General features: G+C 43.8%; 3 protein-coding genes and 1 long non-coding RNA gene across 7 annotated transcripts; 3 read left to right on the top strand and 1 right to left on the bottom strand.

Moving 5' to 3' along the window:
- The first annotated feature begins 9,185 nt into the window (after nucleotides 1-9,185).
- Nucleotides 9,186-19,495, top strand: LOC121547162 (fructose-bisphosphate aldolase A). Its single transcript, XM_041858288.1, has 7 exons — nucleotides 9,186-9,292; nucleotides 13,444-13,560; nucleotides 16,448-16,714; nucleotides 16,939-17,099; nucleotides 17,913-18,171; nucleotides 18,471-18,670; nucleotides 19,016-19,495. The coding sequence occupies exons 2-7, from the start codon at nucleotides 13,449-13,451 to the stop codon at nucleotides 19,106-19,108; spliced, it is 1,092 nt and encodes a 363-aa protein (XP_041714222.1). The 5' UTR covers nucleotides 9,186-9,292; nucleotides 13,444-13,448; the 3' UTR covers nucleotides 19,109-19,495.
- A 19,166-nt stretch (nucleotides 19,496-38,661) lies between these two features.
- LOC121547936 lies at nucleotides 38,662-41,669 on the bottom strand. Its single transcript, XR_005996574.1, has 4 exons — nucleotides 41,457-41,669; nucleotides 39,556-39,626; nucleotides 39,301-39,410; nucleotides 38,662-39,178 (listed from the first exon to the last, which is right to left on the bottom strand). It is a non-coding gene; the product is annotated as an uncharacterized LOC121547936 (long non-coding RNA).
- A 472-nt stretch (nucleotides 41,670-42,141) lies between these two features.
- Nucleotides 42,142-48,459, top strand: si:ch211-136m16.8 (neurofilament medium polypeptide). 2 transcript variants are annotated; one of them, XM_041858290.2, is made up of 7 exons: nucleotides 42,142-42,713; nucleotides 43,084-45,838; nucleotides 46,547-46,890; nucleotides 47,421-47,628; nucleotides 47,800-47,882; nucleotides 47,992-48,098; nucleotides 48,222-48,459. In XM_041858290.2, the coding sequence occupies exons 1-7, from the start codon at nucleotides 42,657-42,659 to the stop codon at nucleotides 48,295-48,297; spliced, it is 3,630 nt and encodes a 1,209-aa protein (XP_041714224.2). In that variant the 5' UTR covers nucleotides 42,142-42,656; the 3' UTR covers nucleotides 48,298-48,459. The 2 variants fall into 2 exon arrangements, with proteins under 2 accessions (XP_041714224.2, XP_041714223.2); XM_041858289.2 differs by having other exon boundaries at nucleotides 42,143-42,713; nucleotides 43,084-46,890.
- Nucleotides 48,460-49,122: 663 nt separating this feature from the next.
- On the top strand, nucleotides 49,123-58,519 carry ppp4cb (protein phosphatase 4, catalytic subunit b). Of its 3 annotated transcripts, none has more exons than XM_041858293.2 (9): nucleotides 49,123-49,628; nucleotides 50,443-50,451; nucleotides 50,587-50,741; nucleotides 50,986-51,037; nucleotides 51,126-51,176; nucleotides 54,325-54,426; nucleotides 56,224-56,397; nucleotides 56,641-56,767; nucleotides 57,122-57,651. In XM_041858293.2, exons 3-9 carry the CDS (start codon nucleotides 50,644-50,646, stop codon nucleotides 57,460-57,462), a joined length of 945 nt encoding a protein of 314 aa, XP_041714227.1. In that variant the 5' UTR covers nucleotides 49,123-49,628; nucleotides 50,443-50,451; nucleotides 50,587-50,643; the 3' UTR covers nucleotides 57,463-57,651. The 3 variants fall into 3 exon arrangements, with proteins under 3 accessions (XP_041714227.1, XP_041714228.1, XP_041714226.1); XM_041858294.2 differs by having other exon boundaries at nucleotides 49,133-49,628; nucleotides 50,443-50,741; nucleotides 57,122-57,311; nucleotides 57,560-58,519; XM_041858292.2 differs by lacking the exon at nucleotides 49,123-49,628 and adding an exon at nucleotides 49,671-49,994 and having other exon boundaries at nucleotides 50,443-50,741.
- The last annotated feature ends 13,206 nt before the right edge of the window (nucleotides 58,520-71,725 follow it).

The following is a 71,725-nucleotide window of genomic DNA, read 5'->3' as shown; positions in this document are numbered from 1 at the left end:
TGCATCGCAGTGCTAACTGTGCCACTAGAGATCCTGGTTCGAATCCAGGCTCTGTTGCAGCCGGCCGCGACCGGGAGACTCATGGGCGGCGCACAATTGGCCCAGGGTAGGGGAGGGAATGGCCGGCAGGGATGTAGCTCAGTTGATAGAGCATGGCGTTTGCAACGCCAGGGTTGTGGGTTTGATTCCCACGTGGGGCCAGTATAAAAAAAATATATATATATGTATTCACTAACTGTAAGTCGCTCTGGATAAGAGCGTCTGCTAAAATGTAAATGTAAAATGAATGTTTTTGACACCTTGTACAGTCTATGCCCCGACAAATTGAGGCTGTTCTGAGGGCAAAAAGGTCTGCAACTGAATATAAGGAAGGTGTTCCTAATGTTTTGTACACTCAGTGTATGCAGTGCATTTGGAAAGTATTCAGACCCCTTGACTTTTTCCACATTTTGTTACGTTACAGCCTTATTCTAAAATCAATTAAATCATTTTTTCCTCATCAATCTACACACACTACCCCATAATAAAAAAGTGAAAACAGGATGTTAGAAATAAAATAAAATGTATTTACATAAGTATTCAGACCCATTGCTATGAGAATCGAAATTGAGCTCAGGTGCATCCTGTTTCCATTGATCATCCTTGAGATGTTTCTACAACTTGATTGGAGTCCACCTGTGGTAAACTCAATTGATTGGACATGATTTGGATATATAATGTCCCACAGTTGACAGTGCATGTCAGAGCAAAAACCAAGCCATGAGGTCGAAGGAATTGTCCGTAGAGCTCCGAGACAGGATTGTGTTGAGGCACAGATCTGGGAAAGGGTACCAAAACATTTCTGCAGCATTGAAGGTCCCCAAGAACACAGTGGCCTCCATCATTCTTAAATGGAAGAAGTTTGGAACCACCAAGACTCTTCCTAGAGCTGGCCGCCCGGCCAAACTGAGCAAACGGGGGAGAAGTGCCTTGGTCAGGGAGGTGACCAAAAACCCAATGGTCACTCTGAAAGAGCTCCAGTGTTCCTCTGTGGAGATGGGAGAACCTTTCAGAAGTATAACGATCTCTGCAGCACTCCACCAATCAGACCTTTATGGTAGAGTGGGCAGACGGAAGCCACTCCTCAGTAAAAGGCACATGACAGCCCTCTTGGAGTTTGCCAAAAGGCACCTAAAGGACTCTCAGACCATGAGAAACAAGATTCTCGGGTCTGATGAAACCAAGATTGAACTCTTTGGCCTGAATGCCAAGTGTCACGTCTGGAGGAAACCTGGCACCATCCCTACGGTGAAGCATGGTGGTGGCAGCATCATGCGGTGGGGATGTTTTTCAGGGACTGGGAGACTAGTCAGAATCGAGGGAAAGATGAACGGAGCAAAGTACAAAGAGATCCTTGATGAAAACCTGCTCCAGAGCGGGGCGAAGGTTCACCTTCCAACAGGACAATGACTCTAAGCACACAGCCAAGACAACGCAGGAGTGGCTTCAGGACAAGTCTCTGAATATCCTTGAGTGGCCCAGCCAGAGCCCGGACTTGAATCCGATCGAACATCTCTGAAAAGACGCTCCCCATCCAACCTGACAGAGCTTGAGAGGATCTGCAGGGAAGAATGGGAGAAACTCCCCAAATACAGGTGTGCCAAGCTTGTAGCGTCATACCCAAGAAGACTCAAGGCTGTAATCACTGCCAAAGGTGCTTCAAAAAAGTACTGATTAAAGGGTCTGAATACTTAGGTAAATGTGATATTTCCATTTTTCATTTGTAGTAAATATGCAAAAATTTATAAAAACCTGTCTTTGCTTCATCATTATGGGGTATTGTGTGTAGATTGATGAGGGGGGAAAAATAACTTAATCAATTTTAGAATAAGGCTGTAACGTAACAAAATGTGGAAAAAGTCAAGGGGTCTGAATACTTTCCGAATGCATGTATATAAATGAATTTGCAAAACTATTAGAAAAGTCTGCATGACACAGAAGTTAAATTCCTGCTGTATGCAGACGATCTAGTTCTGTTGTCACCCATTAAAGAGGGTCTACAACATAATCGAAATATCCTACATACGTTCTGTCAGACATTTTCCAAAAAAGTCCCAAGACTTAAAACTTAATTTAATAGTAGGAACAAATGACATAGAACACACTAAAGTCTATTCATATCTGGGCATAAAAATAAGCTCTATGGGTAATTTCTTCTTGGATGTTAATGAACTTAAAGAGAAAGGGCTTTTTACGCTATTTGAATACTACATTCAAATTGGCATACCAATTAGAACCTGCTTAAAAATATTCAATTCTAAAATGGAACCAATTGCCCTATGTGGAAGTAAAGTGTAGGGTCCAATCAATATTTAAAAAAATTTGACAAACATCAAATTGAAATCCTGCATGCAGAATCCTGCAAAATCATTTTAAGAGTACAGATCAAAGCCCCAAATATTGCATGCAGGGCAGAATTAGGTCAATATCCGTTACTAATTAATATTTTAAAAAATTAGCCATCAAATTCTATAACCACCTATAAACAAGCGACCCCCATTCCTACTACTTCAAAGCCCTGAAATGCCAAGAAATGAACATAGAAAAAAGTCCCCTCATCCAGCTAGTCCTGGGGGTAAGTTCACAAACCACTGCCAACCCAACAAAGCTTCAGGACAGAACTTGGGAAAACATGACAAAATCTAACAGTAAACTTAAATGCTATTTGGCCCTAAACAGACAGTACATGGTGGCAGAATATCTGACCACAGTGACTGATAGAAAACGGAGGGAAAAATGTACAATGTACAGACTCAGTGAGCATAGCCTCGCTATCGAGAGAACACAGGCAATGTGCCCACTGCCGACAGAATTAGGTGGAAACTGAGCTGCACTTCCTAACCTGTACCACGATATAAGAGAAATGTGAATTTGAAATTTCTTTATACAGTGTTTCCCTCAAATTACAAAGAGCCAAAAATAATTTGAAAACAAATCAAATATTGACAAGCTCCCATATCTGTTAGTTTCAAGTTTCAAGTTGTATTAGTCGTGTGTACGAGAAACGCATGGTATACATCGTCCAACTCAATGCTTACTTGAAGGTTCCTTCTCAACAATGCAACAACAATAAGAAATAATAATAATAAAAAAATACAAACATTAAGTAAATGGCAGTAGAATAAAATAAACATTTTAGCATAAGTTTCATACAGGAAGTCACACTTTATAGTTCAATATTTACACGTGTATTGGGGAAGAGGGGGATGGGGCAAGTGTATAAATTGAGCAGTAAGAGTCTGGTAGCAGCAGTTGTGATGTGTGTGTAGCATGAATGTATGTGTGTGTGTGTCTGTGTGGGTATCTGCATGAGTGAGTGCATGTGTGTTCAGGTGCAGAGAATTAGAGCAGGTGGTCAGTCCAGTTCAAGTGTTCAGCAGTCTGATGGTTTGTAGATAGAAACTGTCTCTGAGCCTTTTGGTATCAGACCTCATGCTCTGATACCGTCTGCCCAACGTTAAAGGAGAGAAACACCCGTGGCTGGGATGTGTGGGGATCCTTGATGATGATGCAGGCCTTCCTCAGGCACCATTTCAAGTAGATATCCTAGATGGGTGGGAGCACGTCCCAGTGATGTACTGGGCCATCTTCACCACCCACTGGAGGACCTTGCAGCCATGGACGGAGCAATTCCCGTTCCAGGCCGTGATGCAACTGGTCAGGACGCTCTTGATGGTGCAGCGGTAGTGTTTGGAGAGGACCACTTCCTTTGGCAATGTTGATATATGTTTCCATGCCAATAAAGCTCCTTTGAATTGAATTGAGAGAGAGAGTGAGAGAGAGACATAGTTGTCTCTCTCTCTCTGACCACTGTGACTGACCCAAAATTAAGGAAAGCTTTGACTATGTACAGACTCAGTGAGCATGGCTATTGAGAAAGGCTGCCGTAGGCAGACCTGGCTTTCAAGAGAAGACAGGCTATGTGCACACTGCCCACAAAATGAGGTGGAAACTGAGCTGCACTTCCTAACCTCCTGCCAAATATATGACCAAATTAGAGACACATATTTCCCTCAGATTACACAGACCCACAAAGAATTTTAAAACAAATCCATTTTCGATTAACTCCCATATCTATTGGGTGAAATACCACAGTGTGCAATCACAGCAGCAAGATGTGTGGCCTGTTGCCAAAAGAAAAGGTTAACCAGTGAAGAACAAACCCCATTGTAAATACGACCCATATTTATTTATTTTCCCTTTTGTAGTTTAACTATTGCACATCGTTACAACACTGAATATAGACAGAATTTGACATTTGAAATGTCTTTATTCTTTTGGAACTTTTGTGTAATGTTTACTGTAAATTTTTTATTGTTTATTTCACTTTTGTTTATTATCTATTTCACTTGCTTTGGCAATGTAAACATATGCTTCCCATGCCAATAAAGCCCCTTGAATTGAATTGAATTGAATTGAGAGAGAAAACCGATAGACATGAATGCAATTGGCCTATGTGTAAACTACTTGAAGCATATCTATATGTCAATCTCATTGAATGCAATGTACACTGCTCAAAAAAATAAAGGGAACACTAAAATAACACATCCTAGATCTGAATGAATGAAATAATCTTATTCAATACTTTTTTTTTTACATAGTTGAATGTGCTGACAACAAAATCACACAAAAATGATCAATGGAAATCAAATGTATCAACCCATGGAGGTCTGGATTTGGAGTCACTCTCAAAATTAAAGTGGAAAACCACACTACAGGCTGATACAACTTTGATGTAATGTCCTTAAAACAAGTCAAAATGAGGCTCAGTAGTGTGTGTGGCCTCCACGTGCCTGTATGACCTCCCTACAACGCCTGGGCATGCTCCTGATGAGGTGGCGGGTGGTCTCCTGAGGGATCTCCTCCCAGACCTGGACTAAAGCATCCGCCAACTCCTGGACAGTCTGTGGTGCAACGTGGCGTTGGTGGATGGAGCGAGACATGATGTCCCAGATGTGCTCAATTGGATTCAGGTCTGGGGAACGGGCGGGCCAGTCCATAGCATCAATGCCTTCCTCTTGCAGGAACTGCTGACACACTCCAGTCACATGAGCTCTAGCATTGTCTTGCATTAGGAGGAACCCAGGGCCAACCGCACCAGCATATGGTCTCACAAGGGGTCTGAGGATCTCATCTCGGTACCTAATGGCAGTCAGGCTACCTCTGGCGAGCACATGGAGGGCTGTGCGGCCCCCCAAAGAAATGCCACCCCACACCATGACTGACCCACCGCCAAACCGGTCATGCTGGAGGATGTTGCAGGCAGCAGAACGTTCTACACGGCGTCTCCAGACTGTCACGTCTGTTACATGTGCTCAGTGTGAACCTGCTTTCATCTGTGAAGAGCACAGGGCGCCAGTGGCAAATTTGCCAATCTTGGTGTTCTCTGGCAAATGCCAAACGTCCTGCACGGTGTTGGGCTGTAAGCACAACCCCCACCTGTGGACGTCGGGCCCTCATACCACCCTCATGGAGTCTGTTTCTGACCGTTTGAGCAGACACATGCACATTTGTGGCCTGCTGGAGGTCATTTTGCAGGGCCCTGGCAGTGCTCCTCCTGCTCCTCCTTGCACAAAGGCGGAGGTAGCAGTCCTGCTGCTGGGTTGTTGCCCTCCTACGGCCTCCTCCACGTCTCCTGATGTACTGGCCTGTCTCCTGGTAGCGCCTCCATGCTCTGGACACTACGCTGACAGACACAGCAAACCTTCTTGCCACAGCTCGCATTGATGTGCCATCCTGGATGAGCTGCACTACCTGAGCCACTTGTGTGGGTTGTAGACTCTGTCTCATGCTACCACTAGAGTGAAAGCACCGCCAGCATCAGCCAGGAAGCATAGGAACTGAGAAGTGGTCTGTGGTCACCACCTGCAAAACCAGTCCTTTATTGGGGGTGTCTTGCTAATTGCCTATAATTTCCACCTGTTGTCTATTCCATTTGCAGAACAGCATGTGCAATTTATTGTCAATCAGTGTTGCTTCCTAAGTGGACAGTTTGATTTCACAGAAGTGTGATTCACTTGGAGTTACATTGTGTTGTTTAAGTGTTCCCTTTATTTTTTTGAGCAGTGTATTAACGTAGGAGTCATGTCTCTGATGACTATCTCTAGGTATCAATATTGTGACACTAATCTTCCCCCCACTGAATGTAATATATTCACATAGGTTTTATGTCTCTGATACCTATCTGCATGCATCAATATTGTGACACTAATCTTCCCCCTATTGAATGCAATGTATTCACTTAGGCATCATGTCTGTGAGGCCTATCTTTTTGCAAAATCGTACCAGATTTATGCTTATCAATGATATCATGCTGAAAAGGAATCACATTTGAATAGACAGTACCAAAGTAGAATGAATCCCGATTCAAACTGTGGCAGGATAATTCCTACATGTGGTTTCCATCTTTCGAAAAGATGCAGAAAAGAAACCTTGGCAACACTTTACTCAAAGTCAACAGGTATAATGCATTACGTTGTGGTTTTAACACATTGTACAACTTGTCAAAAGCACGTATGAGCCCTTTATAATGTTTTATAACCATCTCAGTTGAAAATGTGTTACATAGACAGACATAAAATATGAAGCTTTATAATAAGACATGGAGGCGCATACATGCATATTACAAGTATTAACACAATTGAACTGTCAGCTTAGTGTTACCGAAGTGTTATCGAGCATCTCAGCTCTTTTCCCCTCTCTTCCATAGATTTTGCTTCGTATTCCCCTCTTTTTACTCCTACATGGCTCTTGCAACTTAATGATCATGGGTTTGAGTCCCACTGGGATGAACCATATTGAAATGTGTGCATTGTCACGATCGTCTTGAGAAGAAGCGGGCCAAGGCGCAGCGTTGAATGCGAACATATTTATTAATTAGACTGATAACACAAACAAAACAACAAACGATAACGTGACAGTCAACGGTCTAACACAAACCAACTAGAACAAGATCCCAAAAAGAATAGCTGAAAACAGCCTACCTAAGTATGGCTCCCAATCAGAGACAACGAGCAACAGCTGCCTCTGATTGGGAACCACCCTGACCAACATAGATCTATACGATCTAGAACAAAACCCAGAACATAGAAAACACAACATAGAAGCTACACCGTGAAACTAAACATAGAAAATCCACACCCTGGCTCAACATTTCCCAGAGCCAGGGCGTGACAGTACCCCCCCCAAAGGCGCGGACTCCGACCGCGCCAACAGAACACCACAGGGGAGGGACCGGGTGGGCACTCCGCCTTGGCGGCGGATCCGGCTCTGGGCATGATCCCCACTCCCTCTCTAACCCCCCACAGTACCCCTGGTCCGGTCTGGCCCTGCTGGCCGGAGCTGGACTGAACACTGGTGGAGCGGATTGCTCTAGCTCCGACGTGGAGCAGCTGACCGGTACGGACCAGGCACCGGTGGAACAGGCACGGCTGTGCCGGACTGACGACGCACACCACTGGCTTGGTGTGGGGAGCAGGAACAGGCCGAGCCGGGCTGACGACGCACACCACTGGCTTGGTGTGGGGAGCAGGAACAGGCCGAGCCGGGCTGACGACGCACACCACTGGCTTGGTGTGGGGAGCAGGAACAGGCCGAGCCTGCCTGACGAAGCGCACCACTGACTTGGTGCGGGGAGCAGGAGCGGGCCGGGCCGGGCTAGCGACACGCACCATAGGCTTGGTGCGGGGAGCAGGCACGGGCCGTGCCGGACTGACGAAGCGCACCACTGACTTGGTGCAGGGAGCAGGAACGGGCCGGACCGGGCTGACGAAGCGCACTACTGACTTGGTGCGGGGAGCAGGAACGGGCCGGACCGGGCTGGCGAAGCGTACCACAGGCTCGATGCGGGGAGCAGGAACGGGCCGGACTGGGCTGACGAAGCGCACTACTGACTTGGTGCAGGGAGCAGGAACGGGCCGGACCGGGCTGGCGAAGCATACCACAGGCTCGATGCGGGGAGCAGGAACAGGCCGGACCGGGCTGGCGACGCGCACCACAGGCTCGATGCGAGGGACAGGAACAGGCCGGACCGTACTGGGGACACACACCCCTGGCCCTACGCGGGCATCAGGAACGGGCCGGACCAGACTGGTAACACACCCCAGTACCTCTCGCCGTGCCTCTACACTTTCCTTCCCCTTAGTGACCAGTGGCCCCCTTAACCTGGCGGCCTCCTCTGCCAACCCGCTGGACCGCTCTATCGCGGCCTCCTGCTGCCCCGTCGTGAGCCCCCCCCTAAAAAAATTCTGGGCTTGTCTATCCCCCGTGGACCAGGCCTCCATGGTTCTCGCCCAACTCTCACTCCACTGCTCCCAATTCCAACCTCTCTGCTCTTCACTTGGCTTGGCCCAGTCGAGACTCTTACTCCACTGCTCCAAAGTCCAACCTTTCTGCTCTTCACTTGGCTGGGCCCAGTCGAGGTTGCAAAGGTGATCCGCTAGCGATTCCCCTGGCGATGGCTCCTGGACACACTGCTTGGTCCAGTTTTGGTGGGATCTTCTGTCACGATCGTCTTGAGAAGAAGCGGGCCAAGGCGCAGCGTTGAATGCAAACATATTTATTAATTAGACTGATAATACAAACAAAACAACAAACGATAACGTGACAGTCAACAGTCTAACACAAACCAACTAGAACAAGATCCCACAAAGAATAGCTGAAAACAGCCTACCTAAGTATGGCTCCCAATCAGAGACAACGAGCAACAGCTGCCTCTGATTGGGAACCACCCTGACCAACATAGATCTATACGATCTAGAACAAAACCCAGAACATAGAAAACACAACATAGAAGCTACACTGTGAAACTAAACATAGAAAATCCACACCCTGGCTCAACATTTCAGAGTCCCCAGAGCCAGGGCGTGACATGCATGCACTACTGTAAGTTGCTTTGTATTAAAGTGTCTTCTAAATGGCATGTATCATTTTATTTTCTATGACTATGTGCACCCACTCTTATCTGTTCTCCTCCCCATCCTTCTCTCCCACTCACGATCTCATGCCACCCATCGAATTACTCTTTGTCCTTTCCCCCGATAACATGGGACGCTTAGCTGCGTTACTCCAACATGTTTTTTAAAAGTCATCGCCCTTCTCCGGTTGCGAGCTGTTCTTATTTTAGCCAGGCGGCTGAAATGTGAGAGGTCACAATGGGAGGATAAATAGTGGCCCAGGCAAACCAGGAGGTTGTCGCAAACTTCAGTTGGATCTTCTCCCCTCTCTTCTCCCAGCTCTCCTACAACCCTCCAAGGTAAACGAATCTAATCATATCTTAATAAGACAAAATTATGTATTTATTTTTTAAATCTAGGATAGCAAATGTTATTGAGGCTCTGGGTGATTGTACTTAATATTTTTATATATTGCTCATGCAGTATGAGTGTGATATAGAATTGAAAGAGCACTGCAAACATCATCTGCTGGCATTACAAAACTTCTATTAGACTACAAGAGCAAATGCCAGAGTAGAATTTTCAGAAGCGTTGTTGTTATAATACAATCCATGGTGCATCAATGCTAATAAAATTATTACGCATGCATTAGACACATCTCTATCCTCAAAACATTCATACAAGATTCATCTCTTAAATGCTCACTCAAGTGAGCATACCATAATGTTGCTTTGCTACATTAGGTATCATTGCTTAATTGCTTTACGCTAGCCTCCTTAGACCAAAAAAGTGGAGACAACTTGACCCACTTATAGCTTTTACTCACGCTGTACACTTTTAACTCAGCCTATAGTGTACTTATTAACTGTACTGTACTACAAATACTCCACAGAATGAATTCTCTATACAGCTCTATCAAATAAAATAAAAGTTTATTGGTCTTAGTTCTGACACCACCACACTGAGTTAGCAACTGAACGGGGCTGCACACACGCACACACAGTACTTTTTACATAACCACTTACATATGTTTCAATGTTTATATTTAGTTTGACCTTTTTGATTGAGTTGTTCTGTAACAAGACAGGGGTTGGATAAAGGAGGTATAGTGTGAGTGGTGGAGGGGAGGGGAGAGGAGGTGGATCATCCAAGGGAAAGGTCAGGGTTAAGAGAGACTAGAAAATCTAAAAGGTCATTCACATGCCTGTCATGGCTGTGGGGACACCTGCTGCAATAGATACCAGAGCTTAACAACGACAGTCACACAGCACTCTCAAATGGACAGACAGACAGACAACCACAGCTACATAAAACACTCAAACAGACCTACAGACAGACAACGACAGTCATATTGCTCTCTCAAACAGACAGACAGAATATGGGCATGTTAAGCTTACATATTACAAAAAAGGAAGATAGACAGACACACTGACAAAAAGAGGAACATTCGAAAAGACACACAGACAATCACCCAAATGGACGGTCTTCACTAGTTACCACAGCCACAAAATCAGAAGGCACGCCTACTCGACCAATCAGATGAGGGAGTGTGATGACACATATGCCGACTGGCTTGCAGGGGCAGACGAGAGACATGCATTTATTTTATCTATTGATCCATCAATGGCTTGGTTATTTATTAGATATAGTAAAACCAACCGTTATAAATGCAAAATGTTAATCGGATGTCTTATTCAAACTCAGCTTTCAAGCTTAGCATGATGTTTGCCCTTAATCATAGTTGCTTGTCTTAACCCAAAATAGGTTTACTCAAAAATATGTATTGGTTTTAAAATGGCGTATAGACACACAAATTCGCACATCTTGAGCTTAGATTTTTTTTCTTCAAAATCCACAAGTAAAACGTAGACAGTTTCACAGAAATGTTTACGGATTTTTAAAAAAATAGAAATTGGCAGATTTTTTTCGATGATTTAAGATTAAAACTTCAACCCTGTTACTTTATTTGGCACCTAGTCAATTACTATAGTCATTTATTTATTTAACTTAACATAGCCTTGCAGTCCACCTTTTTGGTATTTGGTGAGTTTCCATCTCTGTACAAAGGCATCAAATCAAATCAAAATGTATTTGCCACATGTGCCGAATACAACAGTGAAATGCTTACTTACAAGTCCTTAACCAACAATGCAGTTTTAAGAAAAATAAGTGTTAAGTAAAGAAATAGATAAGTAAAAATACAAAAAAAATAGATAATTAAAGAGCAGCAGTAAAATAAAATAACAGTAGGGAGGCTATATACAGTGGGTACCGGTACAGAGTCAATGTACGGGGGCACATGGTCTTCAGGCTATGGAAGATGCATCAATGAATGTAGGCCTACTCAATGGCAATCACTGAATGTCATTAGGCACAGTTTCTGGTGTTTTGTAACATCTGATTGTCAAACAAATCACTTAAAAAAGTAGGCTACCTGTGCATGTTTGGTCCACTCCAAAATAATTCCAGCATCCAAACTGCATGTATAGGCCTACTCGTGACATTTGATGAATGGAAATAGCCATCTGTTACGAAACACCAAAAACTGTGCCTAATGACATTCAGTGATTGCCATTGAGTAGGCCTACATTCATTGATGCATCCTGCTGACAAATTGACCTTTTAGTAGCCTGAAATGGGGATGAAACTGTCCCGGGAAAAACAGGACTGAAACTGTCCCGGGAAAAACTGGATGGTCACCCTAACACACAGGGTCAACTTACTAGACTAGGCTACAATGTGTATTACCATGAACTTTCAAATTGGCCTACCAATAGTGGGTGTAGGCCTAGTGTTAAAAAAAAAATAGGTGGGTAAAGTCTGATTTCCATTCGTGGTGAAAAATTGTAATGCTCCCTATACTTTCAATGCATTTTTTTAGAAAGGTGGGTAAACAGTGTTTACTTGCGTTTACCCTCCACTAGGCCTATATCACTGCCAGTAGCCTACCCTCTCAGCCGAGGCAATTTTAAACACATGAACACATGCAGAATATCTAGCCTATATTCAATATAATACATGAGTTGAATCAAAACATGTTTTACACCCTAGTTCATGAGTTGTCCATAATTCATGAATTAATGCTTGGAGTTTTCACAGATCGTGTAATATAAAACCTTACCTTTCTTTCCTTACATTAATGACATTTATGACAGTGTTATTTGTAATTATTAAGCATTTAACAATTGAATTTGAACATTGAACTTAAACCCTGTACAAATCATGGATCTAGGAAATCTTGGAAAATGCACTGTAAGTGTAACTATGCCTATGTAACATTTTATTATGTTTCGCCGTGAAAACAGTTCTCATGGGCACAAAAATCCAAAATAATGTAGGCCTACGAAATTGCAAAATCAAGTGCCTCCAAACAAAAAAGTAAACTATAGGCCTACTGACATTAAGGTATACTTGTTGGATGGATTGGATGTGCATTGGTGTCTAGCTGTAGGTTAGTTGTCTAGTGATATTGTCGACCATCATCAGCTGATCCAGGAAAGAAAACAAACATTGATAGAAAATAATAAAGCTAACTAAATGGTCTACTACTTCTGGCCACGGACGGCACGGAGAACACCAGTAGGCCTGCCCGCATACACCTGAAAAACAAAGCAATGAGTGCTCTAAACAGCTGACTGACAAAAGCAAACAATGATAAATAAACGGATAAATCTAATGCATTGGAGTAAAGGCTATTTTGTTTATCAAGGACACATGGTAAACAAATGGCGAAAATGAGGAAGTACAATGGCAAATCTATGCGTAAAGGAGCTCAGCCGAGGCCAAAATTCAACACTACTGGATAGACAGTTCTGCCACATAGAAATAAATGGTTTAAACCAAAACAGAGAGGTGGGGGTGTTCGTTTCATTGGAATATTTTATTGTCATATTTACCACTGCATTTGAAACAAATACGAGAATGGTTAAATTAGCATTATTTAGAGACCCTCCCTGAAGTATGACTTTTGCTGCATTTAGGGGAGCTGTCTCACAAGTTGCAATTTCGAAATTTGTTTGTGCATCAGCAGTTTTTTTCTTGTTATGTCAGTCACTGACAGTCACTCAATTAGCCATGTCAGCAAAAAATATATATTATTGGTAAATTAATCTAGCCAGCTATCTAAACTTGTAGTAATCATGGGCGAATATCGACTGGGCACGCAGGACACGTTCCCAGGGGCCCTGACATCCAAGGGGCTCCCATTGATTTTGTCAGTCACTCTCAATCAGATATCATATTAAATAATTATTATTATTAACATGGCAAAATGTGTAGAATTGCAGGAAATTAGCTTTAAAACTGTAAAGATGTCTCTCCACGCCATGGCAAAATGTGTAGAATTGCATGACATTTTGTCAAATGTCAAATGCCGCGAGGTGTGGGGGCCGCCGACCAAATATCTACCACTTATCTGTGTCTGTATGCACTTTTATGTATCTCAATCACTCTCTCTCTCCTCAGAACACCTCATGTTAACCAGTGTCTCCCCCCTTTTCTCTTCCTTTAGTCAAGATGCCTCACGCATTCCCCTTCCTCACTCCTGACCAGAAGAAGGAGCTTAGTGACATCGCTCTCAAGATCGTCGCCAAGGGCAAGGGAATCCTCGCAGCTGATGAGTCTACTGGTACGCAGAGCAAACACTGGTTGGACACACAATGTACACACAGACCCACACCTATGGAATGAAAAGGCACACATGCAAAGACATATTCATAATCAGAGCAACAACATTGTCACAAGGGGTTTGTTTTTTCACCTTATTATAACTTCTCCAAAACATTCCATTAGAACCACAAGTAAAAATAAAAATAAACATTTTGCATTCAAAAAAAAGACCTGGAGCAATTTGAGGATGAAATAAAAAATCAAATCAAATTTTATTGGTAACATACACATTATTCATTTTTTTGCAGATGTTATTGCGGGTGTAGCGAAATGCTTGTGTTCCTAGCTCCAACAGTGCAGTAGTTTCTAACAATTCACAACAATACACAAAAAAATCTACAAGTAAAAGAATGGAATTAAGAAATATATTAATATTAGGACGAGCAATGTCGGAGTGGCATTGACTAAAATACAGTAGAATAGAATACAGTATATATATATATATATGAGAAGAGTAAAGCAGTATGTAAACATTATTAAAGTGACTAGTGTTCAATTATTAAAGTGGCCAGTGATTCCATGTCTATGTACATAGGGCAGCAACCTCTAAGGTGCAGGGTTGAGTAACCGGGTGGTAGCCGGCTAGTGATGGCTATTTAACAGTCTGATGGCCTTGAAATAGAAGCTGTTTTTCAGTCTCTCTGTCCCAGCTTTGATGCACCTGTACTGACCTTGCCTTCTGGATGATAGCAGGGTTAACAGGCCGTGGCTAGGGTGGTTGATGTCCTTGATGATCTGTGACATCGGGTGCTGTAGGTGTCCTGGAGGGCAGGCAGTGTGCTCCCAGTGATGCTTTGGGCAAACCAAATAGAGCAAACCAAATAGAGTAAATCTGTAAAACGACTATAATAAACTAATGGCCAGATTCTCACCAAATTCACTAAACAGGTGCCTCACAAACCCAACAACAAACAAGGCCTACCTTGGTTCAATGACACTCTATGGCAACTTATGAAGAAGAGAGATGCTGCTCTGAAACAGTCTCTAAAATCTGTCCTAGATGTTGACCGACTAGTCTATAAAGGACTGAGAAACAAAGTGACAATGAGCCTCAGGAAAGCCAAAGCCAATTTATTTCTCAATATCATTAATGAGGCAAAAATGGAACAGCAAGGTCATATGGAAAAATATTAACAAACTCACTGGGAAGGGTCATGCCAAGTCTGGTGAACTACAACTGAAAGTCAATGGAAAGCTTCAAGACAACAGCTAAGTCATTGCAACCACCTTTAATGACTATTTTATTGACTCAGTCCAAGAGCTGGGCCAAAAGTTTAACCCAAGAGTCCTATCCATGATCCCCAGCAGCGATAGCCATACCAGTTGTTATTTGGAGTCCACTAGTGAGGAAAAGGTCAAGAAAGTCCTCTCCTCACTTTCAAACTCTAAAGCAAAGGATGTGTATGGTCTTGATACTGTATTTTTAAAAAATGACAGAGACAGCCTAGCCACCCCATTTACCCAGATAATCAACTTATCAATGCAAGAAAGTTCATTCCCAAAGGCATGGAAGACTGCCATCGTGACCCATGTACATAAATCTGGAGACCAGCAGGAAGTGAGCAACTACAGGCCTATCAGTATACTCCCTGTCATCTCTAAGGTTGCTGAAAACGTTGTACTGGAACAGCTCACAGCACACCTGAACACAAGGACTGTCTCCCTTCACCCAATCAGTTTGGGTTTAGGGTGAACCACTCAACAGAGACAGCATATTTCTATCTCCTAGAGACGATCAAGGCCAAGCTGGATACAGGGGGCGTGGTAGGGGCGGTCTTCCTCGACATGCGGAAGGTGTTTGACACCGTCAAGCATAATGTCCTTCTCTCCAAACTCTCCTGGTTCAACCTCTCGCAAAGTGCTCTTCACTGGATGGAGTCCTACCTAGCCGACTGGGTCCAGTGTGTCCGGATAAATGATGTCCTGTCACCACTAAGGAGGTGCACCATGGGAGTGCCCCATGGGTCCATCCTTGGGTCCCTGTTATTCAGTCTATACATCAATGACCTTCCTTTTGTGTACCAGGGAGTGGAGATGTATGCCGACGACACCGTCACACCCATGGAGTGCTGAGCAATGGCTTCCAAGTTATCATCTGTTATTTCTTAAGAGTCTATTGAGTCTATTGACGCACATGATGGTGATGTCTGTGTTGCTCTCCAACCCCCACAAGTGTCACGGGACTCGTCTGAAGGTAACCCATTCAAATGAATGGAAGAATGGAGATAGTTTTGTGCCAACAAAAATAAGGGGTTAAATATGTGTCCAAAAAAACAATAATATTACCTGATCTTTCTTATATCTCCTAGATATAGGACAGACACTTCAAAACCTTATTCCTTATCATTCATTTTGTGACTGTTTTTTTTGCCATTTATGAATGTGTTATTCATTGCGTTTCTATGGGCTACAGTAGTAAAGGACAAATTCAATACTTTATCAAATAATGTTTTTATATTTGTTTTTATAACTAAAGGGGTCCTAAAATTCTAAATCAAATAGCTAAATGATCCATGGTACAGATGGAAAGTAGCTATTAGCTAAATATGGTGCGACACATAATTTCTCAGTGCTCTGAGGCCTATGTTTTGTTGTGCATTGTCCCTGCCAAATAAACTTAATAAAATAAAAACAATACCACATTTCAACTTTAAATGCTACTTCCAATAAGCCACCATTCCATAGTTCAGTTCAAGTTAATTTCATTTCATTCACATGGCTAAGGACAATTGAACTACTAAATTGTGCAAATTCGGAATTCAGTTTAACCACAGAGATATAGCATAATGCTCTATTTCATTCTGTGAATCTAATCCTCACTCCCTCTCTCACTTTCCCCCCAACAGGCAGCGTTGCCAAGCGCTTCCAGAGCATCAACGCTGAGAACACAGAGGAGAACAGGAGGCTGTACCGCCAGCTCCTCTTCACCGCCGACGAGCGCGCCGGTCCTTGCATTGGTGGCGTCATCTTCTTCCACGAAACCCTGTACCAGAAGACCGATGCCGGCAAGACCTTCCCCGAGCACGTCAAGTCCAGAGGCTGGGTTGTAGGCATCAAGGTTGACAAAGGTGTCGTCCCCCTTGCCGGAACCAACGGAGAGACCACCACCCAGGGTAAAGAGGAAGAATAGAAAATCTATGGGATTCACAACTAATATAAATACATACAATCAATCAATACAACATACAATCAATCACATTTGTTTATAAAGTCACAATATGCTTGAATAGTATTCCAACCTAGATACAATACACACATACAATACAATACCCTCACAAAATACCCTCCTATACTCATCTCTTTTTTCTGTCCCTGCCTCAATCCCTTTCTCCCTCAGGTTTGGATGGCCTGTATGAGCGTTGCGCCCAGTATAAGAAGGACGGTTGCGACTTCGCCAAGTGGCGTTGTGTGCTGAAGATCACCTCCACCACCCCCTCCCGCCTGGCCATCATGGAGAATTGCAATGTCCTGGCCCGTTATGCCAGCATCTGCCAGATGGTAAGAATCACATAGAAAATACCCTTTCTCAAGGTCTCAGTGGTCTTGTTAGTTCATTAGCTCAAGTAGTCAAAACATAGTGTCAACAATGGCAAGTTTGTGGGTTCAATTCCCATATGGGCCACAAGTTACCTTCGAATCATTGACTCTCTGTATACGTGTGGGTTACACTATATTAACATTCATGAAATAAGCCATTATAAATGTATTAAATGCTTATAAATTCTTCAGAAATTATTACAAATATTATAAATGCATACCTAAAAGTGTTATTAAAAGTGTATAAAGTAGTACCAGACCAGGCAACACTTTAGTTTTTTGAAAGATATGAACGCTACAGTATGTTCTGTCATGAGTAAGGTATAGCAGATTTTCTGGTATGTGTCTGGGCTCACTTGGTGGCTCAGTGGGTAGAGCTATCAGTGAGATATTAAGATCAATTAATAGAGCTATGTGTTTCCAAATGCTCAGTTAAACATGAGACTAGTAAATAACAGTCCCTTCTGATCTCTTCACAACCATAGTTCAGGGATATCAGTTTAGCCAGGACTGCTCACTGTTATATGTCCAGTAATCCTAGGAAAACAACACACACATATCACAAATCACACATTGGAAAATCACAATATCTTAAAACACCGTTTTTCTCTGTTAGTTTTTATTGAAAAGATAGCTGTAGAGGGATAGACAGGAACGATGGGAGAAGAGCCACCATTAAAGTCTCACTGTTCTGACTGTTAACTGTCATGATCAATAACATGCTCTGTTGGCTAAAAGCGTATTTTAGTACTCATGACCTCTGCCCTCTTCTAGCACGGCATTGTCCCCATTGTTGAGCCCGAGATCCTCCCCGACGGTGACCATGACCTGAAGCGCACCCAGTACGTGACTGAGAAGGTCCTGGCCGCAATGTACAAGGCTCTGTCCGACCATCACGTCTACCTGGAGGGTACCCTCCTGAAGCCCAACATGGTCACCGCCGGACACTCCTGCTCACACAAGTACACCCACCAGGACATCGCCATGGCCACCATCACCGCCCTGCGCCGCACCGTGCCCCCAGCAGTCCCCGGTGAGCGGCCGACAACACACTGAATACAGCCCAATATACAGTAAAGCACGATACACTTATACATTTCTAAACTTCCAGCTTCATCCACTCACACTCAATGTTATCACACGTTTTCACAAACACAAACTCACCCTCCATGACTATGGCACTTACACCTAGTGTGTAGTTACATTATTACATACAGTATTTTATTATATATTTCACATACAGTTCTAGACACACACCAATTTGTTGATGTATCTTCTTTAAGTAGATGTTTACAATAAAATAACCCCTCTTCTTCCCTGCTTCACCCACAGGCATCACCTTCCTGTCCGGTGGCCAGTCTGAGGAGGAAGCCTCCATCAACCTGAATGTCATGAACCAGTGCCCCCTGCACAGGCCATGGGCCATTACTTTCTCCTATGGCCGTGCCCTCCAGGCATCCGCCCTGAAGGCATGGGGTGGCAAGCCCGAGAATGGCAAGGCTGCCCAGGAGGAGTTCATCAAGAGAGCTCTGGTACGAATAACCAAATATATTTTTTTCCATTTATTTTCATATATTTCGCATATATTTCATATGTGATTGTCATATATTTTGCTTATATTTCATATGTGATTATTTATGGCTGTATAGAAGCCACATCCAACTGGGCACAGACGTCAAATCAATGTCTATTTCACGTTGGTTCAACGTAATTGAAATGACGTGGAAACAACATTGATTCAACCAGTGTGTGCCCAGTGGGATATTTATAGTATGGATGTATAGGAAGCCACAATGTACAGTATATTCCGCACTTAGAAAATATCAGCAGAAAACAAGTTTATATTGTTCTTATATTGCGTTTCTTTCCTTCCACAGGCCAACAGCCTGGCCTGCCAAGGCAAGTATGTTTCTTCCGGAGACAGCGCCGCCGCTGGAGAATCACTGTTCGTGGCCAACCACGCTTATTAAGCATGGACACTCATCAGCATCCCTCTCCTAACCCTCCCCCCACCTTCCCGTCTCCTCCACCTCCCTCCCCCACCATGGGGAGTGCCATGTCATTTCTGGCACCTCCTAAGAAGCCGTCTCTACTTGACCCTCTGCGACAACACTCGTTCGGTACCTCGATTCGGAAAAATTAAACGCAAACCTTTCTTTGGACTCTTGCTTCAGAGAGAAGATTCAATTAAAGTCCTGCCTCCATTCCTTCTCCCTTTTACAGCTTTTTTTTTAAGGTAAAATGATTCCCATCGTCATGTTTTTACATAACATGTAACATTATTCCTTGGTCTGTAACACCTAACTCTGTGTAATGTTTGTACTGGAGCCTTGGAATAAAGTATTTTATCCACAAAATGTTGCTTTGCTTCCTTCCTTATTACATTTCATAGTAACTCTGAAAATGTACCTTACATCATTGAACATCCTGCTCGGCTCAATGACTACTTCCTATTTATTTGGAATGTACTGTTGGATGTCGGTAAATATTACCATAGAAACAAGAAGAGGGGAGATACAGTTGAGACTGTTTAACACACGTCTTTTGGAGCCAATTAATAAGACACTTGCAAATAATGATAATAGTAATAATAGAAATTATGGTATTTATTACCAAGACCATCCACTGGGTGATACCAGCAGTTTACAGTAGATAGACGGCACAGCAGTTGACCTCAACATGGGGCTCTTCGGAAAGTACAAGTGAGTCTGTAAAAAGATGGTTGGAATATATTCTGTTGATTGAAAAATAGCTGTCATGACTGACCACGAGAATCCAAATAGGTCAGATCAGGTTTGCAATGAATAACTTCAATCAGACTCCCTCTCACCCGTAGAGGGGGAAGGAAAGAACTAGTGGGGATTAACAACTCACGTCATGTTGTAAATCAAGGGAGATGATCTAGGCCTGTGCTTTGTCTCAACAGACACTTCCCCCCTGAAACTCTAACCAGTTCAAAAGCGAATACTGGAACAATATTTCTAACGTAGAACGTGGGGAATGGTCAGAGGCGATCTATAGAACACTAATGTCATTTTGTTTGTTATTTTGTGATGTCATTAAAAATGTTATAAAGGAAATACTGTAACTTGGAAAGTATACCCATTACTTAGATTAAGTTTCCATACTATGGGTTGTGTATGTAAAATGAACAATTATGAAAGTGTTTTTGTTAAGAGAGGGATGTGATTTGAGAAGTTATAAGAGATAATTGTTTTCCATAACTTGCACAGTGAGTAATCACCACCCCGAAGTGAGGTCAGGGAGCGTGATAGCCTGCCGGAACCGCCCCTTTCGAGCAAAAGGTATAAATTATGGGTTACGAATTAACACAATAGACCAGGAAAGCGTGATGCTGCAGCTGCGCTTTTAAAATGGTTTGAACTTTGAATCTCAACACGAGGTGGAGACGATAAACTCACCTCCCGGACAATCACTGGTACCGCTGATTAGCTGTCTGTCCTAAGTAAAGCATCTACGAAAGCGAATTTAAGTAGGACTATCCTGTTACTCTGCTCAAACCATCGTATTACGCTACTCTCATCACCCCACTGGGGAACCATTGATACGGCTGGCTAGCCTATCTTCAAAGAAGCATCTTCAAGAGCGAATGGAAGGAAAATCAACTCTGTAGTTCTGTTCAGGACTACATGACAAGTCACCAGATATCGGACAACTACGAAGAAGGACAACAGGAGAAGAGTTGTTGGAACCATTTCGGACAATCAGAGCCTTACAAGCGTGCCGCGAAAGGGCCCAACCCCCTTTCCAAGGCTGCCCCGTTCACCGAGAGATCCCTGGCGAACCCAGGCATTTCACTTAAATACATTCATGATTTCTTGCTCAAAGCGGGCGGCGGTTTGTTTGCAAAGTATATGGTTACTGTAGATGAGAGTTGTTCCTGAATGTGGCAATGTTAAGTGTCTCTGTCCCTCTCTCTCCCTTTCCATCTCTTCTTTAACAAGCATCCATGTTGTTGTCATTCCGCTAGGGACCTGTTTTCAGTGTATTAAGTCAATAACCGGTACAGAGTGTGTGTGTTTATCCTGTGTTCCCATTTAATTAGCTAGTGAATAAATAATTCAACCAATTTGTGTAGTACTGAATCATAAGTAAGGCTCAGGTTTTTGCAGATGCAAGGAGGTTATGACTGTTCAGAATGATGATATGATACGAGGTTGTGATTCATAAGTTAATTGTTTATAGATGTGATAGGTAAAGACATTTACATTTACATTTTACATTTTACATTTTAGTCATTTAGCAGACGCTCTTATCCAGAGCGACTTACAGTTAGTGAATACATATTTTTTTATACTGGCCCCCCGTGGGAATCGAACCCACAACCCTGGCGTTGCAAACGCCATGCTCTATCAACTGAGCTACATCCCGGCCGGCCATTCCCTCCCCTACCCTGGACGACGCTGGGCCAATTGTGCGCCGCCCATGAGTCTCCCGGTCGCGGCCGGCTGCGACAGAGCCTGGATTCGAACCAGGATCTCTAGTGACACAGTTAGACCACTGCGCCACTCAGGAGACCTTTTAGAGTTTAATTCGGAAGATTGTAATTCTTTAAAGAACCGCTCTCGTGGTGCCCCAGATCCTAATGAGTTAATCGGGTAACAATTAAACATAGTTAGTTAATTAGATAAATAACAGTCTTCAGATTCATGTTAAAGTCAAGTCACGACATATTGGTGCCCCCTGTGAGGAATCTAAGACAAAATTAGGACTTACTGTTGAATTCAGTCTACAGGAATTGCGTAGCAAATTATACCCCAAAGAGCAGTAGGCAGGATTGTCGTTGAGTGGTGTGTGTTTCCTTTCCAGGGAGAGATTGTCTCCGGTGTTATATATCTGAGAAAGGGTCAGAGTGTGTAGGGTGAATTATAGATTTTCCAGAGCTAGGACATAAGGGCCAGCCGATTAAGGAAATGTCAGAAGATATATTTGTTTGGCCGAAGCAAAGTCTCTCTGTCTCTCGCACTTCAGGGGTGTGAGTAGACACATCCAGTATTTCTTTATGTTACCGCGTGTTCCGGTAACATTGCTAGCAAGAAATGCTGATTGGGTTGAACGTGAGACGTCGTTTGTAAACCCCCGTTCCCGAATTGAAGGGGATCTTTTTGTGCTTGAAGTGAACATTCTTGTACAAGAACGGCTAGCTTTGCATTAGAAGCTAAGCTAACAAACAGAGAGAAGCCATTTTTCTTTGTTTACAGAGGAAATCCCGCGCTTTAGGCGACGGAAGTCCCGCCTTTGCTGGAATCCCGTGTGATTTCAGTTTTCAGGGTCAGTGACCCCTTGTGGTGAAGAATCAGCCAATTTATTTGGGGGGAAATAAAAGATTCCAATGTGAGGGCAAAACGTCTTCTCACATCTGTAACATCTGGTTACACTTTATAATATCCAACCAATCTCAACTGATTGGATATCGTTGTCTCATTCTATTTAACAAGGATGTTAAATTGCCAAACAGACCTTTTTACCAGGTTGATCATTCAGCTAAGGATCAAATTAATTTGTTCCAACCAATGAGACATTTTAAACTTGTCAATCTTAACCTAGATACAGCAACGCTTTCAGGTTAATAAAAGTTTAATTCCCAGATAGCCTATACATGTATGATTAATCAATAACATTGCTGAATCAATTACATTTGCTTTTGCAAGTTCATTGAAGTCCAACTCCCACATTATTGATCCAGTATTAATGATTAATTAACGTCTATAAATTGATTAAATTTGTTTTTGCAGCTTCCAACGAGTCAAAACCCAAACTTTACCCCCGCTAACAAGTGAACCCTCCCCCACGGAAAGATTGATCGCTGACCTCAGCAGCGATATAAACCCAAACTATGCTGAAGGGCTGAGAACGTTAGATCACAATGCCATAAGCGAAGAAAACTGCAGAAATTGCGACAGACGCCCTCCAAAATAGACCATCAGGCACAGGCCTTGTAAAGGTTCTCTCCAGTTTAGCCCTGAACTATGGCCACCAGCAGAGATTGACATTACCGCAGTGCCCAGCAGAAGCACGAGCAAGAAACGGTTGATATGAAGGGACAGGTGGAGAGAACCCGGAAACTAATGACAAAAGCCGAAAAGAAAAAGATACTGCTAGCCGAGGACCTGCGTTTGAGACGGAACAATTAAATGTAATGGCAAAAACATATGACGACGAACGAGCACAAACTCTTGAACAAAATCGTCTTCTACAGGAACAGCTCAATTTAGCCAAAAATAAATACGACGAAGTCCACGCAAAACTAGATAAATCTGATGAGTTAGCTAAAAACAAGGGTGCACAACTTGATACCCTGCAAGCAGTTTTGAATGACACCACTCAAAGCAATAATGTTCTAGTCCAAAAGCTGCAGACCAAAGACAATCAGTTAATGAACATAATGACCAAGTTGGATGACAAAACAGCGGAACTCATTGAAGTCACTGACCAAATGAATCATGAGAGAACCCAGGTGAGGAATATGGACAAAGTGATCTCTAAGCAAGTGGAGGAAATCTCATCACTGAATCTCTCGCTCCGCACTCAAGACCTCTCCCTGCAAACCATGACAGATAAGTATGAGGCCGAACGGAGCAAGTGCAACACTCACGTGTCTAAAATAAGTACTCGAAGTGCCCTAGTGGACTCTGCTATGCAGCAGAATACCACCCTTAGGTACCACCTGGAGGAACTCCAGAACAGTCACGCGCTACAGCGTTACTACCCAACCAAGCAACCAAGCTCGCAACCGGAGCTCGGTACACAAAGGAGTGAAGACAACAGAAGGTTTCAGACCTTACCTCTCTCAGGTGTCCCTCAGTCTTTTCCTCTTGGCCATTCAGCACAGAGTAATATGGCACCTCCGTGCCGACAAAGGCAAAGCTTGGCTTCTCCTCTTGGCCTTTCGGCCCAAATTCCCCACATGATGAAGCAAACCCTCTCCGTGCACTTGGCGCGGAACGCCTTGACAAAATCATCAACAACTTCCGCACCTTTGACCCAGTTCCAGGGAAGCCAAACGGCACTGAGACATTCGTAGCAGACATAGAGGATGCCTTGGATGGCTAACTGAATGCTACGGGCACTGACAGGCAATTTACCTGTTGAAGAGAACATTGAATAGACAAATGACATGGTTTATTCGTCTACAACAGCAACACGTGCAAAACGACTACGCGAAACTTGCCACGGCTTTGAAAATAGAATTCAGTGGTTCTGAGACTCTCAAACACGACGTCAAACAAGCTCGAAATGAACACCCAAAAGCATACTATCATAGGCTTCGTTCAGCTTACTTTGGCCAACTCACTGAAACAGGAATGGAAGAGCTATTACCATTCAAACAAATGTTTCTGTCCAACACATATCCCAACTTCATTAACTACTTGGGCCCTACAGCCCACGTTGGTTTGCCATTCCAGGACTCAGAGAGCTTGCAAGCACAGCTTTGAGGCATCAAAAGTGAGCCGCGCTAAGAGCCCTGACATCTCGGTTTTCAATATTGAGCAGGAGCACTCACTCCAATTAGAGGGATAGGAGCGGTGAGGGATAGGAACGGTGAGAGATGACGCTGTGATGTCATGAGAGGCTGTGTCCTGGAGGGACGTTACATCCCCCTGAGGTGGCTGCAAACCCAGACAGCTATGGCTCCATCTGCTGGTATGGTCGGGAACTCCACCCCTCTATGGCCAATCTTCCCACGCAGCTGAAACAAATGAGGAGCTGATGAGCTGAAGGTTTGGGAAGTGAAGAGACACAGTCTCCAAGCTGGGCTCTCTGGAGGACAAGAGTGCTGCACGTCCACTTCCATGAGGAATATAAGGATTTGGAGATACTTACCTTTGGGAAATACTCACCTTTGGATATATGCACCTGTGGAAATACGTGTGGGACATTTGGAAGGGACGTTTTGCTGGGTTGGCCACTAGCTGCAACGTGGAATACAGTAAGACTGGGGAAAAGTTATTTGAGCGAGGGAGAGTTATGATTTTGGATGTGGAAGAGACATCCCTGAACTGTTAACCCTTAAAGAGCCACCAGAGAACAGAATTGTGTTATACTTTCGTTAGTTTCCCAAGACCTTTAATAAAATCCTTGTTTTGGTTGAACCTGGTCTCCTTGCACTACTTGAGCAATCCCGCTGAAAGCTGTGTAGCCTCTCGTGACATCACAGATGGTGGAGAATACGGGCACGCTCAAGCGTTAATAGTGCATGTCAGAGGAGGATACCGAAGGTTTGATCACCCAGTTTTCCAAGTTGGCCGTAGGCTCCCGCCCGACTGAAATGGAGGACATATTGAAAGCCCTTGTTGCTGGCCAGCAAGCCCAGATGCAAGCAAACGTGGCTCTCTTGGAGGAGCAAAAGAAAGCCAACCTTCTGAAGGCAGAGGAATTGCAGTTGCAGAGACAGAGGGTGGTCCAAAATACCCGCCCAATAAAGGCAAGTGACTTTATATCTAAGATGGGAGCTACCGATGACATTGAGGCATACCTGCATGCATTTGAGGCCACGGCCACTAGGGAAGCCTGGCCCAAGCAACAGTGGGTTGGTCTGTTAGGCCCCTTTCTAACCGGGGAATCGCTGAATGCTGTCCGGGACCTAGGCCCTGACCAGGTTACTGACTATGATGCCCTGGAAGTCTGAGATCCTCAGCAGATATGGACTCACAAAGTTTGGTATGGCCCAGCGCTTTCACAGCTGGACCTTCCAACCAGACCAACCTCCTCGGGCGCAGATGCATGAACTTGTCCGAATCGCAAGGAAATGGCTGGATCCGCCAGAGGAATACAGCAGCGGCGGTGGTGGAGGCCGTTGTGGTGGATCGTTACCTACGCGCCCTGCCTTATGAGGCAAAACGGTTCATCAGTCAACAGGCCTTGACCACGGCTGATCTGACCGTGGAAGCTGTGGAAAAGTACCAGGCCACAGCGGAGATGCTGAATGCTTCCCGAAAAGACCCCAGGAGTGCGGCCCCACCACAAATGGGAAGAACCCGTCCAAAGGACCCCAAGGTCTCGAACCCAGCCACGTCAGGACTTATCCCGGCTCCAGGGGGAGCCAGAAACCAGGCGGGTCCAAGAAGAGTACACCAGGAGGGGGGAAACTCGACAGTGTTACCGGTGTGGGGAGATGGGACATATCTCCTGGCAGTGTGGGAAACCAGCCGATGAACCTATGCCCACTGCGGAGTCCTCCAGCTCAGCACCCACACACCGTTTTGCCTCGCTCTTGGGAGTCGTAGATGGCGGCCCAGATCGACCCCCCACCTGCCCGGTAACTGTGAATCACCATGATGTGGAGGCCTTACTGGATTCTGGTAGCCGGGCCACCCTGGTGCGTAAGGATGTGGTGGGCCCAACGTGTCTGACCCCGGGGAAAGTCCTCCCAGTTTCCTGTGTCCATGGGGACACCAGAGAATACCCCATTACTGAACTTACAATGACCAGCACACGGGGAACCATACACACGACGGCGGGGGTGGTTGATTCCCCTCCCCGTCCCTGTCCTAATTGGACGAGACTGCCCAGCCTTTACCCACTCTGGAGAGAGTCTCAGGAGAGGATAACCCGAGTACCTCGGAAACGGAGCGGCAAGACTCATCCTGGGAAGGCTCCGGTGCAATCCTCCGAGTTACTCACTCCCGCCCGGGCTCGGATAGGGATGGCAGGTGCCCAGACCGACACAGAGACGGAGCTACAGAATCTGGACAAAGAACTGTCTGGTCTGAAGGGGACCGCTGAGAGGTATCGTTTGTTAAAGCAACAGTTAGACATGAAGACAGAAGAGTTAGATATCCTCCAGGCTAAACTCCAACAGAGCTCCTTCCCTAAGCAACAGGAGGAGCTGGAGAGGCTGCGCAGGACCATCGAGGAGTGTGAGGAGACCCTGCGCAGTAGTAAGGAGGTCCAGAAGAAGGCAGAGGAGAAGTACAAGGTGTTGGAGAACAAGATGAAGAATGCGGAGGCAGAGAGAGAGAAGGAACTGAAAGCTGCTCAACAGAAGCTAAACTCTGCTAAAACCAAGGCTGATGCGTTCAGTAAGAAACTCAAGGAGAGACAACAGGAGGCGGAGTCCCTGGTCCTAGAGTTGGAGGAGTTGAAGAGAGAGCAGTCTGGCAAGCACCACGGCAATGCGGACGCCCTCTCCCGGCGTGATGCCTTCTTCGCTGCCTTTACCCGACGAGGACGTCGGTCCCGAGGAGGGGGATGTGTGATGTCACGAGAGGCTGTGTCCTGGAGGGACGTTACATCCCCTGAGGTGGCTGCAAACCCAGACAGCTATGGCTCCATCTGCTGGTATGGTCGGGAACTCCACCCCTCTATGGCCAATCTTCCCACGCAGCTGAAACAAATGAGGAGCTGATGAGCTGAAGGTTTGGGAAGTGAAGAGACACAGTCTCCAAGCTGGGCTCTCTGGAGGACAAGAGTGCTGCACGTCCACTTCCATGAGGAATATAAGGATTTGGAGATACTTACCTTTGGGAAATACTCACCTTTGGATATATGCACCTGTGGAAATACGTGTGGGACATTTGGAAGGACGTTTTGCTGGGTTGGCCACTAGCTGCAACGTGGAATACAGTAAGACTGGGGAAAAGTTATTTGAGCGAGGGAGAGTTATGATTTTGGATGTGGAAGAGACATCCCTGAACTGTTAACCCTTAAAGAGCCACCAGAGAACAGAATTGTGTTATACTTTCGTTAGTTTCCCAAGACCTTTAATAAAATCCTTGTTTTGGTTGAACCTGGTCTCCTTGCACTACTTGAGCAATCCCGCTGAAAGCTGTGTAGCCTCTCGTGACATCACAACGCACAAAAATGGTGTCTACCACGAAACCACAACACCAATTACCACCGCAGTAAAAATAACTATAAAGAACATTGGCAACCAAACAGGTACCGCAACAATCAACCTGGTTGCTACGTTCCTTCACCCAACCCACACAAAGGGTCTGGGCACAAAGGTACCAAGGGTAGAAAAGTTTCAATGACGATCAAAACATAAACTGATGCTCTCTAAAAGTTCTGCTAAGAGAAGTACAGAAGAGCAAACATTTTGAGAAAGAGGAGAAAGGTAAGTCAACATGACTAGGCGTGGAATTGCCGGAGAACGGGTCCGCCGAAATTAACTCCATTAGCGAGGACGTAAACAATCAAATTACCCCAGTTCTCACTCTAAACCCAATCCAGGGCCCGCTCGATCAAGAAACAAGCCCACAGGCTTTGACTATAGACTCAGATACAAATGTTGCGAAGCACAAGGTAAGCAACATCGCAATAGCAGATTCCACTCAAACTCTGATAGAGGACCCAATTGGTCATGAAGTACGCCAGTCTGTCTTGACAATTGACACAGAAAACACACCACACCGTTGCAAACATCCAATCCACTTTGTTGGTGATATGACGAGGAAAAACAACTCAAAGAGGCCATACCTCAAAACAGTCTTAGAGGACTGCGTAACCTGTGATGCGCTGATCGATTCAGGCTTGACAATTTCCCTCATATCTCAAACTTTGCTGGACGAACTCAAAAGGGTGGTGGACCCAGCAAAATGTTGGTTAAAAACGGAACGATGCGACACAATACTTCGAGGTTTCATTCAGGCTACCTCGCCTCTCACCAGGCGTCTCCTACTAAAACAGAACTTCCAGAGCGTGTCACTTATCCACCCTGTGTACGTGACAAGCATTGACACCGAGCAGATGCTGATTGGGGTAGATTTAATAGACCATTTGGTACCACTAATGGATTGGAAAAACAACCAAGTATGGTCACAAATAACCATGCCACCTCCACTGAACCACCGCCTTCATCGAAGGCTACCTGCAATACATTACGCAACGATGAAGGAACGGCAAAATCTACAGACAAACCTCTGGTGAACTTGGTCATAAGTCCGCCATTAGTGGCACATGACAGTGTGACAACTTCAACTCGTAAGTTGACCGAACATGAGGTTTTCCTGTGTGGCTTGGGTGAGTCTCCAGCCGACACATACCGCCCTCTACTGATAGGCGGCGTGTTCCTAAACGGCACAATGGTTGAGGATGCCATACTGGCAACCTGGTCTGAAAAATAAGCAATACATTTGGAAATGTTCAATAACATTTAAAAAGCGGCTAACTGCCACCCCCTTGTTCAGACAATGTTCAGATTCCCACCAGGAACGACTCCCCAGACAACACTTACTGCTTTAGGGGTGTGTGCGCTATCACTCCGCATTGGCCCCAAGGAAGTATCTCACCACCTACTGGTTGTCGCGAACCTCCCACATACAGTCTATGAGGGAGCTGACATTTTGGTGAGATTGGATGTTAAACTCGATACCATAAGTTCTGTGGTCTTTTGCGCAGCCAGCTCAACACGCCTTTTCTTTCGACCCTGTGCGGATGGCGTCTGGGCAGACTATTCCTGAAGCTTGCAAAGTGATATGTTTCCATATCTCGGCACACTCAGTCAGGAACACTGATTGATTACTCCTTCCATGATTTCGAGCTGGTTGTTCCTGTGATTGGGCCACTTCCTTCCTCCTAACACCCATGTGGTGAGGGAGAGGTGCTTTTTACTTACCGTCAAAGGCAATCGCAATAACTCCTGTATTGCCAGTTGACGACACATCCACGTTCAGACTGGACGTCGACTCAGACCACGACATGTTGATATACTCCATCATCACGGAGGAAGAAACCGCCTCTTCTGCATTGGAAGTACATACTGATGAGGCAACAGCAGGTGATTCCCCCACCACTGACAAGCCGTCACCAAGTGATGAAGACCTGTACGATATCACTGAACCATATCCTGGTTTCCATTTACAGGTACTGCAGCTGGTGACGGAGGCAGATGCACTTGTCAATGACACTGAACGACAACAGTTGTGGGACTTGTTTAACAAACACAGGGACATCTGGTCGACAGACTCGCTGGATTGCGGGGTTATGGGTATTCATGTGGTGCGTATTCCTACGCAGCTCCTACGTAATGGAAACAGATTATCGTTTTAGAATACATTCAATTTCTGCTCAAATTCACTGGTGTTACCTAAACTACAAAACCGAGCAACAATAATTAGAAACTGTCAAAGAACGTTTCCGATTCAACTATTCATACCTCTGCTCCAAATGTCCCACTGCGTCCCTTACAGCCTGATATAGCCCAGCCAGCATGACTCGCTTTCCCCCGTTGACTAAAACATGGCATTATTAGAGTCTATCCAAAAACCACTAATAACATATTTCCATTCACATTATTAGAAGGCATTGTTTTCATTTCAGTCTACCTGTCACGCTCTGGCTCCGGGACTGTGTATTTTGAGCCAGGGTGTGTTCATTTGGTTGTGTTTCATTGTTTGGTTGTGTGACTCCCAATCAGTGGTAACGAGTGTCAGCTGTCGGCTCGTTATCTCTGATTGGGAGCCATATTTAGACTGTGTGTTTTCACCTTGTGTTTGTGGGTTTTTGTTCTATGTTCAGTCGTTGTCACTGAGGACTTCATGATCGTGTTTTGTTTTGTATTTTCGTGTATTACATTAAAATCAATATGTTCGCTACCAACGCTGCGCTTTGGTCCTCCTCTCTCGTAGACGATCGTGACAGAAAAACCCACCAAGATGGGACCAAGCAGCGTGTCCAGGAGCCATCGCCAGGGAGATCCCTCACAGATCTCCTTCGCCTCCTGGACTGGGTCAAGCCGAGTGAGGAAGAGAAGGGCTTGACATTATGGCAGAAGGGCGAGAGGCTGGCGAGGGACATGGAGACCTGGTCCACGGGTAGGAGAGACGCCCGAAAATTTTTAGGGGGGCTCACGACGTCGGACCAGCAGGAGGCCGCGATAGAGCGGCCCAGTGGGTTGCCGGAGAAGGCCGCCGGGTTACGGGGCCACTGGTCGAAGAGGGGATGGAGGAAGTAGAGGCACGGCGAGAGGTACTGGCGTGTGTTGCCAGTCCGGTCCGGCCCGTTCCAGATCCCGGTGTAGGACCAGTGGTGTGTGTCCCCAGTACAGTCCGGCCCATCCAAGCTTCCCGCACCAAGCCAGTGGTGTGCGTCGTCAGTCCGGCACGGCCCGTGCCTGCTCTCCGCATCAAGCCTGTGGTGCGTCTCGTCAGCCCGGCTCTGCCCGTTCCTGCTCTCCGCACCAGGTCTGTGGTGCACGTCGCCAGCCCAGTCCGGCCCATTCCTGCTACTCGCAACAAGCCAAGGGTGCGAGTCGTCAGCCGGATTCAGCCCATTCCTGCTACTCGCACCAAGCCAAGGGTGCGAGTCGTCAGCCGGATTCAGCCCATTCCTGCTACTCGCACCAAGCCAAGGGTGCGAGTCGTCAGCCGGATTCAGCCCATTCCTGCTACTCGCACCAAGCCAAGGGTGCGAGTCGTCAGCCGGATTCAGCCCATTCCTGCTACTCGCACCAAGCCAAGGGTGCGAGTCGTCAGCCGGATTCAGCCCATTCCTGCTACTCGCACCAAGCCAAGGGTGCGAGTCGTCAGCCGGATTCAGCCCATTCCTGCTACTCGCACCAAGCCAGGGATGCGAGTCTTCAGCCTGGTGAGGCCTGTTCCGGCTCCACGCACCATGCAAAGGGTGCGTATCGTCTGCCAGGTCCGGTCCATTCCTGCCTCACGCGCCAAGCCAGGGGTGCGCGTCGGCAGTCCTGATCCAGCTAACTGGGTCAGATCGGACTGGGGACACTGCGGGGGGATTGTAGTAGGGTGGTGGTCAAGCCCGGAGCCGGAGCCGCCTCCGAGGAGCAATACCCACCCAGCCCTTCCCTATTTGGGGTGTATTTGCCTCTATATTTAGACTGTGTGTTTTCACCTTGTGTTTGTGGGTTTTTGTTCTATGTTCAGTCGTTGTCACTGAGGACTTCATGATCGTGTTTTGTTTTGTATTTTCGTGTATTACATTAAAATCAATATGTTCGCTACCAACGCTGCGCTTTGGTCCTCCTCTCTCGTAGACGATCGTGACACTACCCAAACAATATTATTCTATTTTTTTAATACCAACCTCTATTGGATATTCCCTTCCTGCTTCACACTTATTAAATGTCAATTATTTTAAGATTAACATGTAATGCGCCAAATTAATAAAATACATCAGGCAATTCCCAAGGGAAAAGACACATTTCGGTGGGAGCTAAAACAGTTCACAATGCTAGACCCTCTTTCTGCCCACAACATCAGTTCATTGCTGTTGTAGCCTTGTATTATCATGCAATAATTAATACCCATGTTTAGTTATCAATTATAATATGCACTCACTCTGGATAAGATAAGAGCGTCTTCTAAATGACTGTAAGTGTAAAAAAAATTATCATGGTCACAGCTCTATCGCAATTGCCTATCCGCTATCATTAAAATGCATTAGATATAGGTAAAAGTCCCTTCTGATTAGACTAGAGGTAGTAAAACAAACCCTTGCTGCTGTTGACAAGCATATATTCAATTCATATCCATAGCACATAGTATTACTATTCAATTTAGTGATTTAAATTATGACACCATACTCAGTAGTTTCCACCAGCAAACCATTAGGCAACACGAAACATTATTACCTCGAAATCGTCCCGCTAGTCATGTTGAATAAATTAGCCTTTCAATTTGAACTAAGCAAGCTGCTAAATCGTTCAGTTTACAAAACAAACACTGGCTGCTATATCTATCTAAGCAAAACATACCGATAGTTCAATTACAATCATAAACCCAGATTTTAGTCAGTAACATTGAACCTATGCCTATTGAAATGACAAGTAAATCCCGCAAATAATCCAATTACAATGGTTTGTAGTCTTAACATCTGGCACATAATAATGACACAATTACCAGTTCGTCAAAGTGCTCCTCCGCAGAGATTTCACATGAGCAAAGGGGATGTACAGTGGGAGAAAAAAGTATTTAGTCAGCCATCAATTGTGCAAGTTCTCCCACTTAAAAAGATGAGAGAGGCCTGTAATTTTCATCATAGGTACACGTCAACTATGACAGACAAAATGAGAAAAAAAATCCAGAAAATCACATTGTAGGATTTTTAATGAATTTATTTGCAAATTATGGTGGATAATAAGTATTTGGTCACCTACAAACAAGCAATATTTCTGGCTCTCACAGACCTGTAACTTCTTCTTTAAGAGGCTCCTCTGTCCTCCACTCGTTACCTGTATTAATGGCACCTGTTTGAACTTGTTATCAGTATAAAAGACACCTGTCCACAACCTCAAACAGTCACACTCCAAACTCCACTATGGCCAAGACCAAAGAGCTGTCAAAGGACTCTTTCTCTTGCGACATATTGAAATTACTTTACTACATCACATTAGCTCCGCAATTATAATTATTTTGATGGAAACCCTAATTTGGTTTTGTACTATGTTATAAATTATGTCGAGATTACACCTTAATTCGCTGTAACTGTATGGGAAAAAGGGTTGTTGTTGACAGATTCTCTAAATCCTGCTGTTTTATCCCTCTCTCTGGTCTACCTACCGCTCACCAGGTCGCTGAGGCACTATTCCAGCAGGTCTTCTGGTACTATGGCCTTCCGGAGGACATCGTTTCTGACGTGGTCCCCAGTTCACGTCGCGGGTCTGGAAAGACTTTATGGAGAAGGTGGGGGTCACGGTCAGCCTCACATCCGGGTACCAGCCTCAGTCCAACGGGCAGGTGGAGAGGACCAACCAGGAGCTGGGGAGGTTCCTGAGGAGTCCTGGCAGGGGGATTGGGACCGGTCAATCCCCCAACCCATTGTGCTGGGTTTATGTCACAACCCCAACACACTAGGTTGTTTTAACCTAGCAATATAGTATAATTTATACCCAGTAGTTTGGTCAAGCGCTCAACCCAATGCACGCTGGGTTTGAAGCACAACCCAAACCTGCTGGGTTGAATTAACCAATTTGGGTTATTCTTAACCCAGCATTTTTTTTAGTAACAATAATTATTTTTGGAAAGATAATATGAATTGCCATATTAGGCATAACTCAATTTCTACCTTTTTAAGATGCCAAAATATAACTAATTGTTTTCAGTATCCTAATTTTGTTTTGTTTTCTGATTGTTTCAGTGCATGAATTCAACAAGCTTTGGACGAAGAACTTCCACAGGGTCGCCATCTCCAAGGTTCACTCAAAAAAGCAATAGTTCTGAACTGGGTTTGATTTCGTTTTTTGTTTTAATTTTTCAAATGTTGTTAATTATCTTTTAAACTGCCATTGGTTAATCGATTGCTCAGTTATAATTTGGCTCATGTAAATAATTATGTAGTTGTACCTTTAAACATCCGAAAATCAACATCCCAATAGTGTTCACATTTCCCTCATGTAAATGTTGTAGGTACATAAAAATATTAAATAAACAATTTATTTCTGAAATATCCAGCCTTTGCTATTTTCTTCATTACCCTGCTGATTTTGTCAAGTTGTATTGCATTTATTTTTATCTTAAATATATTTAATACATGTTGTTTAGTATATTTACTACATTTAGTATGTTTAGTTATTTCTCAGTGAAATAAGTTCATTTAAAGCTGTAATTTGATTTATGTAGATACATTTTAATGTTGTTTAACACACAGTAACCAAAAACCTGATCTAATTTGCATATTCATACTGAGTTTGCAGCAGACAGAATATTCACCACAGGTTTCCCAGAATTGTTTGCTAGAAGTTCACAAGTTGCCGCAAATTTACCGCAACAGTTTTCCACAAATGTGTAAATATGAGCTTGCCCCACATTTGTGGCAAATTGGCCAAAGGTGTGCCACAACTGTTTGCTAGAAGCCTGTTTTTTCAGTAAGGGAACATTTTCCACTTTAATTCAAAGACATAACATTGCATTTTTTTGTTGAACTGATGTGGAAACAACATTGATTCAACCAGTTTGTGCCCAGTGGGAAAGATCATACCTCCCCAGTGTTCAGAAACTTTTTATCTACTCACTTAGAAAGAATATTACTCCAGTCATCATTCACCGTTAAGTTACTATGTGGCAAAACATAACAAAAACAAAACTAGTTTGTAGAGTCACAAGCTTGATGTAGTCATTGCCTGCAAGGTAGTTTGACTACTTTAGTACCCTATAAGGGAACTTGTCCAAATACTTATGACTAAACAGATGTGTGAAAATACACTGCTCAAAAAATAAAGGGAACACTTAAACAACACATCCTAGATCTGAATGAATGAAATAATCTTATTAAATACTTTTTTCATTACATAGTTGAATGTGCTGACAACAAAATCACACAAAAATGATCAATGGAAATAAAATGTATCAACCCATGGAGGTCTGGATTTGGAGTCACCCTCAAAATTAAAGTGGAAAACCACACTACAGGCTGATCCAACTTTGATGTAATGTCCTTAAAACAAGTCAAAATGAGGCTCAGTAGTGTGTGTGGCCTCCATGTGCCTGTATGACCTCCCTACAACGCCTGGGCATGCTCCTGATGAGGTGGCTGATGGTCTCCTGAGGGATCTCCTCCCAGACCTGGACTAAAGCATCCGCCAACTCCTGGACGGTCTGTGGTGCAACGTGGCGTTAGTGGATGGAGCGAGACATGATGTCCCAAATGTGCTCAATTGGATTCAGGTCTGGGGAACGGGCGGGCCAGTCCATAGCATCAATGCCTTCCTCTTGCAGGAACTGCTGACACACTCCAGCATTGTCTTGCATTAGGAGGAACCCAGGGCCAACCGCACCAGTATATGGTCTCACAAGGGGTCTGAGGATCTCATCTCGGTACCTAATGGCAGTCAGGCTACCTCTGGCGAGCACATGGAGGGCTGTGCGGCCCCCCAAAGAAATGCCACCCCACACCATGACTGACCCACCGCCAAACCGGTCATGCTGGAGGATGTTGCAGGCAGCAGAACGTTCTCCACGGCGTCTCCAGACTCTGTCACGTCTGTCACATGTGCTCAGTGTGAACCTGCTTTCATCTGTGAAGAGCACAGGGCGCCAGTGGCGAATTTGCCAATCTTGGTGTTCTCTGGCAAATGCCAAACGTCCTGCACGGTGTTGGGCTGTAAGCACAACCCCCACCTGTGGACGTCGGGCCCTCATACCACCCTCATGGAGTCTGTTTCTGACCGTTTGAGCAGACACATGCACATTTGTGGCCTGCTGGAGGTCATTTTGCAGGGCTCTGGCAGTGCTCCTCCTTGCACATAGGCGGAGGTAGCGGTCCTGCTGCTGGGTTGTTGCCCTCCTACGGCCTCCTCCACGTCTCCTGATGTACTGGCCTGTCTCCTGGTAGCGCCGCCATGCTCTGGACACTACACTGACAGACACAGCAAACCTTCTTGCCACAGCTCGCATTGATGTGCCATCCTGGATGAGCTGCACTACCTGAGCCACTTGTGTGGGTTGTAGACTCCGTCTCATGCTACCACTAGAGTGAAAGCACCGCCAGCATTCAAAAGTGACCAAAACATCAGCCAGGAAGCATAGGAACTGAGAAGTGGTCTGTGGTCACCACCTGCAGAACCACTTCTTTATTGGGGGTGTCTTGCTAATTGCCTATAATCCCATGTTTCATGAGCTGAAAAAAAAGATCACCGAAATGTTCCATACACACAAAAAGCTTATTTCTCTCAAATGTTGTGCACAAAATTGTTTACATCCCTGTTAGTGAGCATTTCTCCTTTGCCAAGATAATCCATCCACCTGGCACGTGTGGCATATCAAGAAGCTGATTAAACAGCATGATAATTAAACAGGTGAACCTTGTGCTGGGGACACTAAAAAGCCAGTAAAATGTGCAGTTTTGTCACACAACACAATGTCTCAAGTTTTGAGGGAGTGTGCAATTGGCATGCTGACTGCAGAAATGTCCACCAGAGCTGTTGCCAGAGAATTGAATGTTCATTTCTCTGCCATCTACCAACGTCGTTTTAGAGAATTTGGCAGTACATCCAACCAGCCTCACAACCTCAGACCACGTGTAACCACGCCAGTCCCGGACCACCACATCCGGCTTCTTCACCTGCGGGATCGTCTGAGACCAGCCACCGGGACAGCTGATAAAAGTGTGATTTTGCACAACTGAATAATTTCTGCACTAACTGTCAGAAACCGTCTCAGGGAAGCTCATCTGCGTGCTCGTCGTCCTCACAAGGGTCTTGACCTGACTGCAGTTCGGCATCGTAACCGACTTGAGTGGGCAAATGCTTAACTTCGAAGTTCATTGGCATGCTGGAAAAGTGTGCTCTTCATGGATAAATCCTGGTTTCTACTATACCGGGCAGAGAAGGGTCCACTGCTGGGTCCACTGCTACCCTAAGGTGGCAACGTGGGCTATTACAAGCTGCCCACCCTGGGCCCACTGCACTCAACAGGGAACAGCAGCAAGCAGCGACTGCTGTCCTCGCTCTCCTTAATCTCCCAGATCTCTATCCACAAGGGGGCGGTGTTCAAGTGCCAGGTGTCCTATGTGGGGAAAGACAAGGTGGTGGTGAAGAGGGTGTCGGACAAGTTCACTATTGTAGGTAAGGGACAGCTCTCGCACCTGGGTTGGGGTCAATTTCACTTTAATTTAGGACGTTTGATTGAATTTAAATGGAATTGTACCCAACACTGTCTCTCTTACAGAAACACTTTCTCATTCTTTGTGCTTTTCCTCTTCCTTTTGACTCAGTGTATTTGTAATAATTGTATTCAAATTACTTGTCCTGTCCTCTCTTACTTTTCTTCAGCTCCCCCTGAGGTCTCAGAGATTCAGCTCACAGAGGCAGGTGATGACTCCGGTAAGATTAACTCAAGTTCAAGTTCTTGTGTTTTTAAATACAATGCAAATGACAGTACATTGCATATCAGGATTGGAGTCCATCCCATTTCAACTCAACAAATTGCCCTTTTAACAGTCATTTAGCAGCCATTTTTATCCAAAGCAACTTAAAACAGTGAGCGCAAAACATGCTTTGTGTGTGTATGATCCCTGCGGGAATTGAACACACAACCTTGTCGTTGCCAGCGACCACTGGCGACCCGTCATTCATGGCAGGTGTGGCAGAGCCCCACCTGTTTAGAGCACCACATTTTTAGCTAACAAATAAGAAAGTAAGGCAGCGCCAGAAAATAAAAAGTAAGGCAGCTCCAAAATGCAGGTGTTTCAGCCTAGCTCAGTGCTTTCTGTGGTGGTGGGGCAGCCAGCGGAAAATACGGAGCATAGGTGTTGGTAATGTTCTCTAGTTGCGCCGTGATTGGCTAAGTGTTCTGACACTCATGGGGACACTACGTCACCGCCAAGTCTAAGGGTAGAGCTCGAAATTTCAAGCCCCTTGGGTGCTGCCATAGAGTTACATTAGAAGTGCCCATCCAAGAAGGCTCAAGGTCATTGACCACAGATAAAATGACATCAAATCACGATATATCTACAGTAGCTTTGATTGGAAATATCATGTCAACACCATACTTTCTAAATCTTAGCTAGCAGTCATCATCATGAATCAAGTCGACAATCTACTGGCAAATCATTTTTAATCCTTGTCATATCAAGAGAAATAATGAAGAGAAATTATAGATAAAACATATTGGTGCTCATCGGCCATTGGACATAAACAACAAGTTGGAAATCACAAAAACCTTACGGCTAAGGGTTTTAACTTTCCTCTTGAGAATTAGAATCAGAAGTATAGCCATATAGCTCATTGCAATACTTCACCCCTTCGGGCAAATAGTACTCTAGACTGTCCTGATCATCTAGTTGAGCATTACAGATAATTCCTCCATCCCAGCAGAAATATCTTATCTACATAGTAGGATTTTAGATATGCAGATAGAGCAAAGCCCAGTCTATGTTACAGTTACTATAGTCAAGTCTGTGGGTTATTGTATTTTAATATAGATGTTACCATTTTAGTAATCAACTTAACTAGCTAGTAAAAGTAACTTTTTTGTTTGTCTTTCAGATGGGCGGACCGGAAACCCAGTGACAACACCCGGGTCTGCAGCTGCCATTTTCCGGTGGGAAAGATAAAATGGTCCTGTATTTACCAGAAAAGGTAGCTCATCCACCATGGCAGAAGAGGAAGATCCAGACTGTTGATTGGGAAACCAGAACAAACAATGAGGCATGAGGATTGGGTGTTAAGTATGAAAACAGTGCATTTTCTGTCCAGATAAAGATGGTGATACAGCATTGAAAAATACCTACAACTGACCAAATGTCTCTTTGTTTTCCAGTCCAACAGGAGCGCATCCCACAGGCCACCCGGTGCATGGACATCCTGTGCCATTGTGATCCGGATGTGGAGACTACAGCAGATCAAGCCTGTGGACAGACAGGTCAGTAACTCATCAAATATGATACAATATTGTGTAAAACATTGAATTTGTAGATGCATCAAAATTGACTTCATGTCCCCTTTTCCCCATGTTTTAGACATGAGGCGTGACCTGCGGAACATCAGGCTCACCCCACGAGAAGAAGTGCATGATCAACACCATCCTCGGCAAGGAGATCTGCTGGAAGTGATGTACTCTCACTCTGGGGGTAAGACATAATTTAAACATCACAGATATAAATTCCCACTGTGCCCATGATAAAATGCAATGTGAATTGTGTTGTACTACTGAATGAAACTGAGGAGATGCACTCAGACCAGCCTTTGTGATTGAACTTACATTAACGACATTACTTTAATTGCCTGCTTTGAGCAAAACTTTAATGTATTATAACCTATTCTAAGAGCTTATTGTTTGTGTACGATTCTCATTCATTGTTCACTTGTTTTTCAACAACGTCAGGTAGAGGCAGGGATGACTGGGGTCTCCAGAAAGGAAGACACGGGGGGTAAGAAAGAATTTGAACATCACAGATATCAATTCCCACTGTGCCCATGATAAAGTTAACTAAATTACCTTAGTTGGCTGCTTTGAGCAAAACTTGTATGTAATTTAACCTATTCTGGGAGCCTAGTGTGTGTATGAACTATGTGGAATATCTTTGGACCATTGGCTTCCCTGAAAACAGGTACTGACAGGAGGAGCAATATGAGTCAGTTAGAGGTCGTCATGCTGGATGGGGATGGTGATGGAGGCTTTGGTGGTCCACACAACGAAGAAGCAGGTGTCCCTTCCAGTGATGTGGAGCTGACCTTGGACCTGGTGCCAGTAAGGATGGTCTTCACGGAGGCGGTAAGACCCTCCCTCCTTGATATAGAAATCCTTCCCACCATAGGGACACTAGACTGCCACCACTGCTGTGGTGCCCACCAGACTATCCAATGAGGCACCCAGGATCCCAGACCCCGTGACCCAATGCCCTGACTCCTGCACATCCATCCCTGTAGCAATTTTGAATGCCTTGATGCCTTCCTCTTTGTTATCTGTGCCCCACTTTACAGACAACACCCCATCCAACGACTGTGAACACCTTGAAATGCATTTGTTGTAAGAAATGTGCTATATAAAAAAAGTTTGATTTGATTGATGACATTACAGCTGTAGAATATGAAGTGCAGTTTTTCCATAAACTTTTAATTGACAATTTGGAATTGTATCACTTGACATATCAATCATATAGTGGGAAGGATCCCATAAATCAAGACTGTGTGAATGCATGTACCACTCTGAATAAATAAATACTGTGCCTTTGAAGATTTGTCGCTGGTCATGAAACTACAATAATGGCTGGATGTCTAAACAAAGTCCATTTTGAATGTCAATAGGTTTTTAGATTCATTCTCATCAATGACAACATTCTAGAACTGAGTTATCACTCATCAAAGTCTGGTATCCGGGGTAATCTGGTTAATTATTATATAATTGATTAAGTGGCTCTTTCCTTGTAAAATGTTGACAGCTGTATAGAACACATTGTATTGCTAAGATGCTCAAACTTAACTTTAATAGCTACACTCACAGACACGGGATCAACATTATCGCTCATGCTGGCCCTGACTAAACTGGTAAGTTGCCTTTCACTATAGTTGCACTTCTCCACATGGCCAGACTTCTAGTGGTCTTCTGCCCTTTTAATGCTCTTATGCTCATCCTTGGAAAATGCCAGAAGGTCTGAAATAGACACCAAAGTGGACATACTGTACAAACTAATATCTAGGCTAAGTAAAACAAAATGATTGTTTTATCTTCCGCTAACTAGCTAGCTAAAGTGTAGTCAGTGGCTAGCTTGACAGAAAAGGGGAACATAAATTGGGCACAGATCACGCTGGTGAAGTGTAGCTGACAGTGTCTGCTAGAGATGAGGTGCAAGAGCTTCCTGCAGGAATGTGTAGTCTTGCTGAGGTCTTCTCTGTTGCTAATTTCCTTTTAGACTTTTTTCGAGTAAATTTAGGCGAATATATTGACAACTCACCTTGTTTGAGAGAGAATTACATGGATATCAACACGTCACGCCAGGGTACGCCTACACGAAACACAGACCTTATTTAAAGTAGTTCTAAAATTCCAGACGCAAAATGAATGGGGAAAAACGATTGGAACCATTACCGGGTTTTACCGCTAGGTTTTATGTGTATTATGAGGCGTCCACTGTGCCTGACCACAGCGCTTTCTGCAATGATGCGGATGCGACTTGCCTAAACCAGAGAGGAAGAGGCGAAGCGAGAGGGTTTACTCCTCCCAAAAATAATAATTTTTGTATGGACGTCAATGATAGTCTCAAATTTGGCCAAAGAAGAAATGTAATTGCACATTTTCTACATTATGCTTATTTGATCAAATATAAGTTTCGTAATGGTTAGGTTGTTAAAAATGCACTGATATAAGTGGACGCGTGTGGCATTTTGCCAACTTAGAAAACAACAACTTTGTATCAGAGTTGCGCCATTGTTCACACGCTTATCTGCCCTCTCATTGGCTAGAATGGTCCCACCTGCTCTCGCCTCTCTTCCATTTTTGAGGACATGTATTTCCATTGTTAAAGAGGTCACTCGACCATCTTGTCAATATAATAGATATTCTTCGCCTAAACTAATCATGCGAGTTTCCTAGTTCAAAGTAGCATATGAACGCAGCATTATCCTCTTCCTGGTGTATACCCGACTGTATTGCATTAGTTAAAACCAAGACTGTTCTCATGGCAGGTCTGCCACTTTTCACTAGCAGAGGTGACTTACAGGAGCAGTTTAGCAGAATTACCGTGGCCAGTTAGGGTAATTAAATTGAGGTTAGAGAAAGGTTTAGGGTTAGCTAAAATTGTCTCTGACGCGACTTGAACATATTTAGCTGCAACGAGGCCTGCCCTGAAAACAGTCTTGGTTTCCACTAATGAGATGACGCGTACCGGACATCTCAGCTTCAGGAACTAGCTACATATATGACGAGGTGTTACCAAAATGCGCATTTTAATTTGCTCGCGTTTAGACCTCTGGAAAAGTTAATAGGTCTATTTGACAATTGACTAATGTCATTTTTTTTTGTTGTCAACGTTTGACAAAATAATTAATAGGACTATCAAGATAAAGTAGGCTACCCAGGTTCCAGTAACTTTGTTGTAGCCTACTCGGAAGAGAAGTGTATTATTTTATCGAAGAAGGCACTGAAACACCAAAAGATGGACTCACCAGCAAGCGCCCTCTCTCGTGCTGGGAGGACTTTCTGGACAGTTTGGGTGAGTTTCTGCTCTGAAATAATTTACTACAGAAGGACCGTGATTGGTTTATTATTTCATATTGTTACCAGTACTATAGTTCTATTTTAGACTACTTAATAATTTGCTGATGAACAATTCATTTGAATTGAGAACTTCCCCAAGCAGGAGAAAAAGATAATGACAGAATTAACTGTATTTCACTGTACCTGGATTGATGTAATGTGATCATATGTTATCATATATGGACAATGTAGTAAATAACATTAGCATGGAGTAATTCTCTCTCTCTCTGTCTCTATCTCTCTCTCTCTCTCTCTCTCTCTCTCTCTCTCTCAAACACACACACACACACACACACACACACACACACACACACACACACACACAGAACTACTTAACGGAAGTTGTGGGAAGGTATCTAAGCCCAGAGCCCACTAACATAGGAACCAATGACACAAACTCAAGACAGGAAGTTACTGCTGCACCACAAACAGAAGACCATGTTGATGGTGCGAAAAATGAGATAAAGGCAACTGAGGTCACTTTTGAAATAGGCTCTGAGCTTAAGAAACCACAACATGTCGTTGCCTGGGAACAGTGCAATGTTATCATTGGTCCAGGGCTCGGCAGAGAAAATGTGCAATACACTGGACAATCCAACAGAGGGAGTGATAGCAAAGCATCCCATGAGGAGGAGGATATAAAACAAGAGCAGGTGGACCAAGCAGAAAATAAAGACACAATCCAGCATGTTACTAAAGAAGAATTAAATATGGGGAAAGGGGTCCAATCGGTGTTATTCACTGGGGTCCAGATCTTATTCAGAGAGCCGACATCTGAAAGGTCTAAGGATCAGGGAGCACAAGGACATGCTGAGAGTTACAACTGTGCTGAAGCAAATAGATTAAGAGGTGAAGTGGCAGCAAGAAAAGAGGAAGAAGAAGAAGTTACTGAAGAATTCCACTGTGGTGAAGAAGGAACCAAAACAGAGGAACATGAAAATAATAGAGATGGAGAACTACATTTTGATATAGAGTCCCCAAACCTTACATCAGCCTGTGCTGAACCTGCCGCGCTTTTAGATAAGAATAGGGACGAGGAAAATAAGGACAGATTAACGATACACGATGAGCAAAGTACAGAGGATGAAACCATGGTAAGATTCAATGAAAAAGTTGGAGAGGAAGAAACAGCAGTGCTCTTCATGGAGACAGACAAAGAAGGGTGGAACGTAGCAGAAATAGTAGAATTCTCAGGGGGAGGGGAGAATAGCGATGATATGGAAGAACTTAGGAGGAAGGAGGAGAGTGAGGAAGAGAATGGAACAATAGAAGAGATGGACACAAGAGAACAGGAAGAGATATTGGACGGGGACTTTGGACCATACAATGATTTCAAAGTCTCAGAAAACAATAACAAACATGAATATGGTGACAATCGTTTGAAGTTTGATGAAGGAACCATAGAGAAGCTTGATCAAGAAAATGACCCCAACCCACGACTGCTTTGTGAAGGATTATCAGACGAAGATAGAAAATTGGGAAGAGGCCAGGACATTTTTGCTTCTGAGGCAGAGTTAGAATTACAAATAGCCTATGACAAAAGAGTCTTTGTGTCAAATGATGAGATAACTGTTGTTACAGACGAGCAGAGAATGGAGTGCAATATTGAAAGAATTGACAGCCCAGTGTTAGAGGATGGATCCAAAGTGATTGAGGACGGGGGCACTAACAAGATAGAAGACGTTGTAATCAACATTGGGACGAAGGTGCATACAGAGGCAGAGGATGTGAAAGATAAAGTGACTGGACTGAATACTTTTTTTGATCAGGAGAGAAATAAACTAGAGGAAGAAAAGATCTCAAAAGAAGACGAGGACCCCCTTAATGAAGTGGAGGAAAAACTTATTTCAGTGGTTGATACTGTGGAAGACAACAATAGAGTGGAAATCAGAGGCGTGGCGAAATACATTTCCCTTGGGCTATGTGAGGAGCCTGTTGTGGCTCAGGAGCCAAAACATGTAGCGTGTGAAGAAACTCCGGAAATCAACAATGGCAAAGAGTTAGACGAGAATACGGCACCGAAGATCCTGGAAGTTGACGACGACGATGATGTCAACACCACCCATTTACAAGAAGTACACACCGATAGTGATACCAAACAGTTAGAAAGTGTAGAGAACACTGGAACTAGTTTTAAATCGGACAATTCACCAGTGAGTGAACTCATGGAAGGGAAAGAAGATCCGAAAACTGTTGAAGGATTATTTGAAAGTGAGGATATTGAGAATGCCTCTGATACAGTAGTAGACGAGCGCGCGGTCGAGAAAGCAGCGAAATCACTGTGGGAAACGGAGAGAACAGATTCTGTATTACTGAATGAAACAGACATTCAAATACTAGAGGACCTAGCAAGGATAGATGCATCGCCATCAGATGAAACAGAGGCTGGAATAGTTGACACAGAGGCCAGAATGTTTTTGGAAACAACAGTGATTGAGTCTGAATTATTGGAGGAATTACCTGAGACTGAGTCTGGATCACAGAAGGACAAAGAGGTAAAAAGACATAGGACTGAGACGGAGCCATCGGTGGAGACAGATGTAGAGGAATTAGTGGAATCTGAGGCTGGGGATACGGTGGAGACCGAAGTTGGATTAGTGAGGACAGTAGCCGAATTACCAGAGGAAGTTAGGCCAAAGATTGAGCTATTAGAAAAAATGAATAGAACAGGTGCTGATTCATCAGAGGACACCGATGAGACAGAGGCCAGATTTTCAGAGGAGATAGAGACTGATTTAGTAGAGACCAAGTATGGGTTACAGAAGGACATGGAAGAAGACATACTACATGTGAGAACAGAGACTGTGTTGTCGGTGGAAACAGTGAAGACGGATACTGACTCATCAGACGAATCACTGGAGTCCAGATCACTTGAAATATCAGAGGCTGGATTATCTGAAGAATCAGTGGACGGTGAGGCTGGATTACAGGAGATTTACACAGAAATACCAGATGTGGAGAAAGAGTCTGGATTATCAGAGGAGACCATAGATGCGGGATTATCAGAGAAAACAGATGTGCCAGACACAGAATTCGTGAAAAATACAGAGGCTGGATTAATGCTAGAGGCTGAACTTTCAGATGAGACAGAGGCTGGAATAGTTGACACAGAGGCCAGAATTTTTTTGGAAACAACAGTGATTGAGTCTGAATTATTGGAGGAATTACCTGAGACTGAGTCTGGATCACAGAAGGACAAAGAGGTAAAAAGACAGAGGACTGAGACAGAGCCATTGGTGGAGACAGATGTAGAGGAATTAGTGGAATCTGAGGCTGGGGAAACGGTGGAGACCGAAGTTGGATTAGTGAGGACAGTAGCCAAATTACCAGAGGAAGTTAGGCCAAAGATTGAGCTATTAGAAAAAATGAATAGAACAGGTGCTGATTCATCAGAGGACACAGATGAGACCGAGGCCAGATTTTCAGAGGAGATAGAGACTGATTTAGTAGAGACCAAGTATGGGTTACAGAAGGACATGGAAGAAGACATACTACATGTGAGAACAGAGACTGTGTTGTCGGTGGAAACAGTGAAGACGGATACTGACTCATCAGACGAATCACTGGAGTCCAGATCACTTGAAATATCAGAGGCTGGATTATCTGAAGAATTAGTGGACAGTGAGGCTGGATTACAGGAGATTTACACAGAAATACCAGATGTGGAGAAAGAGTCTGGATTATCAGAGGAGACCGTAGATGCGGGATTATCAGAGAAAACAGATGTGCCAGACACAGAATTCGTGAAAAATACAGAGGCTGGATTAATGCTAGAGGCTGAACTTTCAGATGAGACAGAAGCTGTCTTAAAAGAGAAGACAGAAGATAACATGCCAAACAAATCACTGGAAATTGAGGGAGGATTATTTTGGGAAACCGATGAGACCGAGGCTTTGGTAACAGAGGAAGTTGTGAAGACAGGGCCTGGTGTATCGAAGCAGACAGATTTTGGATCACAGGGTCAATTACTGGAGATCGAGGTTGGAGTAATAGAGAAATCCCAGGTTGAGTGGTCTGAGGAAACTGTGGAGACAGATGCAGGATTACCAGAGGAAAACAGAGGGGATGGTGCAAAAGCAGGATTCAGTTCCCCATCAGGAATCAAAAATGTAGACCAGAATCTTCAGCTTCAGGTAATAATAATAATACTTTCCCTAATAAAGGGATACTTAAGGATGTTGGCAATGAGGCCATTTATCTAGTTCACCAGAGTAAGATAAACTTGTGGAAACCATTTTTTTGTCTCTGTGTCCAGTATGAAGGAAGTTAGAGGTAGTTTCGTGAGCCAATGCTAACTAGCGTTAGCACAATGACTGGAAGTCTATGGGTATCTGCTAGCATTGGCTATCGAAACTACCTCTAACTTCCTTCATACTGGACACAGATACATAAAAATAGTATCCACAAGTTCATCTGAATCTGGGGAAGTAGATAAAGGGCCTCATTGCCAAAATCCTGATGTATCCCTTTAAAAGAATGCAATCAAATACATATGATTATAATATCTAATCGTAAGAGATAAAGCAAACATTAGTCTCTTTCATATATTTTATTGGATTTGTTTCCCTTATTTTTATGTTATCGAAATTAAGCTTAATCTAAAAGGATGTTATGAATTTGAAAACTTGTCAGTAAATCAGTTGTGTTTATCATACAATTGCAGTTTGACGCCTCCGCTTTGGACTTCACTGCTCAAAAGTCTCGCATTGCCCTCAAGAATCCACATGCCCGTCCACCCAGGGATCCCCGTACTCTTCTACAGATGCCATCTTTGACCCCCTCCCCTTCAAAACCCACCGTACACGTGCCAGTCAGAGGTCCAATAGGGATACCAATGAGGGGCATGGGCGGCATCGGAATCAAACTGCCTGGTAAGTTGAATATAGAGAAAATAGGAATTTAATGTGTTGTCCTACTCTGTGTGTTCTTTCATTCTGTTATCGTTGGTGACACAATGTTCTATGACAGATAATGACGATGCCCAAATTGAAGTGTGAATGGATATCTTTGTTTGTTGTTTGTGTTGCTATGATGTTGTTCAGGACTCAGTGCTTCAGGGCTCACCATCTTAAGAAAGACCGAAAAGGGGGTGAGAGATGAAAAGAACACAGAGAACATCCCTCAGGTACCAATCAGATACTTGCACTTTTTGAGCTCAACCTTTTGAATAGGTCTAGTAGTATGTTTATTATTCTGACTCTTGATTTGATTTGGCAATGTCATCTATTCAACAGAAATCTGAGATCGAGCAAGATGTAAGGGATGAATCTCCCAAGAAAGAAGAGACGCAAAACAAGCAAGAGGAGCGCAAAACTAAATGGACACCGCCTAGACATCCAGGGTAGGGAATCAATCTACAAGATTCTCTTAATTTCGTGTTTGAAATAACTTATATGGAGATATTGCCTATATAAATGTCACTACATTTTTATTATAACACCTTTGTTCAATATATATCCACCAGATTTGGAAGTCCCCTGATGATGAATGAGCTGAAGAACAAGCTGAAGAAGACTACAAAAGAGAGCGGAGATGATTGACAGGACCTTTTTTTCTCATTGGTGAAACATGGTCCATGAACGATGGGCTTTAATTTAGTCATAAGTATCTCCATTTTATTGAAAACTCTCTTTGTCTATTTCTTTTGGATGTCTTTGTAAGAACAGTTTCAAATAAATAATATATTTTTGTTTTGGACAGTGTTTACTTGTTCCAGAGTGTTTTTAAAAACTGGTGTGATAAAAAGAAGTTGACTGCTCAGGGCATTACATTGATTCAAGAAGACTATTTGTGACATTTGTTTATTTCTTTATCAGTGGGTTTGCTTCAGCAAACATCTCTTATGCATTATTTCCATACTAAGTATTTCTATAGCTACTGTAGTTACCTACAGGGAAACCAGTTATAGCATATTGCAGTTTAAAAAAAAAAAGAGCACTTTGCCCTTTTCCAATTATAGATATTTGGGCTAGCCTATAATAGCCTATATACTGATTGGTCTTATAAAGCTTTTGTATAAACCTTAGATTCATTACCAATCTTTTTTACAAATATTTTCCTAAAAGCACTAGTCTCGGCTACATATTCTATCTACATACTGTGTCTAGATACTAACCTTTTATATTAGAGTAATTATATTGATAGGCTATACCTACTACAGTCACTACAACTAAACTATTTTACTACCACTACAATTAGACCAAGTCACTACCATAAAAACTGAAGCAACAAAATGTACAAACAAATGTTAATGCAAGAGAGCATGGGCAACAGTTAGGGTAGAGGTAGAGAGGCTGACCAGTTGCCAGAAGGTTGTGCCTTCCTAGACCAAGACTAGCAAAACTGCTCTCCATTAAGGGTGCTGCTCCGTTGCTGCACTCGTGCCTCGTGTGTACCTCTTTGGGGAACGTTGAGAAGATAGGTAGAATAATTGATTACAAAATCAAATGTATATTATATTCTGTGCTACATAGGACTACAAATGCATGAGGTTATTTGAGCAACTTCAGTTTTCAAGATACACACTTTTAGTCAAAGCTGAGCTATCATGGTAGACCTATGCCGTAAACTAGGCTACTGCATATTATTTAGCAACATCATCAGGCGAGTTTGTGATGTCGTATACTGGAAACACTTCCTGAAATCGATGGTCGGTGCCTAAGGAGACATTGGGCTTGTTCAACAGTGCAGGCGACTGCCGACTGACTGATCTATAAATAATCTTGCATTTACCCATGACACATTACGGTTTTTATCCTCTCGAACATGGCCAGAGTTGCTACACCGGAGACCACTGCCACAGCCGTGAGAAAAACGAGGAGAATCCTGAACACAACTGGAATAAATTAATTCCGGATTTTGTCCTAGCTAGGTAGGTAACGTTAGCGTTTATTTGTAACGTTATTTCTGATAGCTAACGTTAGCTACTGTACCGGTAGTTATCTAGGCTAGCTAGCTATCAACTACGAGTCATCCAGCTATCAAACTCCAAAGAACATTCGATAAACGGATAACTTGGAAATCGGAGTTCTATAAAGATGCCAGAGTTTGCGAGTTGGAAATCCGTGTTGGATGACTGTTCAAAACAATTTTTCACAGTAGGGACTCGAGTTCCCAGTTCGTTGTTTGAACGCGGCATAACCTAATAGCTAAGCTAACGCTACAACACAACTTCTGAACAGAAGAAGAGCTATGATATGATTGATTTAACTCCGTTTTGATTGTCGTCGACGCAGAAGTAAACAATCAATGTTTGTTTGCGGGCTAGCTAGCTAACTAACGCGTTAACTAGCTAAGTTCGTTGCTAGTTAGTTAATAACTAGTTAGCTATGTAGCTATGATGACTTGATAACGTTAGCTAGCTAGCTAGATAGGCCCATTTTATTGTTTACTACTACAGTAGCTACTAGTACTAGCTACATTTAGGCTGAATCTGCAGAAAATGTTATATAATTAACGCCTTGTTATTTCGGTCATACAAAAGTTAACAGGACAAGTCTATTCAGTGTGGGGTAAACATTCCATCCTGTTGAGTGGCCTCAAAATAGCCTATTTTTGGCCCAATAAATATTTATTGTTTTCCATATGGTCTGGTTGGTAATATCACACACATTAGACAGTTGAATGTGAGGCTTGTATGTGTACCCAGCTAAGAGTAATAGCTAACATTTCCTTCCTCCTCTCAGTCTGTACAGGTGAGCACCCTAACATACTTTACACTGGCCTGGCCCCTCTCTCCCATCCCCTCTGCTTTACTGCGTGTGGGGGTGACTGAGAGAAACGCACAGTCCGATTTAAAATATCCCTGTGTCTGGGCTGGGGAACCATAGACAGTGACGTGAGTGAGCAGCAGTCAGTGTGTCAATCTCACTCACAACCCGTTCACCATGGGTGACATCAGCGATCTGGACAGGCAGATCGACCAGCTGAGGAGGTGTGAGCTCATTAAGGAAAATGAAGTCAAAGCCCTTTGTGCCAAAGCAAGGTAACAACGAAATGACAACTGATTATTTCTCTGTCCATTACTTCTTAATGATTGTGTGGTGCATGAAATTGTTTCTTCAAATTAATTTGAGCTATATCATATTCCTAATACATTGCATGGCAGTCTACAGAAGAATATCCTTGCAACGTAAACTAATTCGTAAACTTTTTTCTTTTTTTATAACTATGTTCTAACTAAGCAAGGGGAAGTTTGACATCTGTGTCCCTTTCTACTTTATTTCCAGAGAGATTCTTGTGGAGGAAAGCAACGTACAGAGAGTTGATTCCCCAGTTACAGTATGTGAAGCGGATACTTAATGTCTCTCTTTAACGTGTACATTAAAATGTATGACATTTATTTGTTCTCAATTCTGTGCCATTCCAGGTGTGTGGCGATATTCACGGGCAGTTTTATGACCTAAAGGAATTATTCAGAGTAAGTTTGATCAGGCCATTTTAAGATTTGGTCCTTAGCCCAAACTTAGACCCCTTTGTTAATTATTTCATTTATTAATAAGACTGGGTCTAATCGTATTCAATAGAGAATGTGTTCGAGAGAACTCACGATCAAATGACTGTACCTGTGTAGCAGCACGTGTTCCACGTCGGAATGTACAGTACCAGTCAAAAGTTTGGACACACCTACTCATTCCAGGGTTTTTCTTTATTTTTACTATTTTTTTACATTGTAGAATAATAGTGAAGACATCAAAACTATGAAATAACACATATGGAATCATGTAGTAACCAAAAAAGTATTGAAAAAATCAAAGTATATTTGAGATTCTTCAAAGTAGCCACCCTTTGCCTTGATGACATCTTTGCACACCTTTGGCATTCTCTCAACCAGCTTCATGAGGTAGTCACCTGGAATGCATTTCAATTAACAGGTGTGCCTTGTTAATTTGTGTAATTTCTTTCCTTCTTAATGCGTTTGAGCCAGTCAGTTGTGTTGTGACAAGGTAGGGGTGGTATACAGAAGATGGCCCTATTTGGTAAAAGATCAAGTCCATATTATGGCAAGAGCAGCTCAAATAAGCAAAGAGAAATGACAGTCCATCATTACTTTAAGACATGAAGGTCAGTCAATCTGGAAAATGTCAAGAACTTTGAAAGTTTCTACAAGCGCTATGATGAAACTGGCTCTCATGAGGACCGCCACAGGAAAGGAAGACCCAGAGTTACCTCTGCTGCAGAGGATAAGTTCATTAGAGAACTTAATATTTCAGCCCTAATAAATGCTTCACAGAGTTCAAGTAACAGACACATCTCAACATCAACTGTTCAGAGGAGACTGCGTGAATCAGGCCTTCATGGTCGAATTGCTGCAAAGAAACCACTACTAAAGGACACCAATAAGAAGAAGAGACGTGCTTGGGCCAAGAAACACGAGCAATGGGCATTAGACCGATGGAAATCTGTCCTTTGGTCTGATGAGTCCAAATTTGAGATTTTGGGTTCCAACCGCTGTGGCTTTGTGAGAAGCAGAGTAGGTTAACGGGTTATCGCATGTCTGGTTCCCACCGTGAAGCATGGAGGAGGAGGTGTAATGGTGTGGGGGTGCTTTGCTGGTGACACTGTCTGTGATTTTATTTACATTTCAAGGCACACTTAACCAGCATGGCTACCACAGCATTCTGCAGCGATACGCCATCCCATCTGGTTTGCGCTTAGTGGGACTATAATTTGTTTTTCAACAGGACAATGTTGAAAAATGTTGTGTAAGGGCTATTTGACCAAGAAGGAGAGTGATGGAGTGTTGCATCAGATGACCTGGCCTCCACAATCACCCAACCTCAACCCAATTGAGATGGTTTGGGATGAGTTGGACCGCAGAGTGAAGGAAAAGCAGCCAACAAGTGCTCAGCATATGTGGGAACTCCTTCAAGATAATTGGAAAAGCATTCCTCATGAAGCAGGTTGGGAGAATGCCAAGTGTGTGCAAAGCTGTCATCAAGGCAAAGGGTGGCTACTTTGAAGAATTTATAATATATTTTGATTTGTTTAACACTTTTTTGGTTACTACATGATTCCATATGTGTTATTTCATAGTTTTGATGTCTTCACTATTATTCTGCGATGTAGAAAAAAATAAAGAAAAACCCTTGAACGAGTAGGTGTCCAAAGTTTTGACTGGTACTGTATATCCATAGTCGGTAGGCTTGGGCGGTATGCCTTATACAGTATACCGGGGTATTTGGAAATAGCCACGGGATGATTTTTCAATACCTTTGAAACTATGTCTTAAGTTTTTTATTTTATTTATTTGAATATTTGTAGCTACTTAAGTAAATACCTGCAATCAACTTGAGAAATACATTAGGAGATAAAGAAGATCGCGTTCTTCATTTCACATGTCACAACTTTTAATTGAGGTTTACCGGTAGTCCCAAGTCACGTGCTGTTTGTTTACAAGCCCACAGCGACAAGAGACCGGAGCCTTGTGAGTCACTCACTTTTGTGCAGCACCCGCCAGGTGATGTTGTTACAGTATGGAATTCACAACTAAATGTTTGCCAGCAAGATATCTTATAACTAAGTTAACTGTCTAAAATTAGCTAAATGCTCTGCAGTTGTGTATTTGGTTTGCTAATTTAGTAGCTAGCTAGCGATCTAGCTAAGTGCTTAGCTTCTTCCAAAATCAAGTTTCACTTGGTAACTGCATAGAATACCCTCCTGGATTAAGAGCCTTGCTGTCTATTTGTTTTGTGCGTGCAGCAAACCGTGAGTAGTATTTTTGCAAATGGTTAGGTCATAGACTGTATAAAATGTTCGCACTGCGCTCGTTAGCATTTAGTTAGCATTCTCTATGGGATTTGACATGTACTTGTTAGTATTGCTAACCTTCGGATCATAGAGGCTCAGGGGGTTTGAAAATAGCGTCCCTTGTGTTCAGTGCCGGTATTACCGAATATCCCAGTATGGCACAAGGTTGGTATGACAATCTGCATACCGCCCAAGCCTAATAGTCGGTTGACAGTACTTCTTAAAAAGTTGTCTTACATCACCGAGCAGTGCACAATAAACTATTAAATCCAATTGTTTGATGCTACCACCCCCCTCCAAATCAATGTTTGCGCACGCATATGCCATTCTACTTTTTGTGTTCATCTCTGTGGCAGCATGGTGCCCGTATTGCGAGGCTGATTTAGCTAGGACAAACAGCTGTGAAACACAGAGGCAGGTGTGCGTGCAAAGTGAGAAAACAACATGGAATCCATGTTTGGTTTTGATTTGGAGGGGGATGGTAGCATTTAACAATTGGATTTAATAGTTTCTTGTGCACTGCTCGGTGATGTAAGGGACGACTTTTTAAGAAATGTCTACCGACTATGGATATATATTCCAACGTGGAACAGGTGCTGCTACACAGGTGCAGTCATTTGATCATGAGTTATCTCGAACGCATTCGCTATGGAATACGATTAGACCCAGTCTTATTAATAAATGAAATAGTAAAGGGGTCTAAGTTTGGGCTAGGTGGTCCTCAACCCTCATTCTGTTTGTGTTGAGCTTTGGGCTCTGTTTTTTGAATTAATACTTTTTGAATTGTCTTGACTAATAGTGTGACCTATGCATTTCAGGTTGGCGGTGATGTTCCAGAGACAAACTACCTCTTCATGGGAGATTTCGTGGACCGAGGATTCTACAGTGTGGAGACGTTTCTGCTGCTACTCGCTCTCAAGGTACAGACCAAAGCTTATTGGCTTTTGTGCAATTCATTTGCGCACAATGGTGTCTCCCATACATTAGCCTACATCTGTGGCTGAGTCGGAATACCCATACTTGCGTCCTAAATAGTAAGGCGTTTGAGTGTGCGAAAAAAATAAAGTTTTTTTTTAATAGTATTTAACATTTTGAAAATCAAGTCTACTTTAAATGCCTGGATGTCCTACTCATTTTGGCTTTGCCAACAGCTGACAATCAGAAATGGGGATGTGCTACCGAATTTAACCAATAACGTGAAACAACGCAATTACGCATTCTCAGTATGCAAAAATTAAACGTTTTTATAGTGTGAATTTTTTCGAGAATCGAGTATGGTTTAAATGCCAGGATGTTATACTAATTTCAGCTCTTCATCTAGTAGAATTCGATGCAAATTTTTCCAGAATGCATTCGCAGAGGTGGGCTGCGAGTGATAGGCTGTAGTTCTCTTCAAGTAGCCAAACAGCAAAACTAGGCTACTTAATTGGGAATATACCAAATAGCGATGCTTCTGCAGTGGGCTAAGTAGTTTTTGTTCTCCTTAAAATGATCATGAGTATTGCATCGTAGGCTACATCTTTGAACACAGAAGTTTTATTATTTTTTACCCAAAGCGTATTTATGTTTTCTCATTAGTGTTTCTTGTTCTCATGGCCTTTGTCAGAGCTTTTAAAGTAAACTAAATACTAACCCATCTTTTGATTTCTGAATGTGCTGTCACCAGGGACTCGGGATGTGGCTGCATTATTGATGCCATGTTAATCAGGCCTGTTGATTTGAACATATGGATTGTTTTAGTTTTGTAGGCTTGGCTACCTATTTAATTATTGAATTTATGGATCAAGCCTTAGCAGTCATTCTGATTTTGTTCCCAATGATCAGTGCTTTAGTTTGTTGCTGTCTAGCGGTTCTGAATTTGCGATGCACACAACTGCCCACTTTTGTCTATGCAATAGCTTTTTGATTTAAACATCTAAAAAGTTGAGTATGTACTAGGCTATTTGATTGAATTTATATATGGTACAGCACTTTGATTTCACTAATAAATATGTTGAAATGGAACCAAATGATCTGTCTTCAGTATTTTTTAAATAGGACAGATGGGCGTTATGGGCTATGGTGTTGGTCGAATGTGACCAGCCTGAGTGGATCTATAACTCAATTCCTATTCTATTCAGAGTTTAAAGAAATTAAAGTTGTTAATTTAGAGAAAATCGAATTGGAAAGAGCCATTATCAGGCTGGTTAATGCGATGCATGTCTGAATTTGGAAAAATTCACTCACACTTGGCCCTGCCCCACCTACTCAGCCAGTCAGGAGATGTTACTGCATTGCAGCCGTGGCATACTGCATCATTTTTACTAAATGTTATGTGCTAAATAGTATGTGACGATGAGTACATAATATGCAGTTTAAGTATGTAGTACGCTAGTATGGGCATTTGGACAAGGCCAGTGTCTTATGACACTATGCTCTGTGGATCCAGTTGACTCTGTTCTTAATCTCTCTCCATACCCACAGTTCTTCTGAAGCTCCATACCGGCTGTCCGTCTCATTCTTTGCAACATGTCTCTTTCTCCTTATTCCTGTCTCTCTTTCCCTATACAGTCTCCTTTTAACTTTCTTTCCCTCTCTGAAATACCTGTCCAGAATACAAATCTTTATGGAAAAAAATATCCAAGGCATTCTTCAACATTCTTGTAATCCTAATGCCTTTTTTAAACTGGCATGTCTGCAAGGATATTTAAAAATAACAGTTGTCTTGCCCTGTCCAGGTCCGCTACCCTGACCGCATCACGCTGATCCGCGGCAACCACGAGTCACGGCAGATCACACAGGTGTATGGCTTCTATGACGAGTGCTTGAGGAAGTATGGCTCGGTCACTGTGTGGCGATACTGCACCGAGATCTTTGACTACCTCTCCCTCTCCGCCATCATCGACGGCAAGGTACAGGACTCCTTTTTTTTTAAAGTTTTGTTGTGTAACTTGTATGCGACTGAGATATTCAGTTGTTTACAATATTATAATAAAATTGTCTAGTTATGTCCCAACTCTAAACGGCCTCAATGATCATACAGAGATCTGTCGATGGGACTAATTCAATGCTTTGTATGTTTCAAATAAGTATTTATAAGAATGATGTCCTTGTGGTGTGCAGTCATTTAAGGGTTATGCCGTTTCTCTCTGCAGATATTCTGTGTGCACGGTGGCCTCTCACCCTCCATCCAAACGCTGGACCAGATCCGAACCATCGACCGGAAGCAGGAGGTGCCTCACGACGGGCCCATGTGTGACTTACTGTGGTCGGACCCAGAGGGTGTGTGTGTTTGTGTGTGTCCAAAACATACCAATGACTTTCAGTTACTCAATCTAAAGAGGCAGACAGAAACCCCACTTCCTCTGTCCAACCACAATCTGTTTTTGTCTCTATTGATGGTGTTATTGATATTTTAGTCTATGACTGTGTCCCAGTACTCTTTAATGGCTTCTTCTCGCCTCTTCCCTCTTGCTCATAAATCTATCACTGGACTTGATAGGTTTTGACATTGTTGCTTCTTTCTATCAAGTTGATTTCAGATCCGTGGTCATGAAGGACATGGCCTGTATGGATTTGGAGTCTTCTGCAACAGCTTTGTTTTATAGTGAATAAATACAATCTTTTGTGATCCAGACACCACGGGGTGGGGTGTGAGCCCAAGGGGGGCAGGCTACCTGTTCGGCAGTGACGTGGTGGCCCAGTTCAACACGGCCAATGACATTGACATGATTTGCAGAGCCCACCAGCTTGTCATGGAGGGCTACAAGTGGCACTTCAACGAAACCGTGCTTACCGTGTGGTCGGCACCTAACTACTGCTACAGGTATCGCCATCTGTACTACATTTTGTATATAAGAAGAAGAATGATAATACTAAGCCCAAGTGACCTACATTCACCTACATCAAGCTGGATTCACTTACCAACCAAATGCATGGTTCTGATAGCATTAAAGGAGAACCGATGTCCTCTCTAGAATGCCAGATGAATGACTCGCATCCATAACGACAGGGTCTTAATTATTAGTAGAGCTGTAAATTAACCTGATTTGAGTCCCTGTCTCTTCCTCTCAGGTGTGGTAATGTGGCGGCCATTTTGGAACTTGACGAGCACCTCCAGAAGGACTACATCATATTCGAAGCAGCCCCACAGGAAACCAGAGGCATCCCCTCCAAAAAGCCTGTGGCCGACTACTTCTTGTGACCTTATGTTTGGAAGGAAAGCAAAAATCGACTACGGGAGATTTATAGTATTTGTATTTCCCCCTCCCCCACCCCATTGTCTTAACTCTCTTTTTAGCCCTTCCATGTTTCTACTCATTATCAGCACCACTTTCTCGTGCTGTTCATCTTCCACCTTTCTTAAATCGGTTTCCATGGTAGTCCTTTGTTGTGCCCCTCTCTTTGCTACAGACCCCCTCATCTCTCTCCCTGACTTCCATTCCTCCCCTGCAGCAACATTTTCTCTTAATGCTGAGATGGCAGCCACACTTGAAGTATTAGCTCTCTTCTCAAACCCCTTTGTATGCCGTGGTCTTTTTTTCGTTTAATGTTGATACTGGTGCTGCTAAGGAAATTGAAAAAGAAAGACCGCATACATGGGTGAAGAGGTGTAGTATTTCAAAGCCCTCACCAGGGTGGTTGTCAAACTCCAATACTGGTGGATGTAGGGCTGTATGAAAATTGCATGATGATTTTCTTAACTCTTTTTTTTATTTTAATTTTTTTATGTTGAGGGTGGAATTGACACTTTTTAAGTTTGGGATAGTTTTCGTGTCTCTTTTCCAAGTGGCTGAACTGTTCGATGCATCCGTTGCAGGTAACACATTTTACTTACCGTGAAGGAGCAGCTACACATGCTGACGCTGCATTTTATGGACAATTTTAGGACAAGTTGCAAAGTAATGTAAACGTCATACCAAACTATTTTTTTGGGAACATGCTCTCTCTCTGACCAGTCTTTCTCTAGGACTAATTGTTGATTTTTGATGAATTATTTGTGGAAATAAAAACCAATTTCTTTGGTATAAATGGCTTATTCTCAGTGCTTTTGTCAGGCATGTGATCAAAGAATGTATGCAGAGGTGACTGGCTAAATGTATACTAATAGAGTATCAGTGTAATTTGTGGTAGATTACGCAGCATAATCAATGCCAGTTTCCTGTTAGATATTCTGAATAAAATACACTGAGTAAGAAACTTGAAACAGGCATGATAGAAGTAACTCAATACCCTATACTACTCTCAATAAACCAGAAAACCATATCTGAGTGTTCATGAAAGTTAGTCAACCCTGCACCTCAATAAAAAATTATTTTGTTCCCTATTTTTCATGTGAACCACACACAGCTTTCGCAAGGCTTTTGAAAGGGAAGTAAAATTGGCAAATGTATCAGTTCCTCAGTTCACATGAGCTCAAAGGGAAGTTTAGAAGAAGTTAAACTACATCAGAATGGCCCTCATGTTATGCCAAAATCACACTGAAATATATGGAGGTAAATCATTGACAATGATTTGAGGGTAAAATAAATGTGTAGTTGTAAACAATTTCCAAGTGTGTAACTGATGAGTTGTCAACTACATATGATTCGTTTTAAACATTCTCAAACGTGTAATTTACAAGTTGTGAACATGAACAAAACAAATGTGTAATTGTAATGGCATTCGCAAACTTGTAACTTAATATTTGCAAGCAATAATTGCATCTGTACACCTGCGCATGTCAATTTCGTGCACTCATTTGGCAGTGCTTTAGCACCCTAACATGACAAAAAGATTTGTAGATTTGCAAACGAGGTATAACGTGGTCCAGGTTCCAGGGACATCACCGGATAGAAAATCCAATATGGCTGCCAACACAATGCCATATATCGATGTGTGTGGACGTCCGAACTCAATAGCTCTACTCTCATTTGTCCAAAGGATTGGTTTATGTTTTTTTGCATTTAGCTTGCGACACATCATGGATGAGATCAATAAATCATTAGAAAGGGTATAGATAGATACAGGGGCGCAACTTTGGTTTTAGAAGTGGGGAAGGGACACAAATATATGTTTTTTTAGGGGGTAGATCAGCTTTAATATTGCCGATAGATTGTGGCTTCCATCAATGTAATTGTCTGCATCATTTCCAATCACCCATATATTTTTTTGTAAATATATAGATTTAAAAAATATATTTTGCTTTATTATTTTCCCCTAACCCTACCATTCCTCCCCTAATGGACAACAACACTTAGGCTTATACTTCCAGCTTATACATACTATATACATTTTACGGACACAGTATATTTTACAATAGTTATCTTTTGTTTGTTTTTAGTCCCATCCTTCAGCTCCAATCAACCCCTCCCATCTATCTCTGAACACCATCCAGTTTTGATTTTTATTTGCCATATATTTTTCAACTGTGTTGTTTCACAAAAGTTCTGAACCTTTCTATTCTCATAGATTCTACATATTGTAAATTAAAAATGAAATTGTTTGCTAAGAGTATTATATTATTGATCGATTGACTATGACTTGAAATGACCCAGCAGTGCTATTTGCTGTGATGAGTTCTGAGGATACGAAGAGGCAGGACGCAGACGCAGGAATCAACAATGTAAAGGTTTACTTAACACTGAGCAAGAGAACAACAAAGAGCGAGTACACAACATTAAACTAACAATCACACACAACACAACAGTGAACAGACCAGGGCTATATAGGGGTGGTGATGAGATGATGAGGTGCAGGTGCGCTGGAGGTGATCAGGGAGCATTGGGTTTCCATTCCGGTATTGCGCTCAGTACCATAAATTACTACGTTTTTGGTCACAAAACTGTTTTTTTTGTCACTACCATGGCATAAATATACCATGGTACTGGTGCAAATACCATGGAAAATACAATTTTATTTGCACTAGTACCATGGTATTTTCCTGCCATGGTAGTGATGAAAAAAACATAATAGTACCATGGTCTTTTTTTAATTGTACTACCATGGTACATTTTTGTAAGGGAAGTAGATCTAGCAATTAATCACATCATCTCTATTCATAACATTAGGCCTACTACTAAAATAATTAAAGAGCAGCAATTTATTAAAATAACTGTCACGACTTCCTCCGAAGCTGCCTCCTCTCCTTGTTCGGGCAGGCTTCGGCGTTCGTCGTCACCGGCTTACTAGCCACTGCCACTCCATATATCATCATTCCATTTGTCTTGTCTTGTTAATTACACACACCTGGTTCTTATCCCCTCATTAGTCTGTGTATAAGTGTTCCCTCTGCCCCCCTTGTCCTTGTGGGTGATTGTTATTTGTGAGAGTAGTGTAGCTCGGTGGAGCTACTCTCCCTTTGTATTGCCAGGGTAGATATTTCCCATGTGCCTGTATATTGTTGGAGTATTCCGTATCGTGTATTGCCAGGGTAGATAGTTTCCCCTGTGCCTGTTTTCGTGCAAATACTACGGGTAGCCATTTGATTAGCTGTTCAGGAGTCTTATGGCTTGGGGGTAGAAGCTGTTAAGAAGCCTTTTGGACCTAGACTTGGCACAATTTTTAGGGCCTTCCTGAGACACCGCCTGGTATAGAGGTCCTGTATGGCAGGAAGCTTGGCCCCAGTGATGTACTGGGCCATATGCACTACCCTCTGTAGTGCCTTGCGGTCGGAGGCCGAGCAGTTGCCATACCAGGCAGTGATGCAACCAGTCAGGATGCTCTCGATGGTGCAGCTATATATCTTTTTGAGGATCTGAGGACCCATGCCAAATCTTTTCAGTCTCCTGAGGGGGAATAGGCTTTGTCGTGCCCTCTTCACGACTGTCTTGGTGTGTTTGGACCATGATAGTTTGTTGGTGATGTGGACACCAAGGAACTTGAAGCTCTCAAACGGCTCCACTACAGCCCTGTCGATGAGAATGGGGGTGTGCTCAGTCCTCTTTTTCCTGTAGTCCACAATCATCTCCTTTGTCTTGTTCACGTTGAGGGAGAGATTGTTATACTGGCACCACACGGCCAGGTCTCTGACCTCCTCCCTATAGGCTGTCTCATCGTTGTCAGTGATCAGGCCTACCACTGTTGTGTCGTCGGCAACACTTAATGATGGTGTTGGAGTCGTGCCTGGCCATGAAGTCATGGGTGAACAGGGAATACAGGAGGGGACTGAGCACGTGGTAAATAGACAGCTACGAAAAATATAGATGAAGACTTCCTTAATATTCGATTTCGTGCACCAACTGTTGTTTACAAATATACACAGACCGCCACCCCTTGTCTTACCAGAGGCAGCTGTTCTATCTTGCCGATGCAGCGTATATCAGCTGTATGTTATCCATGTCGTCGTATGTTAGCCACGAGTCGGTGAAACATAAGATATTACAGTTTTTAATGTCTCGTTGGTAGGATATCCGTGATCGTAGTTTGTCTATTTTGTTATCCAATGATTGTACGTTGGCTAATAGGACTGATGGTAGAGGCAGATTAATCACTCGCCGTCAGATCCTTACAAAGCACCACGACCTATGTCCCCGATATCTCCGTCTCTTTCTCATGCGAATTACGGGGATTTGGGCCTTGTCGGGTGTCTGAAGAAAATCCTTCGCGTCCAACTCATTGAAGAAAAAATCTTCATCCAGTACGAGTTGAGTAATCGCTGTCCTGATATCCAGAAGCTCTTTTCGGTCATAAGAGACGGTGGCAGAAACATTATGTACAAAATAAGTTACTAATAACGAGAAAAAACACACACAATAGCACAATTGGTTAGAGCCCGTAAAACGGCAGCCATCTCCTCCGGCGCCATTCTTTAAGAATAGCAGAGCGTGTTGTGCCTTCTGAACATTACCCTGTCCTTTATTGACTTCTCTGTCTGTGTCTGTAGTGGCCTGTTGTTGTTATTGTTGTATTGACGATGTTGTCTTCTTTTCCTATTTGCCCAGTGGGCTGGCTGCGTTGAGCTGGGCTGCGAGGTGGTGGTCTCTGGGTGCTGGTCTAGGTGGAGAGGCAGAGGCAGGAGGAGCCTGCAGTGGAGGAGTGGCTGTGAGTGTTGAGGTGGTGCCAGTGCCAGGCCATGCCTTGGGGCCAGAGAGGGCCAAGTAGATAGCAGTTGAGCCGCTCTGCTCTGCCCTCCATCAGACACTGGTAAGAGGCAGCCTCAGCAATGGCAACGGACCCAGGAACAGGTGAGGAATGGCTGAGTGGGGACGACACAGAGAGAGACACACAAGCAGGCTTAACATCCCCTCCCCAAACACACACACACACATACTTTACTTATTTACGCAAGGCTCATTCCATGGGAAATTAAATGTGTAAGCCTATTTGATCTGACCCCCTTTTGAGAAAATTTTTTAAGTTGACTATCAGTCTGCAACCACCATAAGACGGTCATATCTTCTTCCTTCCCATCGTGACTGTGATGTAAGATACCTGCCTTTTAATATTCTCTCACATCAAAATAAAGGTTAGGTTAGTCAGATAAATAATTGATGTGACTGAGGGGGAGTAGAGATTATTTACCTTCTCTTAAATATTTGCCCTGAGGGGTAAGAAGGTATGGCAGCACAGAGGAGGAGGAGAGATGTCTTCCACTGTTCTGTTTTCGCCACAACATGCTCTTGTGCACATTCTCTCACTCTCACACACATTCCTCGCTGTTGCAGACCTTAGCCTGAGTCCCAGTCTGTTTGTGCCATCATGCCATTTCCTTGTCACTCATGGTGATGCCAAATGTTTGGCTTGACAATGACAGCAATGGAGTTGGCAAGAGCACAAATCTAGGCTACAGACACCTAGGCTTATTCCTGTAGCCAACTCACACTGCACCACAAACACACACACACTAACCCCACTACCTGTATGTCCCCCTCCATCTAGGAGCACTAGCTGTGTGGGTCTGTTTGAGTTCAGCCGGCTGTTTGAGTTCCTGTTCTTCCTCTACCTGCTGGTGGTGCTGTTCGTTCAGTACATCAACATCTAAAGGAATGTGTGGTGGTACCCTTACAGTTATCCTGCCGCCTCCATGTCACTGGTGGTGTTGCCATCAGACGGGGGAAGACCCGTGACAGGGTCCAGGGATATGTGAGACCAAGGACGGTGGCAGAAACAGGCAGAGGTAGGAGGAGACCAGCCGGAGCTTGCCGAGGAGTCTTGTTCTGCACACAGATCGTGCAGGCGGCGATGAACGCGGAGACGTCAGGAACCATGGTAGGCCACCAAAAGCGTTGTCGCACAAAGGCCAGGGTCCGACGGGATCCCGGGTGGCAGGCAAGCCACTCCAGGACCGGGTAGCGGACAGTGTCAGGAACAAACATCCGGTTATCTGGACACGTTGCAGCTGCACTCTGGACGTAGGGTGGAGCCAATCCACCATCGCTCTCACCTTCCCGGGATCCATCTGTACACTCCCTGCAGCAATGATGTAGCCCAGGAAGGGGATGGTGGAGCGATGGAATTCGCATTTCTCCGCTTTCACAAAAAGCTGGTTCTCCAGGAGGCATTGGAGGACCTGTCGGACCTGAGCTCATGTTCTTGGGTGGAGTGGGAGAAGACGAGGATGTCATCGAGGTAGACGAAGACGAACCGGTTCAACATGTCGCAGAGAACATCATTAACCAGGTCCTGGACACAGCTGGAGCATTGTTAAGGCCAAATGGCATGACCAGATACTCGTAGTGACCGCTGGCCATGTTGAAGGCAGTTTTCCACTCGTCTCCCTCCCTTAACCGCACCAGCTGGTAGGCGTTCCGTAGGTCCAGCTTGGAGAACACGTTGGCCCCCTGGAGCGGCTCGAAGGCCAATGAGATGAGTGGTAGCGGGTAGGGGTTCTTCACCGTGATGTTGTTGAGGCCCCGGTAGTCGATGCACGGGCGCAGGGTTTTGTCCTTCATCTCCACCGGCGGGGGAGGCAGAAGGACGGATGAACCCGGCAGCTAGGGAGTCCTCAATGTAGGTCTCCATGGCCTTGGTCTCTGGACACGACAGCGAGTACAGTCGTCCCCGGGGCAGAGTGGTGCCTGGGAGAAGGTAGATTCCGCAGTCGTAGGGTGGGTGCGGCGGAAGCGAAGTGGCCCGGGCTTTACTGAACACCTCCCAGAGGTCCTGGTGCTCCGCGGGAATGGTGGAGAGGTCCGAGGCAACTTCCGAGCCCCCAGGAAGACGTCCCGGGGCCGGCTGCGCTGACTTCAGGCAATGAGCGTGGCAGAACGGGCTCCAGCCCATGATGGCACCAGTAGACCAGGTCTTCCTGGGGGTTGTGTCGCCAAAAGAAACCCAATACCACGGGAACCTGAGGAGACTTAATTAGCAGGAATTGGATCGTCTCGCTGTGGTTCCCTGATACTTGTAGGTTGATGGGGGTGGTATTGTGGGTGACCCGGCCTATAGAACGCCCGTTCAGCTGGGAATGGAGAGGGGGTGAGTGGGGATGCCCAGCTCGGACGCCAGGGTAGCATCCATAAAGCTCTCATCAGCACCAGAGTTGATGAGTACCTCAGAGAGATTTTGACTGGTTCCCCCACAGCACGATGGCATGAAAGGGGGTGCGAGTAAGGGGAGATGAAACGTTATCCGTATGGCCCACCAGAGTACTCGCTCCTACCGGTGAGCCTGGTCTTTTAGTAGACAGATGGACACAAAATGACCAGTAGTCCCGCATTACAGGCAACTCTTCGTGTGAAGCCTGTATTGCCATTCGGCTGGAGACAGCCTAGCTCTGCCTAGTTGCATCGGCTTGGGAAGAGGTGAATCGGCAGACTTCGGAGACTCTCGGGGGAACTCGGGTAGCCTCGGGTTCTCTCGGCAACGGAGCCGTTGGGGACTTCCGGGATGCCTCGGAGGCGATGTGGAATCGGACTTCCTCTCCTTCCTTCGTTCCCGTAGTCGCCCATCGATCCGAATGGTCAAGGCGATGAGTGAGTCAAGATCCATCGGTAGTTCCCAGGCAGCAAGCTCATCCTTAACTTTCTCCGATACTCTGTGCAGGAACGTGTCGAACAGCGCTTCCGGGTTCCAGGCACACTCAGCTGCTAACGTGCCGAAATCCACTGCATAGTCTTCCACACTGCGGGATTCTTGCCGAAGCTGGAGTAACTTCTGGGCAGCCTCTCTCCCGGAAAATGGAGCATCGAAAACCTTCTTTACCTCCTGCATGAACTCCTCCAGACTGAAGCATACGGCCGACTGTTGTTCCCACACTGCCGTAGTCCAGGCGAGAGCCCTCCCGGACATCAGCGTGATGAGGTACGCTCTCTTAGAGCAGTCGGAGGGGAAGGAGGAGGGCTGCAGCTCGATGATGAGCAAACACTGAGCGAGAAATGCCCGACAGGTTCCTGACTCTCCAGCGAAGCGTTCCGGGGGAGGTATGCGGGGTTCTCTGGAAACCGGGGTGGCCGGGGAGGCCGTGCTGCTAACAGCCGGGTTACTGAGGGGCTGTCCTGCAGCAAGCGTTTAATGCCATAGTGGTGGTCCGTCACATGAGGCGTCTCCAGTTGGGGACCAGTCAGGAGCCTCCCAGCCAGACCACTCTGCCCAGCCCCTGTAGAAGACACCTGCTGCTGGTCGAGGAGGAACACACAGGTCAGTGGCTCACAGCACCATCCATTAGGATGACATGTAGTAGAATAGCAAAACAAGTGTCTCACTTAGTAAAACTATGATAGTTCTCACTCACTAAAATTAGTAAAGTTTCAGTAAAGAGCTTTGATTTCCAAGATCACAATGTGTCTGCTCCTGAACTCTCCGTCTCTCTGTTTCAGTCTCCAGTTGAGGGGGGCTGCTCCCAGAGTGCGGTCCGTCGGGGCAGAACGAGACCCCTGGCCAACTGTTCCTACTGCTGCCATCCAATCAGCTGCGTTTGATCGCCCGGGCCAACTGGAGTGTGGCAACCACTGACTTTCCCACGATTTACATATAGAGTCCAGAGAAACTCCCCAGTCTGGCCCGGAACACAGAGTTGTTGTTCCAGCGTCCCGCCACCAGATGGTGCAGGCATGTTAAGAACCCAGGGTGGGGAGGAGGGAAGAGGGACTCCATGATGCCATTGCCAAAGGAGAAGGTCATTTCACCTAGATTGGGGTGAGTGGAGGATGAGCTGAGAGAGGAGAAGAGAGGAAAGGAAAGAAGGAGAGGAAAGCTTAAGGAAAGGTGTCGTACATTTTTGTTTGATTTCCTGGGTGATATTATTTTGGGAGTGAGACAGAGCTTGGACAGTGTTTTTACTCATGCTTTTAAAAATATTAAGTCTGCTTTTTTTAAATCTTTGTATTTCTTAACATGTGTTTTTTTTTATCGTCATTATCCTTCCCCCTTGACAACATATAGAGGATTTATCCACTGACATTACCTGCATGATCAGAGGACAGACAGACAGGTCCTCATGCATGTTGACTGGCAACAGGTGTTTTTATAGCATGAGAAGTCCACTGCAGAACTATGTGTATGTGGCACCACCCATTGTGGAATAGTTTCTGTACAACAGATAGTGTAGCTAATAACTCACAAGAAATGGACTTACATGCAGGGCCGTTCCTCCAAGAACTAAGAATAGGTCTCAGTTAACCCACAGAGGTCTCAGTTAGCCCACAGTTTTAGTTGCTTAATAGATGTGTGTGAATACAAAGCCAGAGGTGGATATGTTTTTCACAGTGTAGATACAACCAATGGACCTTTGCTTCATTTATATTGGGGTTGTTTTTTCAAGCTATTGTATGAGAACAGAGAGAACTTAAATTAAAGAATGTATCTAATAATCCAATCGTCACACTTCATCATTACATCTGTCACTCTCACTCTCACCATAAGGTCACGTTAAATTGTTGATACTTTTGGTAAGCTATTGCACACAGAAAAGTGGGATTTTATGTTATTCACTGAAGACTACACATTTTTTTACATGTTTTTGCACCACCCTATTTTTCCCATGACTGTTTAAATGTCTATTTTAATGGATGTACAAGGACCAGCTTGACCTGGCAACCTTTGGGGTCTAAGATGTTGAGAAAAGTGGCATTGAAGAGTCTGACATGGAATATCACGCCTAATCCAAACCTGTGATCTGTGTAAGAGGCGATATCTAGTGAGAAATTGTCAGTTGTAACCCATTCAGCTGAGGTTTTCAGCCCTCTATCAAAATATCACAAATCATATTAGCTTAAAAATAGCTAATTAACAACATTCTAAGATGTTGAGAAAAGTGGCATTGAAGTGTCTGACATGAAATATCACACCTAATCCTAATCTGTGTAAAATGTATGTACTACCACAATATCCTACCCCCAATTCAGTAGTGGTCTTCAGAGAGGTGTACAGCTGCATGTTTCTGTCCTCTATGACTGGGAAAGGCATAGAAGATCCTACAATCATCTCATTAGATCAGAACAGGATGGATCAACAGTGATTCATATTTATGGTTTAAATCCCCAAATATATTGTGTGTTCATTGTTTTCACAGCCCTTTATGTAATGAGAATATGGACATGTGTCACATGATGGGTTAAACATGTTTGGAGAATCAAGCATAGTGGTTCCCAACTTGATTTATTTGACACATGCTAAACATCATGAGAAAAATGCAGTTTAAAACCATTCAGCTTTGGATAAAAATGTCCTATATCAGTCTACAAGGTTTTCATTATAATCAATCAGGGAGTCACGTGATGACTGTGACCCTATGAATAAACCTGCTATTCAACATGTTTGGCTTGCGGTATGCTTGGCTTGGAGTCTTGCATCGGCAGTTATCATCTGGCTGCTGTGGTGATGGCAGTAATACTGGAGGAGGTCCTTGGTAAACCCCAGGATGTAGACCATAGGATATAGAGTTAGTATTTTGTCAGGTCTTATCTATTCATATTCGCCAATGTCCCCCTTTCTGAGAATATGGAGATACCAACAAAAGGTTGGGTGAACCTCACAAAGCAATCAGTCTATTAAGGAACACGAATTTGTTCTCATGCTATTTTCACTATCAGGGATTCAACAGTCTTAGTCAAGGGTTTCATAAAATTGGTTTTATTTAATCTGGTACTTTTTCATATATGAACTGTTCTCACACACACCCACCCACACATACTGTAATTGTTTATATGGTTTATGAGTTCAATCAGTGTATAACATGGTTTATGGGGACCCACCTTTCCCATGGTCCTATCAATGAAATTCAATGTTTTATGTAGAAGACACATCTGACTTCAGATGTGTTCATAGGATCATATTGAAATAACATACCTGTAAATACATACACACATTTGATTTGATATCATTCTTCTTACTCCTACTATTGAGGAGGGCTGGATGGAGGGCTGGATGGACAGCTAGCAACTTCAACCTGAAAAACAAACACATACACGCTCAGGTTGTACAACACATTGCACACAAGTTGTTTGGCACAAATATTTACACAACCATTGTGGCAAATGCTTTGTATATCAGTTGTACAATTTGAGTGCATACAGGGGCCATTAAGGGAAAAAAGACACTGAGTATTCAAGCTGTAATTTCAATAAGATTTGTAAAGTCATATAGTGGTTGGTGGTGAGTGACATACATATAACTTACTTTTCTTTTAGCTCCTAGTGGAGTAGAGGACCTCCACAGCATTTAGGGATCAGCCCACAGGGTCATGGCGACACGTGACGCAAGCAGCCCCACCACCACAGCGTACAGTAAGGTACAAAATTATTGGCATCCTTGATAAAGATGCGCTCAGCGGCATTATAAACTTTCCCAGCACCAGAACATTTTAGCCAAAAACCTGGTTGCCTCTGCCAGGAGGCTGACACTTGGCCGCAAGTGGATCTTCCAGCAAGAAAATTAACCCAAGCACATGTCAAAATCCACAAAGAAATTGGTAATTGACCACCAAATCAACATTTAGCAATGGCCATCTCAGTCTCCGGACTAGAACCCCATTGAAAACCTGTGGTTTGAAGTGAAGAGGGCAGTCCATAAGCACAGACGAAGGTTATCAAGGATCTGGAAAGATTCTCTATGGATGAATGGTCTAAGATCCCACCCAATGTGTTCTCCAATCTCATAAAACATTTTAGGAAAAGGCTCAGTGCTGTTATCCTCGCAAGGTGAGGTATTGAAAGGTACTGAAAACGGGTGCCTTGATTAACAAAATATTTTTCTCTAAGCAATTGTATTCATCTAAAATAATATAATTTCCCCATATTTTTTAGCATACAATATAGCTCAGTATTTGTATTATACTGTCGTTTTTTTCTCATCTTTATTAAGGGTGCCAATCATTTTGGACCTGACTGTAACTCCATTAGGGTTACTTTTTTTGTGTTCCCGGGGTGTGATAAACCTTATACATTTACATTACATTTTAGTCATTTAGCAGACGCTCTTATCCAGAGCGACTTACAGTTAGTGAGTGCATACATTATTATTATTTGTAATTTTTTTCATACTGGCCCCCTGTGGGAATCGAACCCACAACCCTGGCGTTGCAAACGCCATGCTCCACCAACTGAGCTACATCCCTGCCGGCCATTCCCTCCCATACCCTGGACGACGCTGGGCCAATTGTGCGCCGCCCCATGGGTCTCCCGGTCGCGGCCGGCTACGACAGAGCCTGGATTCGAACCAGGATCTCTAGTGGCACAGTGGCCGAGTGGCGCAGTGCCTTAGACCACTGCGCCACTCGGGCAGTGTTGAGCTTGGATGAGGAAATCATAGCCGATAACCACTGTATTTTCTGGTTGCGGAACATCATTATCAGTTCGCTCTTCCTCTCGCAAGTCCAGAAAGATTGCAAAATCAAAGCAAAATCATAACATTTTGCAGAACAGGTTGTGGAACGAGGATGCAGTTATCTAAGTAACATACATGACACCGCTTAGTGAACCACAAGATACAGTGGGGAAAAAAAGTATTTAGTCAGCCACCAATTGTGCAAGTTCTCCCACTTAAAAAGATGAGAGAGGCCTGTAATTTTCATCATAGGTACATGTCAACTATGACAGACAAAATGAGGAAAAAAAATCCAGAAAATCACATTGTAGGATTTTTAATGAATTTATTTGCAAATTATGGTGGAAAATAAGTATTTGGTCAATAACAAAACTTTCTCAATACTTTGTTATATACCCTTTGTTGGCAATGACACAGGTCAAACATTTTCTGTAAGTCTTCACAAGGTTTTCACACACTGTTGCTGGTATTTGGCCCATTCCTCCATGCAGATCTCCTCTAGAGCAATGATGTTTTGGGGCTGTCGCTGGGCAACACGGACTTTCAACTCCCTCCAAAGATTTTCTATGGGTTGAGATCTGGAGACTGGCTAGGACACTCCAGGACCTTGAAATGCTTCTTACGAAGCCACTCCTTCGTTGCTCGGGCGGTGTGTTTGGGATCATTGTCATGCTGAAAGACCCAGCCACATTTAATCTTCAATGCCCTTGCTGATGGAAGGAGGTTTTCACTCAAAATCTCACGATACATGGCCCCATTCATTCTTTCCTTTACACGGATAAGTCGTCCTGGTCCCTTTGCAGAAAAAACACCCCCAAAGCATGATGTTTCCACGCCCATGTTTCACAGTAGGTATGGTGTTCTTTGGATGCAACTCAGCATTCTTTGTCCTCCAAACACGACGAGTTGAGTTTTTACCAAAAAGTTCTATTTTGGTTACATCTGACCATATGACATTCTCCCAATCCTCTTCTGGATCATCCAAATGCACTCTAGCAAACTTCAGACGGGCCTGGACATGTACTGGCTTAAGCAGGGGGACACGTCTGGCGCTGCAGGATTTGAGTCCCTGGTGGCGTAGTGTGTTACTGATGGTAGGCTTTGTTACTTTGGTCCCAGCTCTCTGCAGGTCATTCACTAGGTCCCCCCGTGTGGTTCTGGGATTTTTGCTCACCGTTCTTGTGATCATTTTGACCCCACGGGGTGAGATCTTGTGTGGAGCCCCAGATCGAGGGAGATTATCAGTGGTCTTGTATGTCTTCCATTTCCTAATAATTGCTCCCACAGTTGATTTCTTCAAACCAAGCTTCTTACCTATTGCAGATTCAGTCTTCCCAGCCTGGTGCAGGTCTACAATTTTGTTTCTGGTGTCCTTTGACAGCTCTTTGGTCTTGGCCATAGTGCAGTTTGGAGTGTGACTGTTTGAGGTTGTGGACAGGTGTCTTTTATATTGATAACAAGTTCAAACAGGTGCCATTAATACAGGTAACGAGTGGAGGACAAAGGAGCCTCTTAAAGAAGAAGTTACAGGTCTGTGAGAGCCAGAAATCTTGCTTG

This window comes from Coregonus clupeaformis, chromosome 31 (assembly GCF_020615455.1).
Source record: "Coregonus clupeaformis isolate EN_2021a chromosome 31, ASM2061545v1, whole genome shotgun sequence".
Taxonomy (NCBI): Eukaryota; Metazoa; Chordata; class Actinopteri; order Salmoniformes; family Salmonidae; genus Coregonus; species Coregonus clupeaformis.
The sequence above is the reverse complement of the archived record's forward strand: the minus strand, read 5'-3'. Positions and strand labels throughout refer to the sequence as shown.

Coding starts and splice junctions, on each gene's coding strand:
- LOC121547162 (XM_041858288.1), top strand. CDS start 13,449: ATGCCTCACGCATTCCCCTTCCTCACTCCTGACCAGAAGAAGGAGCTT. Junction 13,561..16,447: donor CGCAGCTGATGAGTCTACTG/GTACGCAGAGCA, acceptor TCCCCCCAACAG/GCAGCGTTGCCAAGCGCTTC. Junction 18,671..19,015: donor AGTTCATCAAGAGAGCTCTG/GTACGAATAACC, acceptor TTCCTTCCACAG/GCCAACAGCCTGGCCTGCCA.
- si:ch211-136m16.8 (XM_041858289.2), top strand. CDS start 42,657: ATGGACTCACCAGCAAGCGCCCTCTCTCGTGCTGGGAGGACTTTCTGG. Junction 42,714..43,083: donor GGACTTTCTGGACAGTTTGG/GTGAGTTTCTGC, acceptor ACACACACACAG/AACTACTTAACGGAAGTTGT. Junction 48,099..48,221: donor ACACCGCCTAGACATCCAGG/GTAGGGAATCAA, acceptor TATATCCACCAG/ATTTGGAAGTCCCCTGATGA.
- ppp4cb (XM_041858293.2), top strand. CDS start 50,644: ATGGGTGACATCAGCGATCTGGACAGGCAGATCGACCAGCTGAGGAGG. Junction 51,038..51,125: donor GAGTTGATTCCCCAGTTACA/GTATGTGAAGCG, acceptor GTGCCATTCCAG/GTGTGTGGCGATATTCACGG. Junction 51,177..54,324: donor ACCTAAAGGAATTATTCAGA/GTAAGTTTGATC, acceptor TATGCATTTCAG/GTTGGCGGTGATGTTCCAGA.